The following is a 72,089-nucleotide window of genomic DNA, read 5'->3' as shown; positions in this document are numbered from 1 at the left end:
GAGACCGCTTATGGCGCTCGCTTCCTCGATCAAAGATTGTCCACAAGGAATATCCATCGAGAACTCTTTACACTTCACTTCTCTGCTCAATAATTCGCCTTCTAACCTAGGGTGCATATCATTTATATTTTTCAATGAATTCTTTCCATTAAACATAGAAATCCCTTTATTTTTGTTTAATGTCAGTTTTCTATCTAGAGACGCATACATTTTGTGTTAAAGTCGAAGACACATTACATACAATGATACATAGTTCAATTATTCTTTAAACATAATATTATGAACGATTAATCCGCTTATCAGGCTTTGTAACTTTTTTATTCCTAGATAAATGATGCAATTTTAGAATGCATTGAGATTGAAAAGTCGTTTACATTTTGTGATTTTACATATTTTGAAGAATATATGTCAAAAAGTAGGTAAATAAATAAGATTTGTTTTTCATTCGTTACGAGAATAAAGCAACTTTTATTCTATGGAATAAAGAAAAAGATCCATGAATGAATCGAAGAGTATTATATTGATTGCTTAAGGACGGACGACAAAAAAGAGCTCGGGACCCCACGCTATCAAAGTAATTATCCTTTACTATTTAGTCTCTAATTTCTATTTTATTATATTTTTCATTCATCCACGGTTCTGCGTTTATGATCGGCTCTCTGTGGCCCGCTTTTGAAGTCAGCTGGGTATACAGACGATCATTACGCTTACTCACTAAGATGAACGATGAAAAGGCGCCAAAATTTATGGTAAACAAAATGGCGGCGAAAGTAAGCGGTTGTGTCACCTCGGAGTAAATAGTCCGCGCTGACATGGATATTCTATAAGGAAAGAAAGGAATAAAGATCCAAGGGTCTTGACCATTATGAAATATTTACTTTGGTATAGACAAGTGTGTTCATAAAATGGCCTAGAGTAATGATCCCGTAAATTTATAGTAAACAAATATTATGACGAAAGTAAGCTTTGCGTATACCTCGGCGCAAATAGTCCACGCTGATATGGATATGTGTCAGGCGAGAAGAGAAAATGAGATCTAGAGCCTTGACCATTACGGAATATTTACTTTGATGTCGCCATGCAATCGTGGTCATCTAATGGTCAAGAGTAATTAAACGAGCGCAATTGATTAAGCCATGGTTAATTAGTATGATAAATCCACTGCATATTGACTTTGTAACCTCTTATCAAATTTCCCTTTAATTTCAAAGCTTGTGGATAACTCTGATATATACTTATAATACAGAAATAATACAATATCACCTATGCCTTTCTGTAATATTTAATACTTTTAACATGTTAAGTGTATTTTGAACGTCTTCATTACACAAGCTGATAACTCAAGAGTCATGTGCTTGTGGGTTATCTGGGTTTGGATGTTTATATGTAAGCGTGTTTGCTAGGTGTGGGTCCGTTTGGGGTGTGTGTGTGTATTTGTGTGTTAATGTCGAAGCAGAGTTGATGAAGAGTATGTCTTTATTCAATTCGAGGACCATACGAATATGTGTGAACGCGTTAGAAAAAAATGTGTTTGGGGATATCTCACACGAAACTGTGCTTTTAAACGGTCAATTCAAGACACGCACAAAGTCATGTCGATCAATAAGATTCAAAGAAAATCTGTCCCTCCCGAGAATTCATCTTTTCAACGTGAGCAGGGTCGACACCATCATGTCAAAATGACGTCCATGGTGAAAGAATATATGCCCACCATTTATAGATCCGTATCTCCAAGGTGGATGTAGTTACACCCGGACCGTTCCACGGTTATGTTGCCGTTTTGAAGATGGTTACAAGGATTTTCATTTTTCAATACTATTCGTGTCAATGTATGAGTAGGACATGAATTGTTATTTTAAGATGTGCTTATTTATACCTAAGAGAATACATGTAGCACAAGACCAATCTTATGTAAATTATCTGACATAAAAAAAATGCCTTACTGTTCTCTCTAACAAAAGTAAGTTTTACATGCCATATCGTACGTTGTAATAATGATGGCATAGAAAAAAGGGGGAAAAACATGTAACCACCTTTAAAAAACGGCAACATAGATATCTTTCTAAAGTCAATAACTCCATTTAATTAATATTCAATGAATTTTACAGCTTTTCTCCGCATCTCTCAGCCCGACATTCCTATTCCTATCTTAACATGCTTAAGGCGGGACTCAAAAAGTTTAAAATCACCGATGTACCTGATTGCTAAATGTTAAAGACATGCATTGGATTCATATCCAACCTGCTATTCCATCGCTTCAATCATGGTCGCTGCTGGCAAATATGGAAATCATTTCCCCGTATTGTTTGCTTTCGCGCGTATTTTCATCTGGTTCCCGCCAATAAATTAATGATCATGCTATCACCATGGTGACCAAGATTTCATCTCGATGACTATTGTCAGGGCTATTCTTTATTCAATGCACCCCCATCGCCCAAGGATAGATGGATAAAGATATGAATTGATTGCTTGAATATTTCGAGATTGAAACGTCTTTTCATATTTGTAGCGATTTAAAAAAATCAGCATTCAATTTTCATCCGTCAATTCTTCATCTAAATTCCGAACGTAAATAATTCATAAATTAGATAAAACGTCACCAATGTGAAAATATCTAACTCAACTGATTATTGTGTTTTTATATGGTGTACTGAATTAGGACGTATTTGATAGAAATTTACCACAAAAGTGAAATTTCTATGGCAGGCCCTCAACCGACTTTGAAATGCTCAAATGCAATTGAGTTGAAGGAGTATTGAAAGAGAACCCACGTCAATAAATGAAATATGCATGCGGTAAAATATCATGATGATATTAATCCATACTTCAATAAAGTGAGAAAATAGTGATGGAAGAGGTTGAGAGAGAAAGAAAGAACAGTGAATAGATCGAGATGGAAGTGACGTATAGAGAGGGAATGATAAGGAGAACGGGAGAGGAGGAGAAGGAGGAAATGGTTTGGACAGATTTTTCAAAAAAGGGAGGGAAAATTAATGATTGCGTTGATATCAGATAAAAACGGTTGAGCTAAAGTAGGGAAAATCAGAATGACAGGGGGGGGGGGGGAAGTGCAAAAGATTCTTTGAAAATAGTTATTATTTTATTTTTGATGACGATCGACGAGATTTTACCTCGTCTAATCACGATGAATCCAAGTTTATACTTATCACTGAACCTATTTCCTGCTCCATATTAACTTCCTTTTTACTCTAAAAGAAAGAAGATAAATAAACATGAAAGAACCTAATCACTCTTCTCTCTAAAAAGTATAAAGATAATTGAGGTGAATAAAATTGCAGTTGGCGGAAATGTTTATCATGTTTTTCATTGTGCAAGGACACTTCCATTGTATTTTCAAGGGGGGGGGGGCGAAGATAAACAACAAAATAATGTTGTTTTTTCATCCATTAAAATAGGTATGGGTTTTATTATGATGATAATGTTACGACCCATCATCTTAAAAAAAATGTACTCTTCTACCTCTATTTTGTGTTAGTCTCCATTTTCTTCTCATTGTTTAAAAAATTATTTTGATCATTTGAAAATGCCTTAGCGGGTCGGTCGTGACCGTACTCTGTTGCGCTCTGCCTGCGTATATTTTGTCTAATGTCGCTGCAGGAAAGAACACCGTGTACCACAGTGTGTTCACAGTGTGAAACACATTGTAAAATCACACCCACACTGTTAAATCTGAACATTTTTAAGGTGTGAAACGCAAGTCATGTTTGTGTATATGTGAACGCTCCCACTCTTAAACTTGACCATTTTAGCATTGTGAATCACATATTTACATAGTGAACAGTGTGAACATACTTTAAAAACACATTCGGTGAAAACGCGTTCGATTCGGCAAGGATACACTCTTAAAATCTTGGGCAACATACTGTCCACACGACATTTGGTTAAAAAATTTATCAAACTCTGGGTAGTTTTCAACCAATACTGTGTAGTTTTCACCCAAAGAACACATTATTAGTTTTAAAACCACCCTTGTGTGGACCGTATGTTGCCCAACATTTTTAAGAGTGTAACAGTAATATTTTAGTATGAGGTGATAGCCGTAATCAGTGGCATCGAAGAAGCCTCGTAAAGCAATGATAAAAGCGCCAAAGTAGATCGATAATAATATCATTAAATCTTTGCGTCACGATCTTTGGGTAACGCATGCAACGTCATGCCTTGAAATAGGTCTTCATCGATTTTATGCGGAAGAGTTTATTATACTTCATGAGTAATGCACCGTTAAAAGAGAAATTTGGATTAGAGAATGGATGAAAGTATTAATAAGATGTTAATATATGTTGTTAGGGTAATGGGTTTGGATGACTGAAAGAGCGAGTGTATAGGGAAATGGTGAATACTAGTAAAATTTATGGTGAGGCAACAGAGAGCGAGAAAGAGGAAATGAAGAGAGGGAGTGCAATGTGAACGCGAGAAAACCTTCCAGAAGTGAGGAAGAGAGAGAGAGGGAAGAGAGTGTGTGGGAGTGGGTGCACACGGGCGTGTGTGTGAGAGAGAGAGGAAAAAAGATATAGGCGGAAAGACAGAGGTGTGTTACGATGATAATGCACCCTAAAACAGACATGACTTAAATATATTTTGATGTTGTTACTTCAACCTTATTTTATTCAGTTCTTATAGGAAATAAGAAATTAAGAGAATGGGGCATCGACTCATTCCATTAACTTGGTTACTTTGATGAGGCAATGTTTTTCTGTTTCCATTTCACAAGACCATGTTAGTGTTAAGAGACGAAAAAAATAAACACATTCTCTAAAGAGCACAAGGTGAAAATAAAATAATCTTGATATTAGTAACCGCCCAATGATCTTTCTCAGCTTATGGCTATCCGATTTGTTTTGTCATAATTTGGCAAAAATATTACCCCGTAATCATCACAGCCATGAAAAATGTGAAACTGTAATTTCAAAATGACTACATCCTATAAGATGCTATGAGCATGTTGACTAGTGCACAATTGATCGGCCACTTTCTAAAAGGACATAATGGACAGACTAGTCAAGAAGGTGGAGTCAAATTAGATGGAGCAATTTACCTTCCTACAAGCAGGAAATGAAATTAAGATTAAGGAGCAAAGAGGGTGTATGTCCTGCAAGCGAACCATCTCAAAGCTAGGAGACAAAGATGATGATGATGCACTGGCGAATGACATGCAGGGATGGATCCTTTTAAGAGATGCCGCAGCAAAAGGCACCGGGTGTTCTATATAGACCCTGAGGCGCATAGAAAAAAAAACTTCTTCGGTTCTAAATTCGCGCCCCGCATACCTTGGTCAATCCATGCCGAGTTTAATTAGACGGATAGATAGAAGAGCGCCTTGTTCATCTGATTGATCTTACTTGGTCGTCTTTTAACGGGAGGGGATTTCGTCGAAGTAGATTCAGCAGGTGGATTTCTCTATCGTATACGAAAGAATATGTCATACTGAATCTGATACGAATAACCGTGTCCCAACCCGTATCGAATCACCCTGAGTAAGAGCTCATCAAAACAGATCCAGTTTCGCGTTTTGGATGCATTATACGTTGTATGTGTAGCTGACGTGAGTTATCAAAATAATTGTTCAAATGAGTAAGCTTTTAAACGGAATATAATGAAATGGAACTTGTATGTGTATTTCTAACCCTATGCATTATGATCAGCAACTAACTTTCGATCAAAACTTAACCCAGGTAGTTCAATAATTCCAGTTTGCTTTTATTTGAACACCGTTTATACCTTATAACCTGTTGCTTTAATTCTATAAAAGGCAAATTAACAATTTATTTTTTATTCATTTCACCAACAGAATTGGTTACTTTGATGAATCCTTTTTAAAGGATGTATCTTACTACCAGCCTTGACGAAGAGGACCTTACCCTTTAAAACGATCATTTGATCCGTAGCAGTCATGTCAACTGATTTTACTAAACGATTTATCATTATTTCACTAAAATGCAATTAAAGCACCGATATAATCTACGATTCAAATTAAACCTGAATTTAGAATAACGTCATCAAAATAATAATTCGTCTTTGGTAATCATGAAATCATACTCACGATCGTTCCTTTTTAGAAATTATTATCTAATCCAATAGATTATTTACATCAAATTTTCCATCCATCATGACGGTGTTCTAGAATAGGTTAGTCCAGGTCAAAATAGGCAATTCGATGGATGGATTGTCGTTCTGATTGATGGAAGATAACAACCCAGTGTATTGGAAGACGATAACAAATTTGCATGATTAAAATGAGGGGAGCTGGAGAGGTGTCTGCATCATCCTCTTACCATCTGGGTTCACAAACGGTACGGAACATTAATGCATCATAGTAATACCATGTACAGGTGGGGGGGGGGGGGGGGTCCATGAGTGGAATCACAAGTAATATCAAATTTTGAGAGCTGTTGATTACTGGATAACATAACTGTAAATGATTAAAACAGTGGCTATTTTGAGAAGAGATAATCTTCATTGTATACTTTTTCATGATTATAGTCAAATGCTATCAGGCATACATAGTGGCGTATCGAAAAGCTGTCCCGGGCGCCACTTTGGGGGAAAGTGGATAATGCACTTCATAATTATCGAACTGCCAGTTATTGACAAGATAAATCCTTTATGAAGTCTTAACATTTTGATATAATATTATTGCTTCTTATTTTATTTTACATTTAAGAGGCAAATCTTCAAACAGAGAGTAATGATTTGGGAACTGTTTTACGAAATATTATATATTAATATCAATGGCTGCAATTCTATGACAGAATTGTCGATCAGTCAATAAATTCCACACAGCTAGAAAATTTATCTTAAAAAAAGAGAAGTTCCTGCAGCAGAGTCTCGAGATTCGAGAAAACCTGTAATTATCTTACCAAATTGCATAATCTTACATTTCATCGTGGAAATTACTAAAAATTGGTATTTGTCGTAATGAAACCTTACAAATTTCCTGAAATAAAACACCCGTTTCCTTTTTCTTTTAAACAGACCTATTCTGTTAAATTGTAGAAAATTTCCTGTATTAGGAATTTACAGAATGATTCTGTTAATGCTTTCTTCAAAATCTTTTTTTCCCTGTAAAATCAGGGTTTTTTAACAGTGTTATTGTAGATTACGTGTCATTAATAACACGTTTCATGAAACCGACCCTGCATGGGACGACGAACCGTCTCTTCGGACAAAGTTGATATCACGCTTGAGGCTGTAAATTTTCTCATGTGATGCCGACGATCGGTTAACAAAAGCTGTCACATTCCGAGTGTTAGATAAACATTTGAAATGTGAGGATAAAAACCATACAGACCGTAAGCAATAAACATGATTGCAGTAATGGCAAAAATAAGCGCGAGTTGAAATTCCTGGGCTCTTTGACATTGAAAGTCCATCCCAATAGAAAATTGAATTGGATAAAGAAAAATAAAATAACTCGAGCACTGTAAATGTCGTCAAAAATTGGATGTACAAAGAAGAAAGTGATACTGATTTGAAAACTTAAAACAAATGTTGTATGCACAAAATGGGTGATATGCAAATGACAGAACTGATCTTATGCTTGTACTATTTATTATGTGTCTTGTCATAATTTACGAATTTTCTATCGTTTATTAATGTTGATTATATTTGATTGAACCGATCATTATGTCATTTCGAACAAGCTTTAGTCTGTCTGAGGATGCAGAATAGGGGCGGATCCAGGATTTGATGAGGGAGAGGGGGGGGGGGGAATGAGTATATAGTTTTTTGTCTGGTTTTAATGTTCTCTGCATGAAAACAAACGAATTTGACTTTTCACTACAATTATCAGTTCCAAAAGGAATGCTTCTCTCTTTCCATAACATATACTTAAAAATATTCAATTTCTTTGACAGGGAGTAAAGACACTTACCCTTTTTGCTCCCTCGATCTAGGCCTTTGAATCATGTACTACGCTTCATATCAAACTTCATAATTATGAATAAATAATGAAACAACATAAAAAATAACGTCCATCACAGAATCAAGGAAGAGTTCGTGAAAATGAAACTTCCATTTTGTGCGTATATAACAGACAGATTTTAGATTCTAAGTTAGATTTATCATAATTAACGGGATAGTAGATGGAATCGCCAACACGAATTATTCATTATTGGTCGTTAGATCCCCAGTGATTAGTATTTGAGTTCAAATTTAATCGATGAAGAAAGCTTTCAGAGCCGTATCAGGCAATGATGCACCGTCAATACTTCAAAATATAGAACATTCAATTTGATATTGATTGAAGCAAAATTAGTTCTAATTAGAAGTAGATATGACTGTAATAGGTTATATTGATTCTGCCAAAAGGATGGAGAGTGAACGCCATGGAACAGAAAGTAATTATGTAATACTATTAAAATAATTTTTACTCATTGAAACTTGATGCACGAGATGTAAGTGATTTACTTTGCGTCATCAGTGGAAACGCAATGCATTATAGGCTACATGTAGATCATTCCTTAATTCTTTCCATTGCTTGGCCTTTCACATACCGCCCCCGCCCCAACATTTTAATCACATAATGAGTACCCATTAAAGCTTCACCTTCGAAAAAACTCTTAACTTCATCTATTAATATCTGCACGTAAGTTCAAGTTCAAGTTCAAGTTCATTTATTTCATTCACCATAAAAACATGAATACATACAAAGGAGAAATATTATAAACAAATTAAAGGTAATAAGAACAAAAGAAAATACAATTACATAACAAAAGGTTTTATGGGAATTGAGGACGACAAAAAGAGCTAAAAGCCTTATAAACGCCGACCTCTTATACAAAATTAAAGCAATGCGTTGTATATATACAGAGTAAGAACAGCAAGAAATAAACAACAAACAGATGGATGGGGGGGGGGTAAAAACAAGAATTGTATCTATTAAAAAAAGGAATTACTCAATCAAAGTCATGCAAACTCAAAAGATGGGATTTGAAATGTTTTTTAAAACTCTTTGAAGAAGGGATATTTCTTATATGCATTGGGATATTATTCCAAACTATTGGACCTTTAAAATAAATTGAATTTTTTGCAACATTTGTTCTTATCTTGGGTAAATGAAAATTTGTGGCAATGCGAGTGTTATATTCATGAAAAGTATTATTCAGAGAAAATTTAGAAAGTATATATGGTGGTAATAATTCTTTGGAACACATAAACATAAATGAGGCAATATTGAAAACATTTGTGTCATATACGTTCAACATGTTCAACTGAATAAAAAGAGGTGATGAGTGGGCATTGTAAGGGGCATTACAAATTATACGAATGGCCTTTTTTTGAAGTATAAATAATCTAGAAATAAAATAATCATTCCCACTAGCCCATGCAATATTACAGTAATTTATGTGTGATAGAATCATTGAATAATACAACATAATTAAAATATATCGAGGAAAGTGTTTAAGTCTGTAGAGAACACCCACACATTTTGCAATGCGATTGCACACGACACCAATGTGCTCATGCCAAGTCAGTTTATCGTCAATATACACACCAAGAAATTTAAGTACCATATAAAAACAGACGCGGTCGCTTTGAAACATTATATGTTAAATGTCGAGTGTTGTTCTAAAAGGGTTATTGTCAGAAAAGGCGAGAGTAGCCCGAAAGGCAATTTGCTTTCCTATTATTACGATTATCATTATTCTCCATCTTCATCGCAGAGCAATTCGGAAATTTAAATCTTTTGAATATTGAAAATTGTATCTAAGGTTAGATTGAAATATTATTCAATTCACTTGTTCCCAAAAGGTAATATTTGCACTGCTGCACACACACAGAAACGAGTTCTTGGCACACACACATATGAAATTCCTTGAATGTGCGAACACCCTTTTTTAAATTATTTTTTTAAAAGGATGTTTAATATTCATTGTCACTCTTTCCAATATGAGGACATTTGAAGAGCAAGAATTCTGCAGTGGACTTTCTTCACACCACATTCTTCCCAAATAAAAAATAAAATAACGGAAAATTGTGTTGAAAAGAACTTTCATCATCACAAAAGAACAACTTTCCCTTTAATGTAAGACGAAGGATGGGTTAATTGCAATATAAAGAGCATATTGCTCCCCTTGTCTCTGAGAAAAGGTCAGTCAATCTCTCAATTGCTTTTTGATTCGTGAAACATGAAGGCAGTACTTGTTATGATATAAAATGACATTAAAGTTTGACATAATAAGTATAGAAATACAAGTAAGCTAGAATGGGTTCAAACACTATTTCGGAAGCATAATCTTGTCGCACGTACATACTTTCTTCAATAATATGAATTCTGTCTGCTGATAAATCTAAGAAACGTCTAAGAAACAATTGATTTGAATTTATAAAATATCAGCATCTAATTCCAATGATACGGTCAATATAAAAATGTTATTTCTATAGATATCATCATCTAATTCCAATGATACGGTCAATATAAAAATGTTATTTCTATATTAATTCTTCAGGGAAAACAGATAAAAACAATTGTAAAATAGCCGGAAATTTATATGTGCCTTATCTACTTAAGATATGAATATAGTGTCTCTATTGTAAATCACTTGGGTAAGTATTTGTTTATAGAACTGCTCTTTTTCGTGAAGCGGAATAAAATTTAATGAAATGAAATTCGGATTCAATAAATGAAGGGGGTTGCAATGAAATGGCATGTAATGAAATAAAGAGAATGAGCAGAATGTGATAGTTTGGACTGAAATGAAATCAAACGAATGAAATGAAATAAAAATGGAATGAAATCAATATAAAGAAACAGTAAAGAAGAAAATAAAGAAATAAAAAATTATGCAAACGAAAATAAAAGTAACAGCTGGAAATTAAATGAAAAGCTAACCAATAAGAAAAGAATTGAATGAGATAAAATGTAAAATGAAATGAGATGAATTAAAGAAAAAGATCAAATGAAATGGTAAAGGAATGGAATTAAATGCAGTCCAATATGGATGGGTTGGAATGGAGTGAAATTGAATACAGATGGATTAAATGAAAATGGGGAATGCATGGGATGGTATTTAATATAATGGAACAGCTTGAAATGAAATGGAATTGCAAAGAATGGTATGTGATTCAAATGGAACAGAATGGACTGGAATGAAATGAAACAGAATGAATTGAATAGAACTTAATGTAATAGAATTAAAAATAATGGAATAAAATAACGGGATTGAATAGAACGGAATGGATTTTAATTAAAAAAAGGAAATGAAATGGATTGAAATGAATGGAAATGAAAATGAAATTGATATTTTTTACGAAATCAAAGTAAATGGAATATATCTTTATTTAAGAAAGGGAGTGTGTCTCATCTTGGACTGGAATGAAATGAAACAGAACGAATTGAATAGAATTTAATGTAATAGAATTAAATATAATGGAATAAAACGACGGGATTGAATAGAACGGAATGGATTTTAATTAAAAAAAGGAAGTGAAATGGATTGAAATGAATGGAAATGAAAATGAAATTGATATTTTTTTACGAAATCAGAGTAAATGGAATATATCTTTATTTAAGAAAGGGAGCGTGTCTCATCTACGGTAGATATTAACGTAGTGTCTGTTAAATTTGTATGAGTGACGTCTTATGCTGAGACATTGAAATTACTGAAAGTTTGTATCTACCGAACGTTGTGCTAGATTTTCTCATCTGCCAGACTGAGCTGCTCATGCTTATATATAAAGAATTCAACAGCCTCGTTTACAATTTGCGCAAAATGCTGTATAATGAGTAAAATGAGATGCTGTTACAAACACAACTTTGAATGCGTTCATTGGATGCGTCGAAGTTATCAGTGTTTTGTTTTCGAAATGAGTAGCATGAGCATCCGCTTTGGACAGTCCAATGTAACGATAGCGTGTTACATTACCTCAGGCGAATAAAACATGTTCGCGACATTACGGCAACATGTTGATGATGATGATGATTAGGGAGTGAACAATGGCGTGATGAGTGGGACGGCAAATGGTGATTAGGAGTGAATTCCTTGCACATAATGACCCTTCAAGGTGCCTGGGGAAAGGTATTCATTGTCTAGGTTATTAGGAAACAGGTGCAAAATATAAAGACAGGGTTGGTACTGAGTGAAGAATAGACGGAGAAGGGGTGTAGAGGAGGTGTAGAAGATTTTTTTTCCAAATGGTCTTTATCAGGGTGCTTGATATCTTCAATTATAAACTTATTAAAAAAAGTGTCAATAGATAAAAAAGACATAAAGGTAACTTTATCTTTGGAATGTAAATTACACATTATTGTACCTTTATCATAGCAGTTTGAGTCAGATTTTAATTCATGAGTTTTGTTACTATTTATGAAATGATTTCTCATCTTAAAATAAAATTTGTGTTCATTAAGCAAGAATTTTTTTAGGTTGATGTAGTAAGACAGAGTCCCGCGAAATTTGTCAAATGAAAAAATATTATTATATTCATGTTTAATGCAGATAAATTAACCGAAGCATACACGCAAGTAAAAAAAAACGAAAAGCGCAGGTGGACAATTCACGTCCCTCACAATCCATCAGCTCTCAGATCAATCATTCTGACAACTCATCAGCTCCTGGAAAGACAAACATATCTCAAAGAAATTAGCAAGCATGTAACTAAGATTGATTGATGGAACATTCCTGGTATCCATGGTGATAGATGACGAGTGGAGCAGACACCCCATCCTCTCTGCTCTCGTCATGCACGCGCCTTGAAAATGCATCGCACAAAAATTACCAATCCTAGGAATAACATATCCGTAAGGTGATACTGAAAAGTAGATTGAGTGAAAGGATATAAATGATGTTTATACGATGATGATGCATATTATAATTCAGACAAAGCATCATCATGGATACATCACCATGCCCAATTTTATTCTTTACAGTCCGTGTGGGCTGTGGCAATCTGTACGCATGAAATGTCAGAAATCACCTTCTTTAGTTTGCAGAAGAAAGGGTTGCCGTTCGATGTTCACATAACCTGTTATATTAGAACCTATAAGACGTAAATTTCGTACATTATTCATAATGACTAACAAAATCTCGTTTCATTTTACTTACATGCAATTAGCCCTTTTAATACTTATTCAATTGTGTTTAGCAATTTTCTGTTATAATCTGTGGTATAAAACAATTTGGAATGATACTAGTATTAGAATCCATGATTTGAGCAGAAAATATCAATATTCATATTCTGCATCACGAATTTGGTCATTATATAATTACTACTCCATTACCTCAGGACTGGTGGTAACCAGTGGCGAACATGGGAACCGCGTTAGCACGGTCAGGAGGGGCACAAATTTTCTTACAATCATGACAATTAAAGAGTCAAATGATATCACCATTCCTAGAAGCAGTTTCCCGGCCTCAAACAATTTGGACAAGCCAAAATAGATAAAAATTGAAAAAGACTATAAAAATTATGTTGAGGGGGCACTCTGACCCCTGCCCCTTCATATACGCTAGAGCCCCAGCCATGACTCATTTGTACTTGTACAGATATTTTACAAAGATAGACATACGAATAGAAATGAAACTCAAACAAAGAACTTTGGCATGAAAATTGAATACTATCTTGTTTATTGAAATAATGTTGGATTTTACCCTTGGAGCGGGTTGTGCTTACGGCGCTTCAATATTACATCAGATGGCTGGTTTATCCTTCCAATTCCAGTAATCAGAAAGCAAAGACAATATGGTTTCAGTAGTTTGTTATATAGAAACGAAGATACACGAGCAGGAAAACGTGAGCATGAAAACAAAATCAAATGAGATATAAAGCCCAAAAGCTGCAATAGCAGCAACAACTGGCTATCAAGTTATACAGCTTACATAGAAAGGTTGCTATTCTAGCCACGACCGCAGCTTGAATCCAAATTACCCTTTTTGAATGACTTCGTGGCGCCTCGTATGAGATACAGTCACACCAAAGCAAACCGACAACAACCAGACCGATAGTATGACATTCGAAGAAACGTATTAGCGTTGATCGTTTTGGAGTCGGTTATGCTTGTGTGACTGCGGCACTGGCTTTCATCCCATTCCTGGCGAATTGAGGAGGATAGTAAATTGGGTTAAGATGAAACAGTCCTGCCCCTCCATATTGTGAATGTAAATTAAGTTAATAGGGCCATGCTGCCGTGTTGCCGCTGGTATCTCCACTGTCTACGTAAATATCAAACGACCTTTTCAGGTAGACCCGGGATTGTTCAGCCCGGTACCAAAGAGAGGGTGCTGTAAATTAAGAAATAATGAGAAGACTTAAATGCACGTCGTATTCTGATAAACATTAAACATGTTAAATTGCTGAAAATGGGCACGAGAAAGAAAGTCATTATTAGTTACCTTACTCCCAGTAAAATTTTATGGAGGTTTGTAACATTAGACCAAAGAGCGCACTGTATCCAGTGTATAGAATAGAATAAACGTATAATTTACTAGTATTGATATGTGCGCCATTGTAGGGGTATAAACCTATCTATAGGCTAATTTGATTCTTGTGAATTTTCAAATAGTAAAAAAAAACAAATAGGAAAACATATTCTTCGTACAGAAACAGAAAAAATTCATTACAAAATATTTGTAATAAATACTTGAAAATACTGAAGACTAATTTATTACACCTCGTAACTTATATGGTGATATAGTGTAGTACGTGTGTTGCCAATGTTGCTCGTGAATTCAAAGGAAATGGATGCAAAAGCATACCAATGAGCTTGCTGAGCAGTTTTTAATAGACTTGTTAAAATAGAGGACGAATTTCTTTCATTTGATAATGTCAAGGATATTATGTAGAGCAGCGAACACTGTAGAATGATGATGATAGCAATAATAGTAATACAAACAGAACAGAGACAAAATTCTAGGCAGGTTTGATCTCCTTAATCCTTTATTTCATTGTCAACATATTTTTTTAATTCACAATATGAGTGAACGTTTTTACTTTTCACGAGCTCCATTACCAATTATATCGAAATGTGTACATTCACTACATTTACTTACTTAACACGCTAAGTTATAGGATATACCATGAAATATGCTTTTTTATTTCAAGATTGTACCAGTTTGATTTTGATTATACATTCAAGAATAAAGTCTATTTATGCCTAAATGGCTATTACATTCCTGAAAATTTCATTTGTTTCATTATTTTACAATTCCTTCTAAATGTTTTGCGTCGAGAGGCGGAGGAGGGAATAAGCAGAAATTTTGTCTGATTTGGAAGTACCATATGGTATAGACAAATCCATATACCATCACAGATGCTCCCATTTCTATCAAACTCTGTCAGCGGCCTCAGCTTCTCCTCAAAGCATGCAATATCCTTTCAAATTCAGACGGCCCTAGACAATATAAGATACTTGTTTGCACATAAATTCGTTTTTAAAAGCCACAATCTTAAAATAAACCCGACATTCGTAGGCACCATCTTATTCTCCCCGAGGGGGCCTCACGTGAATATTCTCCGAGCGAGAGGACCTTCTCTCTCTTTTTACCCTCTCAGTTCCACTTGGTTCGTCTCTCTCTCTCTCTCCCTCCCTGTATTCCAACGACTCTCCACCTCTATCTCATTCTATTCCATTTCTCCTTTCCTTTCTTTTCATATCCATTTTTACTTGACATTTCTCTAAGCCTTTTCTTCCGAGCCGATCGATTTCAAAGCAAAGTCGGAAGGAACAAGTACATCTATTCTCAATCCGACCAGGTTCGTCTCTGTCATTGTCTAACCTGCTCTGTCCCTACCCCCTCTCTCTTTATTTCCCTCCTTCTTTCTGTCTCTTTGTCTTTCTTTCTTTTTCCACATCTCTCCTTTACTCTTCTCTCCTTTCCTCTCTGCTCTATTGTCTCTCCTCAAGTTCACTCTCCCTTTTTTTTTACAATTCTCTACGCCTTTTCTGAGCCGATCGATTTCAAAGGAAACTCGAAGAGAACAAATACATCTATTCTCAATCCGATCTCATTGATTTCTCCCTTTCTTTTAGGTCCTTTGTTTCTGGGGTACCGTATTGCATCCGATGTTTTAATGCCCTCTTTAGAGATGGCACATTCTATATTTCTCGCGCATCCTTTTTTTAAATTTCGTTTTTTCAATTTATGTATTTTTATTTTCAACAGAAGAACAAAGTAATGTGATCAAAAATAGTTAAAATGAACTTATACAGATAAAATAAGTACAGGCATATACAGTATATGATATTTATCTATAAGAAGAAGTAAAACAAAACAGAATATTATATATAAGCAAATATCATAACCATTATAAAATCAAATTCTGAGAAAATGGAGGGATCCACTAAAAAGCAGTGCTTGTATTGTGTGGACCCCTCTAAATAATTATTTTAAAATTGCCTACGAAGACAGACAAGGGGTAGTCTATTGGAATCGTGATGATGACGATGATGATAATAAGAAAACAATAATAATTTGATTTGATGTAACGCTTAATACATTGACACGACTTGACGTCTCTTTCTATTTAGCGCATTACATACACATGTAAATGATTGTAACTTAATTTTAATTTAATTTGAGTAAATGAAATAATATTTGACAACCAAAATTTTATTCAATCCGAAGCAGAACATAGTCACATAAATATTATTTACAGTGATACATGTATATTATTTTACACATTCCATGAGGCAAGAAACTATAACAACTTGGATCAGATAAGGTAAATATTAGTAATATTTCTTATGGATCAATACAACGGAAGGGGTGGGATTGATAACATCACTCGTTCGGCCAATGCCTTGTTCATTCAATATGCAGGTCATTATATTGCATTTGTAATCTAACAAGCCAGTTGGGTGTCATCAATGCAGAGTCATTGATCACGATTTAATGGTGTCTTTTGATTAGGAGGGCGTGATGATGTGACTGAGAGATAAGGTGAACTCACGCTACAGTCAGTAGCGGCAAGGGGCAATTCCCCCAGTGAATTTTTAGATAGTGAGTGAGCCCCCCGGAAAAAATATAGAAGGGGAAAATTAAGAAAAGACTAAAGAGAGAAAAAAATAAAGCACTGAAAAGAAATTTCTGGGGTTTAAACTGAATTTTACCGATAATATAACGTCGTATTGATATTGTCTTTATGTTGTCTTGCCTTCCCATACAAACCCGAAGAACTGAAAGTGGGGGAAAAGCAACAAAATTTATTCACGGGAAAGTGTATAGAATTTCTGTGTATGAATTGAGAGAAAAAAGGATGGCACGATGAGGTAGGATTCTGGTATTAAAAGAGTCAGAGAAGAAAAGGTAGAAAAGGAGACAGAGAAAAAGACGAGGAAAGCAAAGACAAAAACTATGAGACGATGAACATGATGAAGGGAGATGAGAAAATGAACCATTTTCGTTTGCTGCCGGGCGAGTGGAAGTGGTGAACATTTTTTTTTTTTGGGGGGGGGAATCGAATCATCATATTATTGAGATGATGTTAATCATACAAACCTGTCGGTATTATGATAATTGCAGAAATCCACGATTCGGTTTCTTCCAGATAACAGAACAAAAACATGAAAATGATCGTATTAAAAAAACATTATTTTAATCTTTCATTCAAGAATTTAAAAAAAAAAACAACGTTGTTGACGCAATAGGCGGTATATTACGAAATGATTGTTGACTCGTTTTATGAATTTTCTTCGTTCACGGACATTAATCTGGCCCAAGTTCGGTGCATGATAAAATCATCCTTGTTTAATTATGACTTAATTCAGTCGAATAAGTCAATTCTAATAACTCGACAGACAATGACAATGGTAGATAACTAAACGATGCTTAATCAGGGAAGATTTCTTTTGAGCCTATAGGTTTGTAACAGAATAGTGCAAGGTTGCGATGAAGAGCGTATAATTACACACTTCTGACGATCATGGAACTTATATATTGAATAATGAAATTTCTGGAGGGGCTTGGTAAAAAACATTGTAAGGTTCTATTGAAAACTTCATGATAATTTCATGAAAAAGAAACATGCTGCCTTTTTCAACTCCATCAACAGTAAAAAAAGGGTGGAATATTATTCATACAAACAAGTAATAGACTGTAGACTCTCTGCTCCACGCAAAATGCAGCCTACTTCCCCATGGCCAATTGTATACGAATCCTTTTTGCTTTGATCTATGTTTTCATATCTGTACGTACTTGCCTGATTGTAGGTAAGTTTGTTTGTATATAGGTTCAAAGAAGAAATTATTGTGTTTTCGAGACGTTCACCTATTTCCTAATGGTACTCGTAAAACGAAAGAGTTTAGAAATGCTATTTAAGTAAATTGATAAATTATTCACGAAAGAATTCAAAGATGTAGTGGGATAGCATGAACGTGAAGAGGATAAATCTTGATAACGACTCCCTCGCATCCTACAGCCTATTCTCCATTCGAGGGCAAACACAGTAAATTGAGACATCAAATTAAGAGATTGTGCTTCCATATGCTATACCTAAACTACCTAAAGATCTTTCCGTTTCCCCCTTCTTTATTATTTTCCTTCTCGAACCCTAAGAGATTCTATTCTAAGAAACATCCGTTAGCATATATTTGACCATGGGGAAGGAGGCACCGGGAGAAGAAATTCAAAAGTATATAAGAAAGATGCGGTCGCCGTGGCAACCGTTCTGAGGGGATGATGCAGACAGCATCTCTGTGCTGACGTCATGGTTACGCAAGTTGGTTGCCGAGAAGAATGAAATTTACGCGGGATTTGAGTCATTCCGCATCACAGCACCCAGCCCTCCGAATCAGGCACATTTTGGAACATGATTACCCTCCATTATCCCTCGCCTACCCTCTTCAATAATACCTAATGTAACATCTCACATCACTTTTTATTTTGTTCCATTCTTTTTATTCCTTTAAAGTGCGGAAAGAAAGGAGACTTAAACTTAACTGCGAAAAGATTCGAAAGAATTAGTGTCCATATGTTTGGAATGACGGCTGTTGTTATGATCGAAGGGTGCACAATAATATTGGTAATGTCTTCCGAATTCACGCCGTGGTCGGGCATCACACACGAAGCGGTGAATTTGTTCATTCGGAATTTGTGCACATTCTCTGCATATCTTTGATTATTGCATGCACTTTGCATCTTCATTGCCATACAGTATCTTCTTATATCTGGGGTGGGGTGTCTAGCACACTTGATAATATGATAGCAATTGTCATCTGCCCTTTAGAAGACTGCCAATGATTAATGAAATAAATTGAGGACTTTCACAGCTCTAACATGTCTAAGATAGTATGACAGTATAGAAGCGGTGAAATGTGTGTGTAGAATGTGACTAATTAATTAAAAGAAAGAGAGATAGAAAAAAGGGGGATGGAGAAAAAGAACAAAGCAAACTGTGTCATGTAATTATGAATATCTTGTTTTTTTTTATATCTGAGAAATATTTCAGTCACCTTGCTATTACTACCATATAGCACTGTCCATGTTAGGCCATTACCAAACCTTTTCAGGATAGGGACAATTATTTTGAGGTATGAAGATCGGGGGAGGGGGTGATTCATAATTCTCAAGCTCATGTTATCACATCATAAATTGGTGCATTAAAGAGGGCCAAATGAACATAAAGAAGACTGAATTGAAAGTTATGATTCATTATATTAAAATATCAACCATACCTGTAGAACTGAATTTAGTATATTTGCTATACTTATTTTCCATAGAAAGACAAGAATATAAAATGTCGAAGAAAATCAAGTACGACATCGCAGTTAACGACATTTAATTTCAATTTCAATTTGAGATAACATGGATAATGGAAGAATGGGGAATGGGTTACAGTGGAAATTGAGTTAATTGCCCCCAAAAAAGGAAAATGGACAAGTGTAAAACATGTGTGTGTGTGTGTGTGTGTGTGTGGAGGGGGGGGGGGGCAAATGATAGATTATAACCTGTAAAATCAAACTAATGACCCAAATAGATTCTGTGGTTCATCGAAAATCCATCTATATCATCCTTTGTTTCATAAAGACAGCTCGGGCGGATCCAGGAATAAAAAAAATGGGTTCATAAAATTCGATCGATTTTATTTAAAAGAATATATGGCAGGCAAAAAGGAAGGACGCTTATAATTATGGACTTAAATCGCGTCATCATGAGGCCACTTCTTAAAACAGGGAAGAATTAATTTGTGATGTTCCCCCCCCCCCCAGGGGGGAACGTCCCTGTGCTCCCTCCCCTTAAGCTGATGAAGATGATGATGAATGACATGATTAGCTTAGCGTTGATACTTAGTATTTCTCATTTGTCAAAGAATGTCTGAGCAGAGTGATCAGTCATACATTAATGAGAATTCCATAGGTACTTGATCTATCTTGATGGAAAACTATAGCGGAATGAAGATGAATTAGATATGTGCAATAACAACCAAATATTATTCACCATGCGTCTGATCACTATGATAAAAAAATCTTCAGTCTTCCTTTTTATTGACGGTTTTCCCGGACATATAGCAGCCATTATGTTGAGTTCGTGTTAAACATTAGTATTATCATGTTTATGATTTTTTATTCAGCCTGTTTCTTCTTTTTATGAAACATTAATCAGTGCAGTGAATCACAATTTCATTTTTTTTCTTCAAATTTGCTCATTTCATATTAAATAAGATGAATCACTTATAGAAGGTCAAGAATATAACACGTAACCCCCTCATATTTGAATTTGCATTTCGAATTAATATGCTCATCATATTTTTCCTCTCATTGCCATTTCTACAGTCTCGAAGTCAGCTATCGTGGGTGTATGTGCGGCCATCATGACCACCCTGGCCATCGTCGTCCTCACAGCGTGTCGGTGTATGCGTAGAAAGCCAGGTCGACCCTCCTTCCTGCTAACTCGAGACGTCGAGAAGGCACAACGTACTTTCTACACCCGTCCTACCGCAAAACCCATCAGTAGTCCCGAGTTATCGTCTCCCGAGACCGGCCCATCCCGGCACCTCCCACCCACCGGGAAGGGTTCGCCTCATCTCACTCCGACCAAGTGGGGATCGTCGGGATTCCCGTCCCCGACCCAGGGGGAGAAACGCCCTCCCATTAGCACATTCTTGGGGTCGACAGGTAAAGTCCATTCATATAATAGTGCCGTTTACTAGAACTTCCTATTTTTAATTGAGATTGGGCATTGTCACATGCCGATTTTGAAAAGTTACAAAATGAAGTTTTTCAGACAGATGGGGTCAGGAAAGTAGTGTAAATTCGTTTGTCTGAAACAGATAAGAATCACTCAATAAGCAAACATCTTTATGGGGAAAAAGAGAAATAAAAAGTAACAGGATAACCATGGTAAGTTCTATAGTACGATCCATGGTATAACACGATAGCAAACCCACGAAATGTACTAGATTTGGGAATTGTTAAATCAACTTTTCTTTAACGTAGAAAGCATGTCGACGCACTTCCTGTCTTTTTCACTTTCCTCTCTTAATTTTTCTTTCTTTCTTTTTTCTTTTCTTTCTTTCTTTCTTTCTTTCTTCTTTCTTTCCCCTTTCCTTCTTTTCCCCTATTACACTTTTCGATATCGATATCGTTTACAAAAAAAGAGTCGGTCATGTTCACAGTCACAAATAAGTGGAGGAAACATTGATCAAATTTATGAAGAACGAAGAAACTCCTACGTAATCCGTCCTCATCTCTCTATCCGAGTTTCCTTAATTCCCTTTCATAAAGCAATTATAATTTCCCTTAAAATGTGATGATATTCTCCCACTTCATTAATACCTCTTGATACTTTAATCCCATCCCACATCTCGTCCTCAGGTAAACTCGACCCACAGACGTTACACAAAGACTCGTACTCGGATGGGAGCGACGAGAAGTGCGAGGCGGTTGATAATAAGACCCTGGAGAGTATGGAAGACCGTCCAAATGTCGGGGTGCTCAACTTCACGGTCGAATATAGAGTGGACAAGGCAGTGTTCATGGTCACTATACACCGAGCCAGCTATCTTCCTGCCAAGGTAGGCATATGCAAGTGACCGTCCCCAATTCATTGTAACGTCACGTCTTGTGCAGTTTTAACTTTCCCTTCTCATCTCATGTCAGTCCCAAACCAAACATACAATATAAATCATAAATGTGATATTTCAAATAGTTATGAGGCAGAAAATTAAAGAGATCACGGGTATTAAATAATAATTCAGCTTGCAATTATCCCGGCTCATTATGGGCTTTGTAACCCCGGCTTGCATCTTTAAAATTCGGCTGCGCAAGCATGGATTCGTTTACAAGTCGTTTGCAATGGCGTCATTTTCTTACCACCCCCAAAATCACTGTTACTTTAAAATCCCCGGAATTTTCATGATCCAACATTAGGCTAAAAATTAGAATGTGAAATGGAAACGAGATTAGAATTTACAGATTCCTGTAAATAGTTTCCACTGCCACAACCCCCCCCCCACACGTGCGCGCATAATGGTTCGTTATGTCAGACATGTCAAGCTATAGCTATCAACGATATAAGTTCACAGCAACATTCGATCATGTATAGCATGCCATCATCTTAGCTACCAATAACCACGAAAACACAAGAGAAACAATGCCTCTACACAAGGCACACTTTGAACCATAGTACAGTCCCGTCCTATAGAACCAACGTTAGGTTTTTTTAAATGTCATAAAGTCAGGTTGTGATAGTGTTCCAGTGGTCGAGTACAGATTTGCATTTTTGTCCAAAACGCCGTCTCCGAAGCTACCGTGAACCGTGAGCTTCTTTCGACTCATTCGAAATTCAGACCGAGATCCCGATTTGCCCCCAATCTCATTTAGAATCTAAAGTGAAATATTTACCAGCTGAACCCTTGCGTCACCTCATTCTAGATGTTAGTTTTGCCTTATTAATGGCTAAGTGGCTTGAGGCTAGTGTTTCAAAGGTCTTTTACGTGACTCCTTTGCGGAAGATGACTCAAACACCTTGAAGTAAAGACAAGTCACTACTGAGGGTAGGGACACACTATAGGCCCCCAACTATATTTTACTATTGTCAGATTGTGCTCCGTTGTTATTGAAATATTGAAAGTATCACTCTCTTTGAACCCTCGTTTTCATTTTTTAAGGTAATTACTTCCATTATCTAATGAGGAAACTTGTAGTGGTGTATGTGTGTTCTGACCCCTTTCATTAATGAAACCCTGGATCCACTGATCGGTGGTATATACCTAAGACTATTAACCCAGTGTCTACAGGGATATTATTCATAGCCGAACGTTCGAAAATTCGCCGAGCTGTACTGTAAGATTTCCTTTACAGCATTTATAAGCATTACATGGTCAAACAAAAATTTCAAATGATTTATTTCTTTTAACTCGTTTCAATGTTTTTTCCTAGGTCTATTTACAGCATTCGTTGTAGTTTACCCGACACACAAATTCAATCATATTTGCACTCCTTTGCTTGTTTGATTGTAATTTGTTGATTTAACTATATTGTGGTTAAACATTCACTGATATTGATTATCCACGCAAGCTGCATTAAGGAAGGTTTCTTTTCAGAACGTCCGAAATCCATTTTATTAAACAATTCAATCAATTCAAGTTAACAATTCAATCCTATTTATTGCGAGAACTTCTCTATATTCAATTATTTTAATACAAGGATCCCACGACAGGAGCATCGGACCCCTATGTCAAGCTGTGCCTGCTCTCCCGAGAAGAAGCACAAGGTAAAGACGAGGGTCCTGAGGAAAACACTCAACCCCATCTACGAAGAAACATTTACCTTCTATGGATTGGCATACAACCAGTTACAGGTAGGTAGGGGCGTAAACATGGGCGTGGCTATGGGCGTGGCATGGAGGTAGGGGCCTTTCTCATCCGAATGAATCAACAGGGACTGTTTTTTTCTGGTAACTCTGCCGTTATGATAAATACCATGAAAACCCTGATTTTGAATGGTTGTTGACACCTGTGATCGTGGTAATTACCAAAATAACATCGTTAAAACTGACATATGCCATTAATGAACTGGGCCACAGGTGTGGGAGGGTGGAATTATGAGAGGTAGCATGAGTCAATACAGAATATAGTCCTTTTTATAGGCATAATCTATTATTTTCACGTTTGCTTTCAAATTAGTTGACACAAGAGATCGCTAGCGGACAAGCATTTATATAACCATGATATTATTTATCGAATGCTTCAGCATGAAAATGAAACAAAACGAATGTCGACAAGCACATTGACTTTGATATCCGCTAGCAACATGAGCTATTCTCGGCTGCACTCTCCTGAATACATAGGGGTTTTAAGAAGTTAATTACGAATACATCCCGAGTTCGAAGTTTAAACTGCCATCACTACCACGTCGGAGGGACAAGGGTCTTTTCACAAAGATTTAAGTGTGGTTAAAAGTCGCATTATAGTTTCTATTTGCGCGCGGAATATCATCGCCAAAGACCTTATAATATATTACTAGACCGAAAGCTGCGCGCGCGTTCAGCACAAAACAAATGAGATTAGACTCCGCCTACCGCGATCATTTGAAGACAAAAATAAGCCCCCATTGACATTCATGAGCGTAAATATATTCATATTCCGGCCTTGTCATTGGCTAAGAGCGTCATTAATACGCGATTTCCCCGATTCTTTGTCATCGATACTAGTGGTATCGTGTTACAGAAGTAATTATTCATTTGACCTCATTACGTCATCTAATTTATTCATTCTGAAACTTTTCTTTCCACACAAAAATGGACCTACGAACACTCCGGTGAGTACGTATAAATTGATATAACCACATGAATTCAGTGGACTATTTACAAATTTCACACTGTATTTTGTGATCTTAGGTTATTTCTCTACCAAATTAGAGAGTTTACTATCATTCTTCTGTTAAAGGAAAGCAGAATTTGGTCTATGAAATTGAAGTTAGATTGTCATCGTCGCCCAGTGCAGCCTGTATGTTGCTTGCAGTGTTGCGGTTATGCCGCTGTGTTAACCACATGTATTTTGTACGGGCTCCTAGCCGATTGGGCATCGAGAGAATTTCGGGCCGGTTTGGTTCACCTCCAATTAACAAGGACCAACCCACGATTGATTAAAGCAAGAAGAATGAAGCTTCTTTTTGTACACTGTAACGTTAGATCTAGAGGGAGATCTGCATCTATCTTCAGTATGATGGGGTGTCCAAACTTCGCGCACTTTTCAAAAATATTCATCAGGCTTAATTTTGTCCACAAATTATTCATAATTTATACAAAACCAATTCAAGAAATAGTAACCACATTGACGGCAAGATCGTAAACTATAAAATCATGGACGAAAATGTAAAGTAGGTCACGGGGTTTCGCCGGTATCGCGATCTCAAAATTCTATTCCGATCGGCGAATGCGGGCTGTGCTGGAAAACCGTTCAGAAAAAGTGTGACCTAACTTCGCGCACCAAAGCTTTTGTGGAGATTTAAACAAAGACTCAAGCTCAAAAAGTGAAATATTTATATCAGATTGATGGCAAAATGCTATGGAATCGGTTAGTACCACATTTAACTCACATTTTTTTATGATTTCTGCTTGTAAAATGGTGATATCGTGATGCTTGTTGCTTTCTTCGAAACGGGCGCTAACGGTGACAAATTTGCCGATCTTTTGCCAATATTTTCATGAATACTGGACTAATCCTAAAGAAACTTTCAGCGAAGGGTAATTTTAGGTCGCTTTTCACATTGATGATGTCAGATTTTAAGGATATTGGCTAGTTTTGGAGATAATGACCGTCGGCGAAGTTTGGACACGCGCGAAGTTTGGACTCACTGCCATAGATCAAAACCCAGTCAGAAATAAACTGTGAAGTGGAGTGTGGGTGAAGATATATTGCCTGTCATTGTGTCAATCCTCACTTTCAGTTTCAGATATCAAATTTATTTTGCATAACTTCAGGCTTCTTCATTTAGCCCCCACCCATTTTAACTTATTGTTATTTATAAATAGGGTCTATATAGTTAGAATCCTAGACCAAAAGCTTCAGTCTCTCTATTTTGGTTGTTCCGCTGAACTGTGTTGGCTCACTCACGAATAGTAAAAAAAATGTCAGAAATTGTTGAATAAATCCCCAGAAACGATGGTTATTCCTGTATAAGAAATAATATGCTGCTCTGCATGCATGTTTGTCTTATTATCAATAGGCTGGATCTAGGACCTAGATCTAGATAGGCCTAACGTTAGAACTAATTTCTAACTTGGTTAACAGAGGATCTAGGCCTAGTGTTACTGTTGCTTCTTCTTATTATTTTAGACTTAGATCTAGGCCTACGGTACTTCACTTTTATTCATCGATGCTTTCTAATTCTAGGCCAACCTAATTCAAATCGAGTCATCTAAATTATACTTTCCCAACCCGCGACACTTACCCCAGGCCCAGGGCTTATGATCTAGGTCTGTAATTTAGGCCTAGATCTAGGTCTGGGCCTAAACGACTCCATTTACATGTACGAGTATGCCTGTCAGTGGACCAAGGACTAGATCTAATCTTGGTCAATAATGGCAATGAAGTTTAAACTTTTAGCCAGGAATAAAAGACATCAAATCCATATAGGCCTAGATCTCAGTTTAGAACCAAAGCTTTACTTTCTAGGTCTAGATAGATCGAGAGTCCATCGTTACTATCTAGATCTAGACCTACGAGTAATTTAGATACGCGAATGCTGTTGCACAGCTCTGAGTCTTGGACTAGATCTATACTTTCTTACAAATAGATCTAGACCTAGTGCATGAGATGAAATTATGTTAACGTCAAATGAAATAAGATTCGGAAATAAAAAGATGCAGATGTTTCTTTTTGGGGGGAGGGCAGACATTTGAAAAAAATTTAGAGAAACCTAAAATTCAGAAAGCGAGGGCCAGAAGTAACCAATATTACCTATGGCCGTTTTGTGCATTTTCTAAAATAAAATTGAAGGATGTCATGCAATTCTTTTTTTGATGAAGGTTTTCACATTTCATCTCTTACCCAAATCCCTCCCCTATACATTCGGCCATGAAAAATATCACTTATTATTGTACTCTCTTTTCTTTCACAAACAGGTTGAGTTTGAAGAAAAAGAAAAACAGGTCGAGTTTGAAGAAAAAGAAAAACAGGTTGAGTTTGAAGGACAAGAAAAACAGTATAGAGGTCTACCTATATGGTTCAAGATGATGATCATAAGTGCATGCATCATTTTGCAGATTCTCATCCAGGTATAAAAGTTAAACTAACCCATTCAAAATTACAGATACATTACATGCATTGAATGTTAACCATGTTTACATTAAATAAAAATAACCTGAGCCACAAAGAGGTAGGATCTGTACGGAACATACACTTCTTAAATATACAGGCTCTCGAGTCTAAAATAGAACCAATGTACTTTGGGCAAATTTATAAAATTAGGACATGTCCTTGATCTACTAGTAATTAAATTGCCTTTTTATTTCCTATTTATAAACAAAGCAATATTTATTTTTCATGAGTTATATTTTATAAAATTCATTTTATTCATTCTTTAGTGTGATATTCATATTTCATATTTGTAGATTTACGATTTTTTTTGGTTTTACATTTTGTCTAATAGGATGATGCAATTTGACAATTTCCATGGAGGTGATTGATGATGATAAATAATTGGTGAAGTAGGCCTAATAGAACAGTGCCTGGACCACAGAGAGAAATACAAACTACAGCAGTTATATGAGTGAGTTAGTGATTATTTTTGATAATGGAGGTTGTTCACATTTTTTGGCAACAAATAGACCTGCCTTTGAAAAACCCATTTCAATTTTGTTTCTAGATTATAGTTAGTGTCGTTTTTAATTACAGATCAAAATATTCTGTGCAACAAAACATATCAACTTTAATTCTGACTATTCATATAATTTACATATGTTAATTTATATATTCATATTTACAAGAAATCTCTGTCATTTTTTCGAAGAGTACATGTAGTTAGAATGGAGAGTGGTATGTAAGCTGCAGAGAACATGTTTAAGTGATATGCTTTATAGAAGTACAACTTTATAATTAGAAGAAAGATTTCCTATGGTATGTGTTGAAACATATATACCTATGCAGTCTCACTTTTCTTAAAACATTTGTTTTATAAATCATGACAATTTAATTGATTTTCTTTCTCCATTTTTTTCAATCTGCAGGACTGGTGTAACAGATGTTTTCATTCAAGAAATCCAACTATTCAACATTGAAGACTTAGGAACCACGTGATGAAGATGGAAAAGGTTTTTTTTTTCAGTCCAATTAAAAAAAAAAATTATCACAACCCAAATTCATGACGTATGAAATTTCTTCTTGATTTTCATTAAAATTGGTTGCAAAAAGAGAAGCTATAAACATACAAATAGGAGCAGCGGATTGAAGTTGCTTGAAAGTGGGGGGGGGGGGCACAGGGAAAATGCTGTTTTATGTGAAATTTTTCAAAAGTTGCGAGCAAGCAAAATTTTGACATTTTAAAAACAAATATCCAATTTTGTGATAGATTTCGACAAAAAATTCAAAATGATATATTTCACCCTTTGCTTTCCTTTTTTCCCCTTGGTCGTGATTTTTTTTTTGGGGGGGGCAAGAGCATTGGCGGCGGAAGGCAAAAAATTTAGGGGGGTCCACCTGAATTTATCCACCTAAATCTTAGAAGGGACCACAAAAATTTCCAGCAAAAAAAAAGTTGTCAACCACAATTTCAGGGGGGGCACAACAGCGCAGTCTGATTTTAAGGGGGGGTCTACCTGAATTTAGGGGGGACGCAGGAAAAAAATTGACGAGCAAAAAAAAAAGATTCTCAACAAAAAATTTAGGAGGGGGGACTGTCCCCCACCTCAAATTTAGGGGGGACAGGTCCCCCTATCCCACCGCCTATGGGCAAGAGTCCTTCAAGCCCCCCCCCCCTCCATCTGTACGAACCTGCTTATATACCCCACTCACTTGAATTATTAAACTTAATGCACACAGGATTTCCTTCAGAAGTATATTATAGAAATGAAAATATTGTTTTCTTGTTTCAAAGGGCACTCGTCATGGTGACCATAAAACAGATCCTTCTCAAGTGAAAGGGGCACAGAACAAATTAGAAGCGCTCTTCTTGGGTAAAAAAGGGGCAGTGATTCAAGAAAGGGCACTTTCAAGAAGGCGAGGGGGCTCTCAGATGGAAGGGCACAGAACACATGGGGGGCATTTTTGGGTGAAAAATTGCATATAAGGAAGAGCACTAATTGGTATTACCTAAAACAGGTTCTCATCAGGTGAAAGGGACACAGTACACGTTCGTGAGGGGGCATTTTCTTGCATAAAAAGGCACTTTTCAGTGCTTCAAAAAGTAGGGGGAATTGTGCCCCCCCCCAGCATACAAAAACATATTTATTTTGGTTCATACTATTAACATACGCTTAAGAAAAAGGTAAAGCTTAATCCTCTCATAATGTGATTTTTTTTCTGGATAATTAATAAAATTCACTAACCAGAAAATTCCTTCATGTCTTTCATTTGTGTTCATATAGTATTTGTATCAAGCTAAAATGAAAGGGATTTGGAATTGGCAAAATTCAAAGTGAGACGGAGATCGAGAGAGGGAAAGAGTGATGAGAAGTGGGTTGAAAAGAGATGAGAAAGAAATGGAGGGGCACATAATTATGAAGAGATAATTTAGAGGGGGTGGTGAGAGAGCTGGTGTTGGAAGTAGGAACAAAAGGGGTGGAAGAGAAATAAGACGAGATTTTTGGAAACCAGGAGACAGATAACAAGTGGGAAAATAAGAAGGAAATATATGAAAAGTTAAGTTGCAAAAGGGGCTAGGGCCACTCCAAGAAAATCATTTTTTTTTATTCTCCCATATTGCAATATTCTTATGCGAAAATGAATTTTCATGATACCCTACCATTAGAAATTCAAAATTGGGTATAAAAGAAATCTACTTATCTTCATATTTTTTTAAGATATTATTTTCCAGAAAAATTATGAATGGACCTAACCCCTTTTGAAAAAAGTGAATTTTCTTTTTTTAGTTCACTTTTTTAATGGGAATTTCAACTTTTCTATGGTATCATCTTATAGAGCTACTAAAAATCAATTAAGACATAAAAATCAAATTTGATTAAAAATGGACCTAATCCCTTTTAAAAGTGAGCTCTTCATATGTAGGAGAAGGGCGGCGCAAAAGAACATGAGTGGGAAAATGATTAAATGGAAAAAAAAACAGTAAGAAATGCTGGAGAATAAAGGGGACGGGAAACATATTGAGCATGATAAACTGGGGCCCGTTTCATCATGAGTTACAAGTATGGTAACTACGAATACCAATCATAATCAAGGTTCCCACGGTTATCACAATAAAAGCGATGTTTAAATAGCTCAGTGTAATTCATTATGAAACGGACGCCAGAAGAAAGCAGGCACGGGGATCATGAAGATTTTTTTTTTTACTTCTCTAAATTAAATTTGTAACAAGAAATGACTCTTTTAGTGGTGAAAGTTATTTTTTTCAGTATTCATACTCAACCAGTGAAAATGAATACCATCATTGTAATAACCATGATTTGCCCCCACCCCACCTCCACCTTTTTACCTAATCGCGACTTGATCTACTCTTTTCATCTTCCCTTTTAGAATTAGCATAGGCCTATAAGACGCAATACAAACATTGTTTTGTTTTTAAGTGATATCGCTTGTGATATCGATACTTTATAAAGCGCAACGTATCGTCTCAGATTTGCGCTTGCTTGATTCGCTGAATCCTTCGCGTCACGAGCGCGTAACAAAATGAATACATTAATAAATTTGCCAAGTTGACCTTTGTCATTGCGCTGGTGTGCGTATTGTCTAATACACGTACAAATCCACAGTTGACGAGGGAGCATCGTACGAAATTAATATTAATGGGGGCTTATTTTAGCTTCTAATGGATTAAACAAAATGGCGGTAGCTTCGGGGGCCTGATCACCGCAGTATAAGCGCGCTAAGTGCGGGTGTCGTCACTAGTCTTAAGCATGAGTTTAAAGCTTGTGTATAGTTTTGGTAAATCCACCAAAATGCACCTATCACTATTCCAATTCGTTGCTAGCTAATATGAATGGATATGCCCTATAACAGTTATGATGTGGAGGATATGAACTGAAAATGTGTTTTACAGGATAAATTTTGCGATTTTACATGGAAATTTAACTTGATCGGGTCACCCGATCAAATTAAAATATCTGTGTGTTTTTGTCTTTCAATTAAATCCTATTCCAAATCATGGAATGGGCTGAAACTTTCAAGATATGTTCTTTGTCTGTAACTTTTGGATATCTAATCACTAAATTTATAAGATAAGTGCTTGAATGCCCATTTTTTTTATTTAAAACAAGCATCGCCGAGAGAGGGCGCTATATATCCAAGATTTGAATATTTGAAATTTTCTCAGAGAAGTGCAGTTGGAAAAATATCTAACGGTCTCTACGCTTCAGTAAGACTGTCATATTAGATGATATTTTATTATCAATCACATTATTGACCCTTTACCAAAGCTATACACAGGCTTTAAGTCGAACTTAATTGTTGATGGAATACCACCGGGTCTTGATGTTTTGCTTACCGCATCTTCACGACGATAACCGTTGTAATAGTTACTACGAAAAAAAACTTATAAGAATGTGCCTCATACAATATATTTGGATGTATACGGTTGCGAGACTTTTCACTAATAAAATCTTGTATTTGATGATTTCTTCATCTTTTTGTTTGTAGGGTGTAACGCTTCACTTTGTCGTGATGAGTTTCGATCGTTTCTCCAGAGATGAGGTAATTGGTGAGGTAGTGATGCCCCTGTCTAACGTTGATCTGAGTACCAGACCTGTCAATCTATGTCGAGATATCAAACCAAGAAATACACGAGTAAGTATACCATTCTGTTCACTCCCTTCTGTTTTTTTTTGGTTTTGTTTTGTTTCGTTTTGAATATAAACTTTGTTTTTCCTCTTCTACGCTGCCGTTGCTCTGCCCCAGATTCTTAAATTCTTTTTCCCATCCGTTCTTTCTTTATTCCCCTTTTTCCTTTTTCTTTTTTACCTTTCTTCTCCTTCATCATGTTCATAGCTTTCTCGTTTCAGCCACGTATAACGGTTTCACCTCTTTTGCTTCTTTTTTAAAATCAATTCTTTTTCCTTTTTCATCTCCATCGGAAATGTTACCATTCATAGGCATCGATCCTGGGGGGGGGGGGCGATCGCCCCACCAATGAAAATATCGGGGGGGGGGGCAAACATATCGTTTTGCCCCCCCCCCCAATAATTCCGGAATGTGCAAAAATAAGATTGTAATGTTCAGCAAGCAAGATTGAGATACACAAATCGTTCTTTATTTCAAATCGTGCTCAAAATGTCCGCTTTCCAGATTCGAATATAAAAAATTTCAGCTCGCGCTCGCATCATTTCTGTAGCAAAATCCCATACCTTTCATGATTAATAGGTGAATAGAATGTCCCGTTTTCAGTTCTAAACCTTAACAGAACTCCCGCTTCGATTCGCAATAATCTTTAGTTGGATATATATATTTTTTCTTCTTTTTTTTATAAAAAAATCCATTAAACTGTCATTTTTTCAGATCGAAATAATTTTTTTTAGCTCGCACTTCGTGCTCGCATCTATTGTTCTATTAGATACCAATCTTAATCATTGGTACCAAAAATGCTTACAATATCACGCCTTCAGGTCAGAATTAAAAAAAAAAATCAGCTCGCTCTTGGCACTCGCATTAATTTTTTGGTGAGATATATACGTGTCTGTATCTCCTGAGTCATATATATATATATACCTATGTGTGTGAGGGTGGGTGTTTTGTACGATCGAGCGTCTTTGGAACGTTGATTCATGATTTTGCCCCCCGCAATCTAAAAAATGGATCGACGCCCTTGTTACCATTTATAGATCATTGGAGATTTATTTCTGTGCGGGATTATAAATCATATCAAGGGTTTTTTTCTCGCACATACACACATCTGTGTGGTAGGTAAGATGTAGATTGAGGATATAGGATATTGATCAAGCATAAAAAGCTGCCGTTACTCGCACCTCTTCCCCCCAAAATCTCTTCAATCATGCATTTACATTTAAAGGTCAAGTCCATCCCAGAAAAATGTTGATTTGAATAAATAGAGAAAAATCAAATTAGCATAACGCTGAAAATTTCATCAAAATCGGATGTAAAGTAAGAAAGTTGTGACATTTTAAAGTTTCGCTTATTTTTCACAAAACAGTGATATGCACAACTGAGTGACATGCAATTGAGACAGCTGATGATGTCCCTCACTCACGATTTCTTTTTTTGATTTATACAATATTTCATTTTTTTTACAGATGTAACAATAAGGACCGACTTGACTGAAACACAATTAAACAATGCTATTTCCACATGTTCAGGGAGGAATTAATCGCTTTTTCACCTAACAATAAATAGAAAATTAGAATATTTCTTATTTCGTATAATAAAATAAAATAAATAATGAGTGCATGACGTCATCAGTTTCCTCATTTGTATACCGACCAGGCTCTGCATAATTATAACCGTTTTGTGAATTTAAGTGAAACTTTAACATGTCATAACTTTTTTCATTTTACATCCGATTTTGATGAAATTTTAAGTGTTATGCTTGTTGGATTTTTCTCTCTTTATTTAAATCGACATTTTGTTGGGGTGGACTTGTCCTTTGACTGCTAGCCTTTTTCTTTTTCTATGCCACAAAAATCACTTTTGCCTTCTCATATTTTCGGTAAGATCCCCAAGTCACAAGGCCGCGGTGAGTTGCTGACGTCATTGTGCTATCAACCGGCAGCTAACCGACTTACTGTGGTGGTCCTAAAGGCAAAGAATCTACCCAAGATGGATGTCACTGGCCTCGCAGGTAAATACATGCATAAAGCAAGGGTGGCACCATAAGGGGGGGGGGGGGGTCGATGGCCCCCTTGGATTTTTAAAGAATGACTTAAGAGGAAACAAGATTTTAAAAGAGGGATGATAAGAATGTACGAAGAGAGAAGGATTATTATGAATCAAGAGGATTAGATGGCATTAAGCTATGTACAGAATATCATATTTTCTCATTGAGGAAAATAGTGAAATTGCATTTAATATGGTCACTCTATGTACCCTATCATGCCTATTATAAGAAGAAGAAAGAAAAGGAGGATGAGAAGGAGGAGAAGAAGAATTTTATATGTCGATAATTGTTTGCATTTAACATGCATAAGGTCTGTTTTAATTTGAGCATTCGATGTTCTTTCATAGTCAATTATTAAATATTAAAAAGCCTTTCTATCTATTCTTTTTTTTATCGTAGACCCATACGTAAAGATTTACGTGATGTACCGCAACCAACGCCTAGCTAAGAAGAAGACCCGCCTCAAGAAACGGACCCTAAATCCCGTCTTCAACGAATCCTTCCTCTTCGACATACCTATGGAAGGATTGGAGTACCTTAAGATTGAATTCCAGGTAAGAGTTTGAACGAAGCAAGTTGGGAGACAAATTGTTTATAACAGAAGTCGACAAAGTTAATCAAAATTTAAACCAGTCTAAGTACTATTGTATCAGTCAATTCAAATAATCATCGCAATTCTACGATAGTTTAATCCTATCGAAGTATTTTTTATTGGGTTTATTGATATGATTGAATTGTACTTACAATTTGTTTGAACGTCTTCAAACTTACAAAGAAATTTATCAAATCGTGAAAATATTGATATACGACTAAATTCAGTTGTATTAAAAAAGAGCAATTTGTTTGTCAGATTCATGCATGAATGAGTTAATCTAAAAAATAAAAGAGGAAGGGTACGAATTTATAACTCAATTAAGAGTATTCAGGGATGAAATGGTATTGAGAGAACGAAACGCTCGAAAAAATGCAATTATCATTTCATTTTTTTTTACCAGGTGCTGGATCACGATCGGGTGACGAAGAACGAAATTATCGGCCGATTAGTGATTGGACGAGATGAGGATGGAGAGGCCGAATCACAGCACTGGAAAGAGATCATGCAGAATCCAAGGAAACAAATCGCAGAATGGCATAAACTCACCGAATAAAATTTCGTCCATACAATCACAATTTCCGATTAAAAAAAAAAACGTTTGATCGAAAGTAAAGGAATAAATTGGTGAAATATATCTACATTATTTTGTTACCATCCCCTTTTTTTATTACTGACAGTTTGGCGACATCTGCCTTTGTCTCAGTATTTACGTCAGACGTTGTTGAATGGCGGGAAATTCAAATTCAAACGTGTCTAGTTTGAAATGGCTATCACCGTTTGTCAACGTCTGACTATAATGTAAACCAATCAATTCATAGTTAATAAAAAAAAAGTCCAGTAAAAGTTTTCGTGACTTCAATGAAGTCTCAATTCTGTTTTAATATTAGCACCGGGATAGGCACTATTTATTATGCAAGATACTTATCAATATACCCCGTTTGTTGCGTCTGAAAAAAGTGATTGATCAATTATTTGATGACTTCAGGATCAGATGAATTAAGTAATCTTTTCAATACAATTCAATTTAGTTCTTTATTCCATTTTCATTTAAACATTTAAAACATAAGACGAAGTAATATAAATCAAATACAATTTTACAGATGAACATTCTTACTTCATAAAAAAAGTATAAAATTAAGTGTAAATGGATATGAGGGGGTCCACTAAAAGCAAAGCTTGTAAAGTGTGGATCCCCCTTGATTGTCAGAGCAATGAATGTAATATTTCAAACAGTATGTCCCATATAGGCCTACCCATTTGAATACAGTATTTCTTATCGTGACATTCATACGGGTGACTCAATTTTCGTTCGGTAAATTTGTCATGTTCAAAATTAATAAACCCTTGGTCAAGCTGTTATCACGCACCTTTCATGTTCCTATATTTTGTGCGATTCTAGCGAAAATTACTACTTTTCTAGTCAAAACTGAAGCAATTCTATTAAAATAAACATACTTTTTTTTAAAGCAGGCCGTTGTTTCAATCGAAATTGCTGCATTTCTAGTTAAACTTGCAACGATGATGACACTAATGAAAATACTGGTCATATTCTCTTCGTACCCTACAAATGATTTGATCAACTATCATAACTTTACAGGCACACATACGGCAGTAGAGGTAAATTTTACGTGAACTACTCCTTAGCATAAAATTTTCTGTCTATAACTGAATTTTAAGTACATGTAGAATTACTTGTATCATATACAAGAAGAATTATACTTACAACGTGATTCGTGAAATATCACATTCTCACCGCATCGCAAGCAATGTCCACTAACAAAAATGAATGATCGACGTGGTTCTATTTTATTCTGAGACACGGGTGTATAATAAGAACTTATTATTTTCATAAATCCACTATTTTTATTATAAGAAAAGCAAATATCATCAGCATTACTTGTAGAAATTTATATGGAACAGAGGTTCGTACATTCACTTTATCTGTTAAATAGCAAAGACGAGTAAAAAAAAAGAGAGCACACTGGCTATGTGGATACAATATATATAGTTTTAGACATTGGTAACAGAAGATTCGTTTATTTTTAATGAAACTCTAAAATAGGAAAAAGTAAACTTCTTCACAAAGTCTGGAAAATAATTGAAATAAATCGTTATCAGAGAACACGCAAGTTCTTGGAATTTTGATATTTTTTGGGATAGGAGTATTTCATTACATCGAATTCGATTATTTTAAAAAATTAATATCAAAATTCATTTTGTACATCGATGTTACATGAAATTCATTGTAAATAATCACATTATATTTATGATAGGACCGTTCTGAGAGTTTTATTAAAACTAAATTATGGAAGTGTATGACACGATTCTACAAAAAAATATATACTTGCAGTACTAATATGAACAGATATATGAAATAAGTGTAAGGATAATTAAAACATATTGACTTATGATACTGTAAATTGTAAAGTGACGATTTCAAAGATACTTAGGCCTGAATGATTTTTAAATTGTGTAAATTGGAAATATTTAAGCTCATAAATATCTTAGATGATGAAAATGTAAAAGTCCGTATTATTTTTAAGCTGTACATTTCACAATTACTTTTTGGATACTACAAATCGTATCTTTATTATCGGTGTCTTTTTTATTCACTCTTTTCCCTTCTCCTCTTTCTTGATTTTTTTTCTCCCCCATCTCATCCTGATATTAATTTCTTCTAATGTATGTCATGTTTCTTCCCCTCTCTCTCGCCTCTTTCCTGATCCTTTATTTAGTTCGTTCTTTCTTTCTCTCTTTATTTCTTTCTTTCTCTCTCTCTTTCTTTCTTTCTCTCTTTCTTCCTTTCTTTCTTTCTTTGCTTCTTCTTCTTCTCCTTCTTTTTAATGTTATCTTATGGTCTAGTGGTAAACTCACTCACTCGTATAAAAACAAGCATGTCTCACTTTCTCACTCTTACAACTATCTCCATCTCTTCATTTCTTTCTTTCTTTTTTTCGTTCGTTCGTTCTTTCTTTCTTTCTTTCTCTTTTGTCATGTAATTGTTATCAATGATCATGTAAAATATAGTATTGTAACGGAAGGCTTAGATTTTGTTTTCATCCGTGTCACAAAATATGATTCCATACCTTACGAGAGGTTGTCGATTTTAAGTAGAAAAATATTCGTACTCGTAAATTTGAAGTTGCAAGAGGAAAAATCAAACTCCATGTGCAACTTTTTCTTTTCATTTTATGAAAACAATATGTGATGTATGATTTGTTTTATTCAAGAAAAGATTATTTTTTTATAGGCATGGGTAGTCATTTTATACAAAGCGAAATTGTAGCTACTTGGCAATTAATTGTTTAATTGGATCAAACGATAGTTATTTTTTCGAATCACCTTTTTTTTAATTTATAGAGAACGGTTTTGTGTAAGTGATTTATATTCAGATTAAAAAGATAAGATTGATTGGTTGCTATGCTTATTAGCGTACGGATGCGTACGATAAAGAATAGTACCTTTTCGATTGATGAAAATGTACATTATATTACAAGTGTTCTCTTGAAGCTTATTCCAATGTTTCACCTGGTGAAGAATGATATTATTTCCTTTTTTCCGAGGATCCTTATTTTTAAGCTTATTTGATTATACCTTTATTGAGATTATATTGATCGACAGTTTTTAAATAAAAAGGTAAACCAAATTATTGTGTTAATAGGTATCAGGGTGTACATATACTTTGTGGATGATATTCATATTGAGCTCAAGAAATAAAAGGTTTATAGTCGCGAGATTCAATGAAATTTGGTCTAATTCCCAGATCGTCTAACACCGCTTTGGCTAACCCTATTTTGTCTATAATCAGTTTGGTCTAATAACCGTTTGTGCCAATCATCATTTGACCAAACATCTTTTTTCTTAATGACCCCATCGCCTCTTGATTTCTCCTATTTCGTCTAATGTCAATGACGTTTATCAAAAGTTCATCTTATTTAGATGTAGACTATAAGAGATATTAGACGAATGGGATTAGACAAAATTGGCACACAGTAGCTGAAAAATGACGAACCATCGATTAGACTAAATTGATATTAGACGAACTTGTTGTAGACGGAATTGTATAAGACCATGCCGGAATGGACAAAACATGTAAAAGACAACCGGGGTTTAGACCAAGTGGCAATCATGAATTCACCATTTTTAATCATACTCGTCTCATATTAGGCCTGTATATAAACCCTGCATTCCTCTGCTTCTCTGTGCTTTGTAAATAGCCAAAAACGTTCAGAATTTATGTGTTACATGCTTGTATATTAAGCTTCTTTAAAGAGACTGTTATCGTGTGAAAGAAGGAGAGAGGTATACAAAGAAAATAAATTATGGAAAAGCGAAAGAAAAATATATGTATATAACGACAAGAGTATGTAATCCTATTTCGTGCTGTTGTGTTGACAAACGACCTGTGTAGTATAGGGCCCACCCGATTTTAACAAAAAGATATAGTACTGTGATAAAATAAAAGATATTTTATGATTATAGTTACATCATGATTTGTGAATGAGTTTTGATTTGTGTCTTTTCGCTTGTATCATATTTTATAGACACACTTCAACAGGATATATGGTATAGGTTCTGTTTTGCAGTGGTACCACAGGAGAGGGGCAGAGGGACATTTTTGCTCCCAAGCCGGTTAGAACAGATCCCCCTCAGAAAATTCACGAAAAAATTGAACAGCAATTTGTAAACAAGTTACATCATATAACAGCTGCCATTAACATCTCAGTTAAGCTGTAGATATAATATTTTTGCCTCTCTTAAAACATGTAAAAACGTGAAATTTTCTGCAGCTCGATTTTGCGGTATAAGTGCGAATTTTCTTGTACATCTTGTCCTCCTATACTTTAGAAATCCTACCGTCACTGCCTATTTGTTGGTGATTTTTTTTCTGCATTTTATTTTCATTTTTGATTGACGATTCCCGTAACCATCATAACTTCAGCAAATACAGCTAGAATGTTTCATACATTGAAAAATAAACACGATAAGTCTGTTAAAATGAAAATACCCAAGAAATTAACTTTCAAAATTTATTTCCTAAAAATGAAAACCAACATGTATGTATTTATATTAAAGTATATAGCAAATTCAAACACACATATGAGAACCCAATTGATTAAGTGTCAAAATTGATATTTCTTACAATAGATTATTACATTATAGTATAGTAATGGTTTATTGGCAATATGCTAGGCAGCAGTGGCTGATATATACATGTTTGCAAAATATGAGAAGATACAAAAATATTTTACAAAGAGTACATAATTAAAAACAAACAATCATTCAATCATTGAATTATGTATGTTTTGGTAAAGTAAATGAACATTAATTTTAAAAGAAAAAACGGAAAAAATTCGAAATGGGGAAGTTTTATGGTGTATTTTTAGGTGGTCTAATGCCAATCCGTATAATTAACAACTCGTCTACTATCATTTGATCTTCCATCAATTCGTCCACTATCCACATGGTCTAATTGCCATTTCGTCTAATTACCAGTTGGTCCAATAGCCATTTAGTCCATATACAATTTGGTATAATTGGGCTAAGTCTTAATTGAGCGAAATACGTGATATTAGACCAACTGGTTACGAGACGAAATGGTCATAGACGAACTGCCGATTAGACAAAATAATAATTGGACCAATTGGACATTGGACCGAATGGTTCTTAGACGAAGAGTTGCCAGATATACTGACCTAATAGAGATATTTTAAGGACAGTGCCATTAAACGGATATGTATCTCACTGATCAAATAATGCGAGTGCGAAGCGTGAGCTGAAAATTTTCGATATTCAGACCTAAAAAGTGACATTATAAGCATTTTTTGTAATCATGATACGTACCTGCCTCGCTAAACAGACAATGCGAGTGCGAGCTGAAATTTATGTATATATTGATCTCAAAAGGACATTTTAAGGACTATATATTAGGAATCCATTAAAAGTAAACATACCTTACTATAGTCATCTAATGCGAGTGTCAAGCGTTGCTGATTTCGTTAAAATTTTAATAATGATTAACATACGAATCTCACTAATCAAATATTGCTAGCGCGAAGCTCGGCTGAAAATTTAGGAAATTCGGACATAAAGAGGGGCATTTAAAGGCTTGTTTCTAGGAATTCACGAAGGCCATACGTATTTCACTAACGAAATGATGCCAGCGCAAAGCGCGAGTTGAAACTTTTGTTTATATTGACCCCAAAGGAATCCATTAAAAGTATACAAATCTCATAGTCATCTACTGCGCGTGCCAAGCGCTTGCTAATTTCTTTTAGAATCACATCTTAACACATGAAGTACTTACAACAAGTAGTACTTTTTTTGTAGTCATTGTAATAATGATTATCATACGCATTTCAATAATTAGATATTGCGAGCGCGAAGCGCGAGCTGAACATTTAGGGAATTCAGACCCGAAAAAGGGCATTCTAAGGCTTGTTTGTAGGAATTCACTAAGATCATTTCACTAACAAAATGATGCGAGCGCGGAGTGCGAGCTTCAAATTTTTACATCAGATCATAAAAAGGGACATTTTGAGGACTGATTTTAGGAATTCATGAAGAGCAGACACATCTCACCAGTCCACCAATGCGAACGTAAGCACGACAGAAAATGTTTTATAATAAGACATTAAAATGGGGCAATCACTTTTAGTAGTCATGAAAAAGAAGAATATGTCCCTACATAAAACAATAATAACTCGAAGTGCGATGAAATATATTTGGTGTATATTGACTTTAAAACGGGATGTTTTAGTACAACATGATTATATATCTCGTTCAACAAACAATGCGGGCACCAGGAACAATGAAGACACAGGGCCTGAGCAAATTATGTTTCATAAAGATATGAAAAAAATGTTTATTATAAAATAATAAGATATAATATAACAATGGACAATAATTTCTTCTTTTCCACTACGTTTCTCTTCTCTTCTCCTTCCTTTTCCCCATTTTTTCCCCAGCCGATGGGGGGGGGGGGGCACATGCCCCCCGTAGTTACGCCACTGTTTGGAGCTGAAAGCAGCGTTATCATCCCATCATTTTATGCAAACAGCAAACAATTAAGTCATTTATTAATATTAAGCAAATACAGCTTAAACATCGACAGCATGAGACGTGAACATTAAAACATCAAACGAATAACGAGACTTGGCTTTGAAGACCAATTGAACTGAATATTGAAAAAGCCCCCGTGCTCTAACAACGCCATCTATAGTTTCGAACGGATTTACACTACTTCAGAATCGATTTGGCAGATATGTGTTATGCTTAATTTTAATATCATGCTTTATTAAAAAAAACATTGATTATTTCATTGAAATTATTGGGATATTAAAAAAAAAACTGTAAAGAAAGGAACATTTCCCTCATTTTCGGCTTATTTTGTTAAATCATAACAATGCTAACTTGTTCTTTTATAATCAATTTGGTTATTCCGATCGAAGAGTAAATTCGTCGTGTGATATTTACTACTGATTTAATTCGGCTCCAACAGATTCTACATTAGGGCCGCTGTGGAAAGTAATTTTGTAATCGAAAGTGCTAGCGTGTGTAAATAAATCTACAAATAAAATTTGGGGGTAACTTTGCCACCGTGACCGATCATGTACACCGGTCAAGTTCATAACATTACATTACCACAGCAATGAGCTCTATTTACACTCCAAAGTGGACCAATTTCATTGAAAATTATTTATTGAGAGTACAGACTGGCCCTGATCACTGGCGTACCTAGGATTTTCCAAAGGGGGGGGGGGCAAATTTTGTGGAGGATATTTCGTCTGCGAAAAAAATTGACAAGCAAAAAAAAAGGTCTTCAATCAAAAACAAAAAAATCAATTAATTGGGCTTCTCAAAAGGAGGGGGGGGGGGGGGCGGCACGTTCTGGATCAGTTTTGAATCGTCAGGGAGGCAGGGATACGTCCCCTGCATTGGTTGTGACCCTGCCCCCCCCCTCGTTAGGTACGCTATTGGCCCTGATAATATCACGAAAAAATATGTAATATCTGGAAGGGGATTGTAAGTGGCTGCTCATTTTGATAACTCAGGGGTGTGTTCCAGCCAGCACGCTTTGCTGAGACGACACTAATCCGTATTTGGCATACCTGAGGTTTGTTGTTACTTTCTAGACTGTGTTTATTCACTGACCCTTCTAAAAGTCACAATTAATTGAATACGTATAGACTTTTATTTACTTCTATTTCATGGTAACGGCGCAGGGATGAACCGTTTGGAGGTTTTGCATAGACCGTTCTTGTCCCATGTAAATTTAATTTGGTTTGTTGGAAGTCGTAAAGCAAGGCCACATTAAACAAATTTAAAAGGAAGTTGATCGGATCACATTCTCTTTCCCCCTTTTCTCCCTCTATTAAAGGACAAGTCCACCCCAACAAAAACTTGATTTGAATAAAAAGAAAAAAAATCAACAAGCATAACACTGAAAATTTCATCAAAGTCGGATGTAAAATAAGAAAGTTGTGACATTTAAAAGTTTCGCTCCATTTCACAAAACAATTATATGCACATCTTGGTCGGTATGCAAATGAGGGAACTGATGACATCACTCACTCACTATTTCTTTTGTATTTTATTATATGAAATATAAAATATTTTGATTTTCTCGTCATTGTCATGTGAAATGAAGTTTCATTCCTCCCTGAACACGTGGAATTCCATTATTTTAACGTTTTGTGCTTCAGGCAAGGAGGTCCTAATCATCAAATTCGTAAAAATTGAAATATTGTATAATTCAAACAATAAAAAAACAAAAGAAATAGTGAGTGAGTGACATCATCGACTCTCTCGTTTGGATGTAACTGGCTCGTTCATATAACTATTTTGTTAAAAATAAACGAAACTTTGAAATATCATAACTTTCTTATTTTACATCCGATTTTGATGAAATTTTCAGCATTGTGCTCGTCTGATTTTTCTCTATTGATCCAAATCAACATTTTTCTGAGGTGGACTTCACCTTGAATTTGCTTCCTAGTCTCTCTCTCTCTCTATATATATATTTCTTATCAGTAAGTCTTCAGGTCATATCCCAATTTTCTGCTTGTCATAGGATAAGATTTATTGTAACCATGGACCTATAATAGGTCCATGTTGTAACAGACCCAAATAATATTAGAAATGAAATGGTATGAAATGAACCAAGTATTCTCTCCTGTCTCTGTCTGTTTATCCATGGACCTATAACGATGGTTTATCTTCCTTGCCCTCATTTCTCCTTCTCCTCCCCTTGCACGCCTCTCTCATAATGTCTCTCTCTCTCCCTCTCTCCCTTCCTTTTCTCCAATTCGTGTATTCTGTTCCTGTCCACCTCCCCTCTTCTCTATCTTTGAAAAATGCAATGAATTCAAAATCTATTTTCCCTACACACTGTGTTCTTTTCTTTACTTTCTCATTTTCTACAGAATTTTATATCTCCATGTTTTCATAAAGGTTCGCTTTCTGTTTTGCGTTCCGCCCGCCATGTTTTCATACAAAAACGAGAAAAACAAAGTATTGATTTCACACAATCCCGAGTCGCGCAGGCTTGTACAATAACATGTTTCTCGTGCATTTCTGGATTGCACAACCCACACGATTGACTTAAAGGACAAGTCCACCCCGGCACATATTTGATTTGAATAAAAGAGAAATATTCAACAAGGATAACACTGAAAATTTCATCAAATTCGGATGTAAAATAAGAAGGAAAGGCGAAATTCACCCCAAAGTTAAGGCGAATTAAACAAGCATAACGCTTTAACGCTATATAATTTTTCAGAATCAATTGGAAAGTAAGAAAAACAGTGATAATGTTTCATAATTATGGGCGGTATGAAAATGAGGAAGCTGATGACATCACACACTGACTATCATCGTATCTTATTACATAAAGTACTATTCTTTCTTCAAATTTTCATCCTAAAGGCGTCATACGAACATGTTCTTATGTTTTTTGAACTTGTGGAATAACCGCTATTTTGCCTTTCAACTCAATCATGAGCTTCTTATTTAAATTCATAAAAACACTATAGATTAAATCTTGTGTGTGATATCATCTGATCATTGGCTCTCCCATGCATTTTTGAATTCCAACATTGTTGTGCATAATTTAGTCTAAGTATACTGTAACTATATTTTGTGGAATAACGCGAAAATTGAAAATTACTTGGATTTTTTTTAATCAAATATCAAGTTTTGATGGAATTTTCAATATTTATCTCTTCGTAAATCTAAATTAACTTGCTGTTGGGATGGACTCTGGCTTTAAAATGATCCTTATTTTTCTGAAGAGAAGTTAGAAATAGAGGTGAGAGGAGAATGAGAGAGAAGAGAAGAGAAGCGAGATTATGACGTCACCCGACAGCTGTCAAGGTTATCATGTGATTGACCTTTGACATCTCGACAATTCATCAAAGTCATTTTGTGGCGGTACAAAGCAATCTCTCTTTTATGAATAAAATCACGAAACGTCTGAAGTAAAAGTCATCATCCACCACTTCTCACCCCCTTGACCTATGATAGGTAAGGGAAACCTGAGACAAGGATTGTGATGCATATAACACTTAATTATATGCTTACGAAGCATTCGATTATTTGAGAGAAATGACAAGATCACTTTTTTTTTAAAGAATACTTATTTCCAAAATTCGCAAGTGAGAAAAAACGATCTAGCAAGATAATACGATTATCTTTAACTGATGATTGAGTTTGCGACCAATGGTCCCACCCTCTCGATTTTTAACATATATTTTTTACGGTACTTATATTATAGCCTATTATAACCCTTCTGTTAAACATAATTATACTCACTTGTTACTTTCGATTCACTTCATATTCTTTCTAATGGTGCTATTGTTTTAAATATGATAATGAAATCTTTTGAGCCATATAAGAGAACATTGGTTTACTTAGACACAGTGCTGAAAGGGACTTTTATTAACACTGTTAACCATGTATATATCTTAGGGTTAATTATCACGGTTTTGAGAAAGAAAGATCGGCTACAAATACAAAGTACTTGGCATCATCAGTAAAATAATAAAATAGTATGCAATTTCAGATACTCGGGTAGAATCGATTGGCGATAACATATTCATATACAGGGGTGGATCCAAGATTTTGAAATAGAGGGGGCGCCAGCGGCGAGGGAGCGAAGCGACCGAGCGGGGGGAGGGTGTGGGAGGGGGATACCCCCCTCCCACGGCAAGGACTTTTTCAAAAAATCATGTCCAAAAGTCGTATTTTGAGAGCACCTTTAGAAGAAAAATGCACACTTAAGTCACTGTAACTTTATGAATAAAAGACACATACTGACTCATTTAGGAGCTGGTTTCCAGTCACACACCGTATAAGCGGTCATTCAAAACATACATTTGGCAAAGGCTCTTCACTTGCTTGCATCGTGTGATTGAAACGTCAAATTTAAATGATACGAAACTGAGACTTGTAATCGATAAGTTCCGAATAATCCATTCTGTTTATTGTCATTTGTGTATTTACATTGTGTGTTTCAAACGAGAATTGTTTAGTCGTATGGCAACATGCATAAAATTTGGTTCTTTTTTCCCCAAAATGCACAGTTTGCTCCGTGATAATTCGTTGGAATGATTGCTTCGGCGAAACTTAGTTGGGGCGCCCTGGATAATATGCCTCTGAATCTACCAGAAAGTGTAAAAGTTAGTTTACATTAAATACAAATATGTCTGACCTATACATTTCAGTGAAAATGTACATGACCAAGGCAGAATGATAATGCTGCGCACGTGGCGCCCGATATAGGGCTTCATCTTTGAGTGAAGAATAATCTCGGGGATAGACATTATCATTCGCATCGTTGACACTTTCTCTCGCGATCTGTTACTTACAATTTACATGTATTTGCCATAAAGACGGACAAACGCATGTTACAAAAAACACAAAATTTCGGGAAAAAATGATATCCAATCCAACATCTTCACACTGGTCACTACACTGCAACTCCCGATTACAAGTGGTGCAACTTTCCAACCAATCGACTTGCACGCCCTGGAATTCCGGAATTTACATATTGCAATACAGTATGACAGAGGTGCATTTGTGCGAACACAAAGGCCATGAGCGTAAGTTAAAATATAGTTTTGACTAGATCTAGCCCTTGAAATTGACTACATTGTACCAATCCAGTAAATATAACCATCAAAAAAAAAAAAAAAAAAATCCGGCGAAAATAGGGGGGGGGGGGGGGCGCGCCCGGGGCGCCCCCCTCTGGATCCGCCACTGATATACTCTTTTATCCTGTTTTCAAATAAATGGAAATGCTATATGCATTATTGGTAAGTTGGTGTGCACTTGTTTACAAAAAATATATATACCTGTGTTTTTCATAAATTTATTTGAATCATATCATTGATTCACAATAAATATTTTGTATGCAATATAAATTCACGATTTCCAGGCAGTTTTGTAATGTAATATAACATACGAAAGACAAAAGATGTACAAAATATAAGTGACATTGTAATAAAACATGTATTATTATACAGAAAATGTAAAAAAAATGTATATGAAATTTAAATCCACGTGAATCATAATTTTTGTAGAGATTCATTTGACTTTATTTTTTTAAAATACATTTTCTTCTCCCATTTCAATACTGGATTTCAATCTTAAATCAAGCAAAACTCGGGTGTTAATTTATATACTTTCTAGCGGTGAAAATAGGTTCTATAAATGGGTTAACAAAAATATCGTTAACACCAAAAATAGATTTAATAATCGATAACATATGTCATGTATGTTAGTTTAGTTTACAAAGTAGAAATAAATAATGAAGAGGCAACAATTTCGAGAATTCAGAAGAAAAAAAAACCGGAATGAAAAAAAACCCACACACTTTAGTCTTTCACAATAGTTCTGGTATATCGTATATCTCATAAACGCGGGTAGACCGAAAATAACCACAGTTCAATGCAAAATACAATTCCCCGATATAGAAAAGGATCGTAAAACTCATATTTCATGGAAATTGGTCACAATATACCGAAGCAATCAACCTGTTAGAAGCCAGTTTTCTAACTTGGTGACGGATAGACAAAACAGTGTTTTCATTTGTTATTTTGTGCTATAGTTATACTCTAGGCTCCAATATTGTTCTTTAAATAATGTATTCTAATTATTCTGATCTGTGTGAGGCAAAAACCCTACATGATTCAGATTGTAGAACGTCCATTTCAGAAGAGTACGGTTACAGAAAACACGATCTTATACCGATTAGTTAATAAAAAGAAAACGACGCCAGTTTTTTTTATAACATCGGTCAAAGGGGAGTGGTTAACAAGTTGGGATAATAGACAAAGCCCTCTCTTTCTCTACACACTTCTTCCTCCCCCTTATTCCCCTCCTGCCGCGTGTGTTACAACTCTAAATAAGGACTAGAGTCAACCAAGGATTTACTTTTAATTCCTTGGTTCAACCAAACTATTTCTAGAGGAATAGCCGTGGTGTAGTGGTTCTGACTCTCGCCTTGTAAACAGAGAGTCGTGTGTTCGAATCTCACCGCGGTCTAGTTTCCTTTGGCAAGGCGTTAATCCACACTTTGCCACTCTCTACCCAGGTGCTGAATGGGTACCTGGGTACCCGGTAGGATGCGAAAGATATTGTACGTTTGAATTTGCCAGCGCCATAATGTGGCTGCGATGAATGCAAGGAATGTTCCTCAGGGAGTGGAAATTGTGAATTTTTCGTGCGGGATTGAAATGAATCCAATGACCGGGGTAATAATATGCTGTAAAGCGCTTTGAGACTAGAAAAAGCGCTATGTAAAAATTGGCTATTATTGCTATAATTTCACATGTACATAGTAAATGAGAAAAACTAGACCTATCTTGAAATAAGAAGCCTTTCTTTCCAACGTTTTAAAAAAAATACTTAATTGGGTCGTATTCTACTACTTGTGAACCAAAGGAAGAAAATGCCTATAACATAACGAAGCCTTAAAATCTTAAAATTTAGAAAAGGGTCGTCAACATTTTCAATTTACTTTTCACAGGTAATGACGTATGTTTTTTTAAGTAACCCCTTCATCACTTCCTTACAAAATCTATTGAGGTTTTTTCACCCACGTACATCTCGATATAAAATGTCTATTGACAGAGTCTAGATTGATATTTTGCTGGCATATAGACAATGTGTGATTATCTTTCCTCTTGCAGATGAAGTTGTGATAATAGTTAGGTGACCAAAGTTCTAAGTGTCAATACTCCATACAGTATTGCTGGAGTTATTTCAGGGTAAATTCCATGCAGGCACAATGTTGCTTCGACCCCGTGGACGTCAGGTGAACATTCGGTAGGCATCGTCAATATATTCATCCAACAATAACAACAACTATTATAGTATTGTCACAAGTAACATGAATTCTGTGTGATTTTAAAAATGTTTTACAAAGCAAGCCCAAATTATACTGCTTAAATCAATGCCTGTGACCTTCACACACATACACACACGCACGCACAAAATCCGATTAACGTAAAACATTTTTTTAGCCTTGAAGTTACTGTGCTCCTGCAGTCATTTACCAAATTGATCTTTGATCTAAAGTCTCGTTTACTTATAAGTCATTTTTCTACCACTCCACAAAAAATAATCACAAGAAGAAGATGAAATAGAAAATGGATTACTCTCCTTGAAAATGGAAAAGTTTGGGACACTGGTATTCTATTCCCATGCATCTTATTCGATAAACTTCACTAAATTTTCAAGTTAGGCTTATTGACTAAATGATGATCGATTAATTTCTTCTTTTCCGAAAAAAAACCCTTCCCCGTAAACCCTTCCTCTCTCTTGCTGTGTTGGATAATGGTAATCTGCTTCCATTGTTAAAAAGATGACGTCATTTGTAACGAGAGAAATTAGAGGAAGCGAGAAATGGTTGGCTATGACCCGAACCAGCCTACGATATGCGCCTTTAATCTTGGTATTCACATAGGCGGGGCGTTACATCTTGCAGAAGAACCGAAAGTTGGACTGTTCAAGCTATTGTTATTCATCGACGATCAAATACAATAGGAGCGCAGTATGACGGTTGACTGTCCCAACACGATGGGTATTCATTCGAAACCGTTTCCTTTTATGCATCCCAAAGACTTCGAAGGTCTAGAAAAAAAAACGTTGATGTAACAACACAACCTGGAAACAAATACAGTTTTCGCAATTCGGGGATGAATATGAATGTTTTAAGTCGAGATTTTTACACATGGAACAGATGATGGATTGAAGTGCATCAGAAAGAAGGATATTGGTTAGCTTTGACTTCTTAACGCCAACGGTAAAAACGCCAATTTTATGGGAGACACTTGTTGTTATTATGCAGAGCATTAGTCATCGGCGAACCACACCTAACTCTACGTAGAAACCAATACCGTCGCATCGCCCTGTGTACACACACTCGCTCGAAATACACACACGAATTCCTTTTCGCTCCTTCATTTCTCACCGTGCCGTCGAGGAGTAAGAACCGTTTTTTGTGGAGGCACGTTTTTAAAAGGAATATCGGTTCTTATATGCATTTATTGACGGCACGATGGAACATCTCAACTATACATCACCTTTGATGAACATCATCGTGGCCTTTCTCTGTCTTGCCTTTTCTGTCAAATCAACCTCCTCATATCCTACAGGAGCACCTACGACGACATGTACATCTCTGACACCGGGACATGGATCCACCCCTCAAACTTCTCCAAGTCCTTTTATCATTACCCCTCAGTTTCGGAATTACGGACCGAGTACGCCGATGCAAGGTGAGTTGTGAAGCACCTGTGCTGCAAATTTATGGCATATTTGACATTGTTGTCTACATCAGTCATGCAAAATGTGGCTTGCCATGTGCATCCCTGTGGATGGTCTATTACACCAGTGCTTATCCACCGTGTTGATATTTGGAAAAAAACAACATAATATAAAAATGGAAAGTGATTTTTTGTTCAGTTCATGCATGCTTACCCATCACATTATCATTGTGGAAATGAATTTACCACTCAGATCAGGTTAATGCATATAATATAGGCCTATACTTGCAGCTAGTTTGGCTGACATTCTGTTCTGTCAAAATGAAAAACCATATGCATGGGTGTATGATTCATTTCTTAGCTCTAAAAATATTTCCCTGTGGTACTTAAAAAGACCATAAAAATGAAAAATGTTATTTCCATTCAGTACAGTAGCTCGAACTTTTCATTCTATAAATCGTCTTCAAGACTTTATGCTTAAGTGCTTCTATTGAAAAGTTAAGAGTTGATCTCCGACATTGTTCAAATTGCATGCCTCTGCTCTCTGCCTTGACAGTTACCTTTGAGAGTAATTCACTTTCACTTTCTTTCACCATGTCCATATTGTTCTATTTTTAATCTTTTTTCTCTCTCTCTATTTCATCATAAGTTTTTCCCCTTCAACTTCTAATTCGCTTCTCATCTTCTTCTGCATCTCCTTCCTCTACCTCTTCTCCCTTGTCTTATGCTACTCACTGTTTCGTCTGCCTCTTTTTCCTCTTCTCCCTTCCCCCCTCCTTCTTTGCTCTTCTGTTATTTTATACACTTTGTTTTCTTGGCAATATTCAATCCTTTAGATATCTCAGAATGTAAAGTGGATTGGTATGATGCGCCTTAATTGTAATGAACCAGTATTACAATCCATATCCATAACTTCAGTACTGGTGATGTCACAGCTAAGACCCGGATGTTAACTTGTAAACAATGATAACGATAAGTATAGGAAGGAAGCGTTTTTTATTTTGTTCTAAATCTAAAAAGAAGAAGAACATAAGTTTCGAAAGAAAATGGGAGAATTTATCACAGCTTTGGACTGACTTTGCCAATTAATAAACACGACAAGAGAACAGGGTTGGTCTAAATATATATGTAGGTCATTACTAAACATGTTCTTTTATCATAAGGGAGATTCATTATTTGTCGTAAAGATAAGGTGAACCATTGGCTAAGTTCATGTTTATTCACTGCCTGAGTCAGTTCATTGATAACGGTTTAACGCGTGTGTAATGTTTACAAAAGAGAGTTCGGTATTGTCTGCTAGGAATTGATATGAAATGGTTGAATTGTATTTTAAAGGAAATTTAAATAGGCGCCCTCCTCAATTCGCAGCACATAATGAAAAAAAAGGTCACAAGTTTAGGTCCATTTTTATTATAATAATGTCCACAATGTACTGTCGGGATCAATAATAGTTACATTGTAATTGCTACCGGGTCAACACTGAATCAAACGATCTAATGAAAATCTAAACATGTAGCCTAGCCATACCATGCTATCCGAGATGATGAATAAAAATAATCTTTGAACAAATTCCTTCGAAAAAAAAAGAAACATTACAAACCCTGGTAAATTTTCATCGTTTTTTTCCTGGGAGGCACTGACATGTAGCAAATACAGGGTCCAAAATAGGTGATTCAGAATCATTCATTCCATCACGTCATCTATCTGGTATATATACAACAACGGGTTCATTCTATTAAACTTGCTAATAATACTGTTTGTCACTTCACCCATGGCTTAAATAACTCATACAAAAGTTTGACTACAAATGACGAACAAAATTGTGGATATATTATGTCTGACAGTGGGTTGATTGTCCTTTATATAGATTTTTATGGTCATGAAAATGACGTATTCTTTTCCCCTTCAAATTTCTTGTTAACATGATTAAGCGGTAATAAGGAAGGCATTATTTCGGCTTTCATGAAATAATGAATGCTCCAATAAAGACAGTGCTGATGTTGTTACATACTCTATACTAGGCCTATATTTCATGTTTGTCAATTAAGACAATCGAACTAAATGACGTGACTATTCTTGGTTGCTCAAATCGAACAAATATGAAAATGAGCGCCGACTGTGTGAGATGTATGGCGTCCTTGTGAAATCAATAACCTTCATTAGTTGGCCGCTCGCAGTATCCCTTTGAAGTGTTAGATTTAATCAGACAAGTCAGATCTGATAACGTTTCAGAATGTAGCTCCTAACCATACACGAACGATTATTCGCACCCCTCCCTGAAGACTGAGATACATACATGCCATACAGGTGTACGTGTCCACCCCTCCCCCTCTATCTATTGACGCTTTTCCGCTGTGTTTAAATTGACACGGTGATTAAAAATGTGGACGAAGGACGAAACCAGTCAAACACTGCCATTTATTGTCTGAAAACGGTATATTCATGGTGGATTTAGGAGTACACAATAGATCTATGTCGTTGGTCAAATCGGGCCTATGCAAATGATTATTTGCCAACATTTGAACACAAACATGACAAAATTAATGTGAGGCCGGAGAAGCGTGATAGGCTTCAGAGGAATTTTACAGTCGCGATTTAAAGTTTGCTTTTTGATGTTCATCATAGATGGTGGGGGGGGGGGTCGCCCCTTGCTCTTTATTTGCCCCTCCCCCCATAAAGGGTTTTCAACATACATGTAGGTCGACTTATAGATTGGTGGGATAATTAAATTCTTACTGTTAAAATGCTACGCAGCATTTGGAGGTCAGATATTACTTTGGCAACATTAAATCGATATAAATGCCAGTTTTTAAATGTCACTTTCTTCAGTTATTACGTTGTGCATAATATATACTGACCACCTGATATTAATATTTGGAATGATTGGAAAGGGTACAACCAATCAAGGGTTCGAATCATATTCACGTGATTTATTTAGGCCAATGTCATTAATCGCACATGGCGCTTCTACTCGAGATGAAGTTACACTTTCATCTTTATGGGGCGATATTGTTACCATGGTAACACGTTTCCATTCCTCGGTATACCATTAGGTCAAAAGCGGCCTGCACATCGGCTAACTTCTGATGCGTACTTAATTCATCAAACGAGATCCGTGATTATGAAATGTGATTAGAATATTCAATTTAAATGCACAGTATTATCAAACCGGGACATGATGTGAACACACTGGGAGACATATAAGTCTCAAATTACATTTAAAAAAATGAACTATTCTGAAGAGTAAATTGAGTTGTCACAGAGAGGGTGGATAGGCTATACGTCCCCGGGACGTACATGTATACATCAGTTAAAGAAAGAGAATAAAAATAATAAAAAACAAAGGGCGAATTATAGTGCAAACAAAAGCGACATGAATTGTTAAGGTAAATTCCATGGAATGATTTATGGTGCAATTTTTTTTCTTTTTGGAGCCGATAAAGTGTAATATGGATAAACAAATCACTTTACGGTTTACGATGACTAATGGAATTTACCCTCCCTAAATATATGTATTCACATTTTCACAACCCTTATAATTTCAAGAAGCAGTGATTTATCATTCCCAAATGATCTACGTCATCAGATAAGAATTCACATTATGGTAGGCGTGTGAATCTGAATTCAATAAAGCTAAGCGTCTATTGTCCAATGCACAAGGGTAAATGGGTATACAGGCAAATGGGTTTGTGCATGCACAAAGGATTGTGATAATATTTACTGAAGCGGAAAAGTAATATGTTCTTTTCTTCACAAAAGTGATCCTTTTCACGAATAAAATGATGTCTGAAAGTGACTCTTACTCATCGTCAATATCTTATTTCTTTAAGTCCCAACCGGAAATGCTCTTCATTTTGTTTCCGGTGTTGAATATACAGTATATTTATTTTTGTGTGTTTTATAATCTATATTCATAAAAAATAATCTTCTTACACTTGAAAATTGACCTGTAAAGATTACACGTATAATGAATAGGTTCGAAAACAACGAAATGCTGTTGGCCTACATGTATGTTATTGCTAAAATATTAGACCGCATGGCACTTAATTCTATTTTTGATTTATAAATTTCGTTTATTTTGTTTACATTCAATACTATTAACTTTTGTTTTATTTTATTGCTATTATTGATTATCATTTTTTTTATTCATTATCACTTTACATGTATGTTAATGTCAGTTTTTTAAAGGGGGGGGGGTGACGACGTGTTGTACCAGGATATTTTGATGACGGGGTGCAAGTTGAAATGAAAAGTAGTTGACCATTTCTTCATCTTAGATCACTTGTAAAAAGTAAGGAGGCGGTCTTGCCCCAGCCTTTCAGGCACTGACCCTATGGTGAAACTGTTAATAATTATTACATTTTCATTATAATTACCACCACGACCATTATAGTCACCTTGATCATTCATTACTATCATTCTGATAAATGGTTGTGTTTTCTGCAATGAATGCTTAAAATACAACCCGTATATTTTAATCATGTTTTACATTTTAATTGGTACAAGTTTATTTTAACACGCATCAGTTACATTTTATTTTTTACTTCCAATTTACGTTGCTACTGGCTTTTTGGCTTTTCATTACGGTACGTTTTATCGCTTCGCCCACGGGACTGTCGGCGGGGCCAAGACCTCCCTTAAATGGCATTGTATAGCTTCACCAGTGGTACACGGGATTACACAACCAAGAAGTAATAGAATATGAAATAAATAAACAAACAAACAAATATAAACGTGACCAGCAGCGTAATGAGCGAAAAACAAACAAACAATGAGGGGGCAAAGCTTGGCTCGTTTGGAATAAAAATCATTGTAAAATGCCCAGAGTGAGCAAAGATATTGACCGTTTTGAAATGAAAATCTAATTTTATGAGAGATTATTGACATGTTAATCAGAAAACACGTCTACATGTGACCCACCTTTTCTTTTCATTTTATTTTCTTGATCGGGGGGATGGCCCCAAAGCCCCTCCCTCCCCACATCTTAACGCCAGTGGTGAGGGAGGGACAGAAACACGTATGACTATCCACGTGATTGCAATTTGCATCTCGAATGTCTTTAAGTCGATGTTCCAATTTCCACGAAAGTTCTCAATAATCAAGTCAATATGAAAAATGAGGTGATGCAGACTGCGTCCTCCAAAATTATTTGAATCTCGTTCATGATTCTCCACTTTTAATACGTGGTTTGCTCAGCTCTTTCACTGAATTTTTTCACCGCTCATGTGAAATTTATGTTCTCTTTTATTCCATTAATGCAAATATGCAATGCAAATATCAAGTGACATATCAACCATTTTTTTGTATAATGGTACCTATTTCTTAAAGTTATAAACTATCAGTGGCGTAATGAGCCAAAAGTTCGGGGGGGGGGCAGATATGGTGTATCGGGTAAAATTTATATTAAAAAAATTGCGAGCGATCAATACTTTTTACATATGTCAAAAAAAATCAAATTTTGTGATATATTTTGACACAATATTAGAAATAATACATTTCACCCTTATCTCTTTCCTTTTATCTCTTCAATCTTGGTCATGACAATATGGGAGGGGAGGGGGCAAGAGCCCCCCCCCCATCTGTATGGCATTGTATAAGCTAGAAGGCCCTACTTAGGTATCAGAGGGTAAATTTACGCTTTTGGCAGCATTCATAATATACAAAAATATAGGCCTAACTAAATTAATGTTTGGTTATTATTCATTTTTATTTTTTGCCTACCTGTAGGTCTACATCATCCGCATTCACGATGGGTAACAAATCCTAATATACTGACTTTTTCTTGCTCAATGAACTGTTTCAGTCCCCCAGAGCAATATACCCCCGAAATGAAATAAACAGATAAAATAAGACACTCATTAATGCAATGAGCCAACATTTCACTACTCATCGCACAGTGGTATTTCAACTGAATATTTACATGTATATGCAGCTCATAATTATTAACGACAACTACCTGCACTTTTTGTTACAAATCCATAATTCATATCTATTGACATTCCAAGATAATAGCTCATCGTACGTCTCGGGTCAAAGCGGTATGTGCGATTAATCCATCTTCGCAGTCAACTTCAAAGAAGTGGACTATTTTATGATGACCACAGGACTTTAACTTGAAGACATGTCCGTTTGTGGTTTACACGTTTATATCATTTTTCCCATATTAGCCTACTATACATGGTCCTGGACGCGGTCATGAATTGACGAAAAATATATATTTGATTTGATTTGCATGAATATTTTCTACTCGTGTTTTCATATGCATAATACATACACCATAAATGATAAATAAAAATAAAAATCATAATTCATAATGATACATACATGATAAGCAAAAGATATTACATGGATTACAATATAAAGTAAAAAAAAAAGGTAGACACCTAAAAAAAGTATTTAAAGTCTACGGCAATTAAGTTGAAAAAGAGGTTTCTGCCTCGTGTGTCTCTCCCGTGCAGTGGCATATATGGAGGGACAAACCCTGGTAGCCATTCTTACATGAAGGGGATGCAAAAAAAAATAATAATGGGGAGGAAAATGATGAAGGAAATGATGGGATGGGGGAGAGAGAAAATTGTGCAAGTTTAATTGAAGGAAGATGGTAGGGCTGACAGTTTCAGCGCTTTTCCCGGCGTCAGATTTTGGAAAGGCGGCAAGTTTTTGCGCTTGCAGCGGGGACTGTTTTTCCTGATACGCCACCGTTCCTACTTTGTGAGTTAGTTTTGTACTAATAGTAACTTTTTTTCTTATAAATATAGATCGTTGTGATCATTGTAATATATTCATTTAATGTCTCCCTTCTTTCACCCAAACAGTAAACCTGACGTCCAGCAATGGGACCCCATTCAAGGGATTCATGGTTCAAGCCCGGGTAGTAGGCACGCATACACCTGTTGGTATATTCAGCGATACATCATCGGTTGGTCAGCGGATCGATTGTTCCAGTACCTTTGCTAACACTCTCACTCATATCGACCGCAACCCAAAGACATTGGTGACCGCAGTCTGGACGGGACCCTCAAACGCCGACGGCGAGAACATTGAATTTGTGTAAGACATTTCTAGATTAATGAGCATGTAGTATGAAAGGGTTTGTTTTCACGAAAGTATGATTAAGCCATGACTTTGTGGACATCTATAAAATTTGACATAATTAACAATGGGATTTCCAAGAAGCTTGACTTTACGACCAATTTCAAGAAAGGGAACAATAATTGTAAAACTATATCAACATGATCAACACAATCGGTCTATAGTAAAACTTTTCATGTTAAATGCTTTTTTTCCTAACCAGCATTTGGTCAGTTCATACATATCTTTCCTACATGTACTTTATGTATTTTTGGGTTTGACTAAAAAAAAATCTGAAAGTGTATAAAATACAGAAGAAGAGTATGCATGAGGAAATAACAGCGTATGCGTTGGGGGAGGGAGCATTCGCACCCCAAAATAAAATATTTCGATAGGGCAAAATGGGTTCCCCCCATGTGCCCCTTAAAAGATAATCAACTATTGATTTTAAACACGAAATTAGATAATAAAGGTACATTCCTTGTCCAAAAAATAGTTTTATAACTGATAATTAGAAATTCTCACTCTTAATGGGGTCCTCACGCTGATAAGGTTATTTAGTATACAGATGGTACTCTTGACTCTCTCGTCCTTCGACGAGTATGCCCAATGCCCCGTGAAACATACCGGTAAACCCCTTTGATTTTCCTTCTAAGTTTTCTAGCAAAGTAAAACCGCATAATTATTATACATGTAAGTCAATGTTTCTGAAAGGATTAAGGAATGGAAAATACGACTATCTGCAGGGTATTTAGCATTGATAGTTTTCAAAAGTAATATGAAGTTTAGACTTCGACAACACCGACATGAAATGGCAGCAAGGGAAAAGTGCTAAAAGGCCAAAAAGAAAGAGAGTAAACCTACAAGTATGCCAAAACTGGGGGCGGCAATCGGAAGAGGGGGGGGGGGGCACACTGCCTCAACTTTGGAAGCATTAAAGTACCCCTTTTTACCCGAGAAAAAATGATGCCTTTAATACAGACATGTTTAGTACGTGTCCCTTCCATCTTAGAAGGAATCTTTTATGTGTTCGCGAGTGCCACTTTGCCTTGTTATAAGTGCCCATTCTCGTATCAGATGAGTTGCCCTTCTTCAAACAGCTCTATATTCATTTCCGATCAGTGTCCGCTTTCATTATTTACCTTTTCTGTAACCTGTTGCAAAAGCATCTTTTGATTAAATAATCTTTTTCAAAATTCGTAAGTGTATTTACCTATACTTGGATTATCAGTATTATAACTGCAACAGACATGATTATACAGAGAGTCATTGTCACCTTGATGGAATAATATCTTCTCAATGCTGTTTTCATTTTTTGTGACTTTCCAGAGGGACATTCGTTCAGGATCTGAATACTTATTGGACATTCGTAAGGTCAAGCGTATTGACAGGTCAGTATCACTTTTTAAACGATAAAGTATACATGCAATATTGCATCCTCCCTGGAAAAGAGGATTACAAAAAATCTGTCCGTCATACACACAAAAACTTAGAAATATAAACAAAAAAAAATCTTCATAAACACGCTTACCTTCAAGATCACGGAAGTGTGTTGCCGTGTATTCGTGTACTCATGCATGCGTGTTGGAGCGTGCTATACTGAGAGGGTCATGTCTGCTCCTGTCCAATGGCTCCTTGGAGATAAAGAAGCAAAATAAATACATTAGACTCAAATGAATGCAGTAATAAGTAAACAAGCAAAAATACAAATGAATGAAAACACAAACAGACAAATATTCTGTTTATCTTTTTACAGATGCTTGTTTGCCATCACCGTGCCAGAATGGGGGTACATGCTACCGATCAGGTACAGAGGGTTACCTTTGCAGCTGTCCGGCAGGTTTCACTGGTAAAAACTGCACAGGTAAGCAAAGCACCATGTTCTTTTCTCTGTCTTACGGGTGAAACACAGATTAATGAACCACGAATTGAGGAGGAATAACAATTTAAAATCTATTTCCAATCAACATCAGATATTGTTGTAAGCGCCTTTTTGATGGGTTTTCTAAACTGTTTAAGAATCCGAATCCGTATAATTATGGAGTGCTAAGGTATTCAACTTTTACTCATCACTTATAATTCGAAATATTCGGTATAGAGGTATTTAGTAGATTCGTAAGATCTCATTTAAGGTTCATTATACTACAGTAGGCCTATGCTATTTTTTTATAGTGCGTACGATATTTTATGTTGATCTTTTTACTTATTTCAGGGACCCCGAAGCAAAAGAGATAAAGTAGATTAATATGAAACGGTTCTTTGCGAGTATTCCTTTGGGGGTAAAATATATTTAATTTTAGTTATGTTTCCTTGTGCATATATTGCTCAACTGGTATTTTGAATAATCATGAGTAGTTACCAACCAAACAACGAATCAAGGCCCACTTAATGCTTCAAATCATTGATAATGTGAATGATTTTGAGATGAAACAATTTTAAAGATTCCTTTATTGTTTTTCCTCCGAAAAGAATTGTCACCATGCGTAGACAAGGTCGCAACCTGCGGAACGCAACACAAGCACTGCTATGTCAGTAATACGGGGAATGGAAATAATTTCGTTTGTGTGTGTTTGGACAATACATTTTCATACGATGCACCATGTGACGAAATGACCACAATGCCTCCTACCACGGCCATTCCGACATTACCAACAACTACAGAAATTGGTAAGTAAAAGCTAATGATTGCGGAAAGGTTACCCTTTCCACTTCCAAGTGTCAAAGACAATTTAAATCATTTACGTATTGCAAAATAACAATATTGCAATAACAATGATAGTATATTAAAATATATAAATATATTTTTTTTACTCTTGCTGGTAAACTGCAAACCTTCTTTTAAGTTCGGAGTGATTCGATACTCAAAGATGGAAATGGAATATTTTACTTTTTTGTTGAATTTAAACGTGAATTACATTCGCGTTCATTTATAGTTAAGGTTGCTGTGGGGTCATTATGATAAGGATCGATTTCATCTTGGTAATAGGGTATTTATCAGTCACAATTTAAACTTTATTATTAAGAACTTTGGTTTCCAAGTTTTACATGTTTGAATGCTCATGATTGCTTTTTATAATCCCCCTTTTCAGGGGCGGCGCCACGGGGAGAGGGCACGCCCCTTTGATATTTCAAGAAGTGAACAAATTAAAGAAAACGAAAGAAAAGAGGAAGAAAAGGGAAGAAGAGTATTAAAAATATGACGGCATATCTAAGTATTCTTTTCCCACTGACCACTTAATCATAAAAACATAAAAAGGGTTTCAACTCCTTAAATAAGATTATCGAAGTATATTGGTTTGAACCAATATTCATTATTATACGCAGGTGGTCCTTTTTCAGGTAAACAATTTTTTCGAGATTTTTTTTATAATTGTGATTTTCATTAAACCCCTTTTCAGTGATATTCACTAATGGGCTATTCCACATCCGATCCCTTATAATGTTGGACATTCGTAAATCTACTTGTCTCTGTTTTAATTTCATAGGGAAAGTACTAATGTTTATAATGTTCTTGTGTAATTCAAAGTAAACTTTAGAAAATGAGGGTCGATCGGCACTAAAAATGTTGATTATTTTATTTCATTTCAAAAGTTCTCTATTATTAGAAGCTCCACATTCTCGCGTATTTGTGAGCGAAAATCACCAACAGTACTCTAACATATTTGTATTTATATGTTATCAAATGCAGGAGTGTATTATTATATTTACTGTACGTTGAAGACTAACATACACATGATACATGTGCATATTACTCGGTGCAGTAATGGTAATTGTTCTACTTAATTATCCACTTTCTTTATGATTTACTTTATATTCATGTACTTTTCTCCATTGCACCTGTTATACCCGTGTTCATTAACCACATTCTCCTTCCACTATCTTTCCATACCACTCTGCACCCCACCTATACCCATTTTCACCCCTTTATTAAACCCATCCTAAACAGTTCACCCATGTTACTCTAGCCCATGTCAAAATGGCGGGATATGTCATCTTAACTCTGCTGACGATGTTCAGTGTTTCTGCTCGGGTGGATATACTGGTACTAGGTGTGAAATAGAGCCAGGTAAATAAAGATACAGGGTCAGAGTAGGAATCCCTGGGGAACACTTCTCTCGAAATTCCTTTGAGTATTTGAAAATCAATTGGTTCTTAACCAAAACGAATAGATCGAAATCATAAATACCAGTGAATTTTCGACAATATCCAATTTTTTTTACATCCGATTTAGCATGGCCTAAATTTTCTTTATGGCGGTAAGGCTATGTAACTTGAAACATTTTCAAATTTTAGGAAATGCTTGTCTTAATGTATTCTAATAAGTTCATTATCACACTATTCTTTTCATTTGATTTATAACTCATGAATACTAAATGGTACTCTTTTCTGCTTGTATGGCACAATTTTCGCAGATCAAATAGTTCTGCTTGGGCCCAGATAATAATTGATTTAAAAGTTAATTGAATAACTAATGATCACCTTTCACATTGTTTTACATGTATACACAGTTTTCTGCTTTACGTTGGGGAAAAACAAACAAATGTAAACTAATTTTCACAAATGATTTGAAACATTTTATTGAAAATGAGGTGCTTTGCTTTATTTGTAAGTGAATGTAAAAATCCTTAAGATATTCAAATATGTATATGTTTTTTAAAAAATTGTTTTCTTTATCAGATCCGTGTCGATCACAACCTTGCGAAAATGGTGGCGTTTGTACCAAAACTGGACCATTTTCATACCAATGTGAATGTCAGACCATATACACCGGACCACAGTGCCAGTATGAAGGTAATGGAAGATAGAGATATACAGCTACCGCATGGACTTTGTCAAAGTAAAAAAAAAGGGTGATTTTAGCAGAAAAATTGGCAATTATATTCTTCTGTGAATCCCTTACAGGGGGAATCGTGTAAATTCTAAACAATAACAACCAACGCAGTTTTTCATATCAGTTATCAAACCAACAGGAATTTCCAGGTAATTAAAACCAAAGGATTCACACAAATTGTCATTTAATAACAACTTGAAACAATTACATGTAGTTGTTTTTAAGTAATTGATATTTAGAATTATGTAAAACATATAAATGGGGCATGTTTCTTGTTGACTTTTGTATTATTTTTTTTAAACATGCAAATAAAATTTGATAGGTTCAATATTATGAGCTCAATTATGCTGGAAATGTTTAAGAAAATGGAATAACAACATTCCAAATTCAGGATGATTGTTATCACTTTCCTCCAGGGGATTCACTTCATTAATGATAGAGTAACTTGGAGAACGTTTAACTTTGTACCATTTTTCCAAAATAATAACATATCATAAACTGATAACCATGGTGAAGATATTTACCAAAGCCAAGATCAGATTAAAAAAAATGTTATATACATGTACCTCATACTAACCCTATCCTCTTTGTTTTATTTATTATCTTCAGTTGGCTGTGCCTCCTTTCCATGTCAAAACAATGGTCAGTGTACCAGTTCAGGGATCTATGGCCAGGATTACCAGTGCTCGTGTCCTCCCATGTACTCTGGTACCAACTGCGAAACAGGTGAGCTATCAATCCATACCCCCCCCCCTTCAATTTTGCTCAACTATATTCCCCTTTTCTTTATCTTCCCCTTCTCCCTACAAATTTTAAAACTCATTCATTAGTAACTGAATCTTAATAACATAAATTTCTTTCCTTGAATCTTCTTGTTTTGTTTATCTCGTACTATTAGATGCTTTTGTTTATCAACTCAATAGAAATAAAGACAGACCAGGTCGTTGAAAGAAGAGTTGAATCAAATTGACATGTACTTTATTTTGCTAAAAATCTCATTTGCTTTTCTGGAAAAAATTGAGATAATAAAGTTTTGCAGATCTAAATATGACACTTTCAATGTTTCTGTTTCATTCAAACAATCTCAAAACAATTATTGACTTGTAGTGCAAATTGTAGTCCAGCCTTACTAACAATTAATGTGGATTTTTCGTGATTGCCATGATAGAAATCTTCCCTTCCAAATTTTGTTATGTATTTTGACTGTTCAAACTATTATGCCACCACCATCAATATCTGTTTTAGAAATAGACCCATGCCAATCTGCTCCTTGTATGAATGGAGGATCTTGTAACAGACGTGGTGACATCATGGGTTTCAGATGCAACTGTTATAATGGATACACAGGCCTCACGTGCGAGATTCCGCCTCCACCTACAACTCAGCCACCACCTACAACACCACCACAGTCTACTACAACCCCACAACCAGTGGACTCCACTACACAAAGTGAGAATAAATTCTCATCTTTCATTCCATCAGGGTTTTTCCAATATTTTTTTAATTTCTGTTCTCATCTGGTGTTTCTCTCTTTTGTTCATTTGTCTCTTTCTTTTCCTATACATTTCTCTTCCTCGATTATTTATGTAATGAGGTACATGTAGCACTGAAATTTTACTTATAGCATAGAAATAATCTATCCTTTTATTTCTGTCTCTTTCTTTTGTTCTCTCCCTCCTCACTTCATTTTGGGAATAAATTTCTTAGTTATACTACATCCAATGTTTTATCAATGAGTTGCTTTGTTTTTAATTTGTTTTACCCATTTATAGTGAAAGAATTATAAGTGATGGTGTGACTACATAGTTGCAATGTCCTCACTACCATATATTGTAAAATGTAATTTAGTATTCTTATGAAAATAAGTTTCAATCTCATTTCTACAGCTTCTGAAGAATGTCTTCCAAGCTGTTTGAATGGAGGACGCTGCATTTCTGGTACCTGTGAATGTATGCCTGGATTCAGTGGACCTCGTTGTGAACAAGGTAGGACTGGACACATAGATTCTTGATTCTAAAGTTAGATCCCTCAGAGACACACAAGCTATATATTACCTCCCTTATTATCACGTTATGATTTATCGATTCAGGGCCTCTTTTGGGTGGTTGTGGGTTCGCAGTAGACATGATAAAGTAAAGGTGACATATAATGGAAAATATCTTTGCACAACTAGATTAAATATTTCAGTCTCTCCTCTTCAATGTTGCCTCCCATTAGATGGACGACCATTCTTCATCAACTGCCCGGAAGGCGAGACATTGACCTATGACTTGGATGAAGGAACCAACGTAGCAACACTTGATATGGATCCCATTACTGCCACAAACTTCAACCAGGATGACCTGGAAGTGGTCTTCATCATTGGACCGGACCTGAACACCATCACCAGCTTGGAGTTCTCTGAAGAGTATGCCGAAGGACAGGTGGTGGTGGCCCAGGCTGTGGATGATCAGAATGGCAACAGGAACTGCAGCTTTGTGATCAGGCTACAAGGTAAAAAGCTTTGCGACATTGGGGCTTCTTCTTTGCATAATTCTCCACATTGTTCAAGATATGAAGTTGATTATGTAATGCAAGGCAACGCCATAAGGTTTGTTTCTGGTTGGTTGTTGTAAATGTTGTTAATCGATTATGCTTGTTATCGATATTCCTGTTTGAATAGCAATCTGTCTCTTGGCCGCTAGCATTTTATTAACACACATCTATTTCCTAATTTTCAACTGGTATTACCTGGCTTTTGTTAAACTTTGACGTGGTGGCAGCTCGTGGTTCGAACCGAGGGCCTAAGATTGTTTTCTTACCACCCTGGCTACAGGTAATCAATGCTCATAATGGATATACATGAGTCAAACATAACACACTCAATCATTCCGCGTGACAACTTGCACGTCCTGTGTACCAGAATGTGATGGCCCGTTCCGCGTGACGATATGCGCTTGCTCGTTTCATGTGATAATCTACAGATCGATAATCTCGGCAGTGCAAACGCTACCACACAGCAACAACTACCACACAGTGATACACACAACCTCAGACATCAGTCAATCACAGGCTACCCCTTCACTTACCACTAGTCAAACAGAGCCCAATAGCTACCCAGGGCTTGAGCACCAATACCCTACAACTCAGTCCAACTTGCATGCCGACATAGCAGGTAGTCACACATCTGTCCATCATCAACAAGCTACCATCAATGTTTGTGACAATGACATAACCACTCACCGACCAATTCCAACAGATGTAGATGCCCATACCAACTACCTAGATGTCCCACCTCCCACAGATGTTGATTCCCTTTGCTTCCAACCACCAGCAGATGTAGATGCCCAAACTAATTACTTAGATTATTTGTCTTATTCAGTTGGTGATGCTTCACCGGACCACCAGCGGCCTATCGATGTTGGCGTCCCATCCAACAAGTTGCCATCTACTTTAGATGTCCCCATCCCTTTGACGATGATGAGAGCCCCTGATATCCATGACCCTTTTTGCCCGGATGTAGTGTCCCCCATATCCAATGCTACTCTTTGCAGGTCCCATCTTACATGTAGGTATCATGTGATAGTTTCCAGGTGACGTCCTTCTTTTCCAGCCTCTGGGCCTCTGTGGTGCAGCAACCTATCCAACTACCCTTTGTCCCAACTTATTTGTATATGATTGAGTTTTTTCCATGTTGATTTTATTACACATTACAGGATTTTGACTACATTGCTGGAGAGTTCATGATGTTTTTATTACATGTATTATAGAGTGCTATTTTGAAGGGTTATGACAGCTATTTGTGTATTGGTCATACATCCTTATGTATTGGCATTTGTACTTGGTTGGTCGCTTATAATGCTTTGTTTTGACACACAGTTACTCTCATGTTTGTTTTCAATATGTGATGTGTGTGATTGGCTTTGAAATTGTACCTGCCCCCCTTTGCTTGGTTTGAATGGATGTGGTTGTTTGAATGCAGTGTGTTGAGAAGTACAGTGTGCTCCCAATTGGTTTGCAGGCATGGTGGTTATCTTTTCATTTTATTATTCTAACTTTTATTTCCTTTTACCTGTTACACAGATCAGAGAGATGTAGGAATTATTGCTTTGCGCTACTGGAGACAAGTTTGTAGTGCATTTTGAGATGACATCTTAACTTTGGTTGATATTTTTTCATGTGTTTTTCCTACTTATGATAATTAAGGTAAACAGTTTTGCTGATATGTCCTTTTATGTGTATTTTCAGTTTCATTTTTCATACTTCCATATTTTGTTACAATGCCTTCTTATTGTGTATCAAAGAGTAACACCGTATCTTCGATTTGGCGGCAAGACCAATATCGTATTGCAAGACTACATAGTTTTGTTTTAGTCGTAAATTGTGTTGCCATTAATGTAAGGAGTTAACCGTGACTTGGATTCTTTGCCGTCGTATTGGTAGTAATTGTGACAGAGTGTACGAATGCTTTCATTTTATTTGTTTATATAATTTATCATTAACAGTTTGTTTTTGTTTATCTCGAAGGAGAAAGAAACAATGCTGATATAAGTGTATGTATAACTATAATAACAGAACTTTATTATGAAGTTGTTTAATTGTACATTATGTCAAAAAGGGCAAGAATTTTTACTTAATTTACTTTTTTTTCACGTACATATTTAATGATGTATTTAGCAGTTATGTGTTTGTTCATTTTCCTAATTGATCGTGTGGCCTGCAACCACCAAGCAGCGCCAGATCAACATTCCTCCATGTTTAAGTCTAAGAAAGTAAAATACTTACCACTACTCTGCGATAATTGGCCAATAGATCCTTTCTATGATGGACTAATTTCCATTGTATCTGAACCTTATTTAAGAGTAAGACAATGGATAGTCACAGGTCGTATAAACATATTAAGAAAATACAATTATCTTCTATTTCAGACAATCAGAAACCAGTGATCACCTGCCCGCAGGACATCATAGAGATCAGTACATCCTCAAGTCGACAGATCACTTGGCCAGATGCTGAGGTAGATGACAACGCTGACCCTTCACCTGAAGTGACTTATCTACCTCCTCGAGGGTCACTCTTTGATGCTACAGGAGAAACAGTGTCTGTTATTGCAAGGGCAACAGACTCCTCATCCAACTACAAGGAGTGCTTGTTTAGAGTTACAGTATACCAGAGAGGTAGGAAACTAATATCAAAACAAAAAGTATTAAACAGAATAGTCAAACCAAAGTATTTCTTGTGCATCTCAACACAAATTCAAGTAATGAATGTGTTCATTTTGCTTGACAAGTTCCACACCTGATTTGCAAATTATACACCTTTAACCCTAAATAGACGCCTAAGATATACACTTCTTGTCATCATATCATATCCTCATTATCTTTCAATGTCTTCTTAATTCCAGACTTTGACTGTGACCCATTCCCAGCCATAGAGAATGCCATAGTATCCTGTGATAATGATGCCAGTGGACGAGAATGCCAGATCGAGTGCAATCCAGGGTTCCTGAAGACAGTATCTAATGATGTCAGGTATAATTGTATAGCTGACAGCAGGGGTGCTTTCTGGGACCCTTCACCTTCAAGTACTTGTGCAAGTAAGTCATTTTATATTTTGTCTTACTTCCGTTTTTGACCCACCTCATGAGCTCTCAGTTTTTGTCTCGAGGTATTTGTGCTGCTTTTCCTATATACAGGCTTTGTTCTTCCCCTTCTTGGACCTACACCATTCTTGAGATTCCACCCAGAAAGGTGCAAGATACATTGTCCAGTATCTATTATGATCTCTTCTCTGCTTCCTTATAGAAGTCATCTCTCCCATTAAATGAATAATAGCTCCTTACTTTCATGTATGGTGGTAAATCAATCAGTAAAATCCGATCCTAATAAGCCAGTTCGTAGTTCCTTTCTGCGCATGATCAGAAGAAGAACATTTGTAAAAAAGTGACTTGGTGGTTTAAAATCTAATGAGATAAGCACCATTTTTGATGTCTTGATTATTCATGTATTCTTTTGAATAGTGGTTTTCATCTACATCCACAAAAGACAACAATGCGTCCACGAACGACTGGTATTTCACAGTTTACCAAGTACATTGTGCAACATGCTATGATATGCATTCAAAGTAGGAATGCAACAAATACCTTCATAAAGTGTTCATTGGTGTGCTATTCCAGTCACCTGGTCTATTCAATTTCTTCATCCTGCTACATGTATGTAAGGCAAGCTTACGTAATATCTTGCTTTGAAATCTGCCTATCATAATGAAAGAAATGAAAGGTCATTTGACCAAAATTGTCCATAAAGTAACTACGAACTGGTCTATTGTTATTTACCAAATGAATACATGCATCTATCATCATCCTGCTTCTGGCTCTTTACCTCATAACATGCCTAGATCAAGGAAATGTACTTTTATTATTTTTTTTTATTATTGATAGCTTGCTCTTTTGAGGACTAAGTAATTCAATTAATAAATGATGAAATCAGTTCTGATTTAATCATCTCTAATCTCTGGTCAAACCCTCTCTGGTTTATCACATGCAGCTGTAAAATTAGATTTATTAACAAGCACTTTGTATTTGATTTATCATCTCCAGGAGCCGAAACTGGGAATGGACTCACCAAGACAACCAGTATATCCTTCCCCCTCCAGTCAGTCATCTGTCCCCAACAAACCCCAAACTTCAAATCCTCAATTGCAACCAATATCACCAACACACTTAACACGTACAACCTCTGCAACCTTGGGTCAGCATCGGCTTGCAGGGAAGGCAGTGTCGACACAGGATGTACTACAAATACAGCAAGGCGCAGGAGACGCGATATCATCCTTTCAAGGTTCAGAAGAGACAATAGCGTCCTGATGGTAGATATTGATGTACATTCCCCGGTAAATAGCAACTCAGATCAGGGGGCAATAGAGGAAGATATCGACCAGTTGGTGGATGGTGTTGTGGATGTCGCAAATAACGAAGGATTTGAGCTGACGGTTGGTGGTGATGTTGTCAACAATGTTCAGTCAGGAACAAGAGTTCCACAGGCATTCCAGTGGTCGTGTGGCAGTGGTATGGTGTCTTCAAGTTCAGGATGTGGTGAGTGTTTACATAATTCATGTAAAAACAAACTATTTGTGCTCTTTTTGTATCAGATTTAGAACCATATGCATTTTTTAAACAATTAGGTATACCATAAAGTAATGTAAAACTAATTGGAAAAACTACACATTCATTTTTAATCATGTTTTACAAAACAGGCTCTGCTATGCTTGCTTAATAGTAGCTTGACTTACTTTATACTTTGTACAGATTGTTTTCAAACAACTTTTCAACAGATAACTTAAGATTGATTATCATAAGACAATGTTTGAGAAAACCAACCACTCAATTGGTAATTATTGAAAATAAACCTTATGATACAATATTATTATGTTACAAGGCTTTGAAAATATTTTTTGTGAATGAAAACAATCTTCAAGGGACATATAGTTCAATTTCCATTCAATATCAGAAAAAATCCAAAACTAAAAATCCATATTATATTGTTCGAAATGAAATCTGAAAATAGAAATACTCTGAAAATTCTGATAGGACTATAAGATGATTTGACAGCTTATTTGACTATAATTTCCCCAAAACAACTCTTTTGGGATAATTGATGTCTGTAAGCTACTTATAAGACAAAGTGGTTTCAAAAACTTTTATCTTTGACTCTCTTCCACAGTACCATGTCAACCAGGAACCTACTACGATGAGAGGGACAATGTCTGCATCTTTTGTTCCAGTGGAACCTATCAGGATCAAACTAGACAGATCTCCTGTAACACCTGTCCTGGAGATTCTATTACAGATGCTACAGGATCTGTGTTAGCTGACTGTAAGTATCCACCTTTAACCATTAGTTAATCTGTATTACATTAATCCCACTTCTGCATAGAGGAGAGGGACAAGAGGGGGGGGATGCCTGTAGTCCAGGGACAAGTTTTTGCAAGTTGTAATGCCTTCTATTCATAAGAACTACTGGTAGCTGCAGGGAATTTCATATACCCAAAAATCTTTTGGTCAAAGTATTGTAGGGACCAGATCATGAGGCCTGTCATTTATGATGTAATTCATAATTCTGCTATTCATAGTGTGAGCTGATAGAGCTCACTAATTGTAATGTATGGTGATTGACAAATTAAAATGTTGCTATACCTCTGCACATTCAATATCAATTAGTACTTGCACTCTTTAAAAACTATTGTTTCATGTACTGCCCTTTGCTCTATTGAGACTTATATGTTCTCGTTCCTTACAGGTTACGATCCTTCAGGTTTCGAATTGACATCAACACAATGGATCCTTGTCTACATCGGGTGTGGTCTAGCCGGGGCATTCATCCTTCTCCTACTCATCACGATCATCATCTGTTGTTGCCGTAGCAACAGTGAGACACCAAGAAAGGGCAAAGATGCTACGGATCACCTCACCTACCTCAACAGAGCGTTTGAAGACGAGCATCCCAATGAGATGCATTACACCAATACACTGTCGCGAAACGGGTCGACCCTACCTATGAATGGCCATCGGAACAATGGTAACATCCCCAATGATAATAGATTGATCGAGATTCCAAGCGATCCAGCCGTCCTGTATGCAGAAGTACCTGTAACATCATTCAATGCTAAAGGATACAATGACTTCAACAGCAGGTCATCAATGAATGGGCACGCTAATGGACATATTGATACCGTGTCAGCAAGTGTTGATATGGATACCATTCCCCGACCTCCATCGCTAGGTGCCCCTCCTCCACCCCCTCCACCTCCTCCAATGGAAGAGAAACCTACACGTATCCCAACAGAAGATGAACTTCCGCCCCCGCCACCAAACAAGCATCAGTTCAGTGGTATCTCTGGGGATTCGTTTCCTGCAGCTCCCCCTCCCCAACCCCCACAGGTGCCCGGTGGCCCTCCACCGCCAAAGGTTCCTGGTAACCATGCTCCATCCCCCAAACTTTCTGGAGGCCGCTCTCCACCACCTAAACTTCCGGGCAACTCTACGCTACCACCCAAGGTCCCAGGTGGAGTTCCTGCTCCCCCTCCTCCACCCCCCATTCCGGGAGCTCCACCCCCTCCCCCTCTCCCGGGGATGAATAGCAACAACAACTCACACACCACCTCACCATCTGGTAGCATGACAAGTTTACAGAGCGATAGGAGGGGCAGGTTCTTGCTCTGAGTTGGTATGGCCCGAGGAAAATAAAAAAGAAATGACTTTGAAATGCAGTGCATGATGAATTACTCCAAGCTTTCATTTGTTCAGTCTTGCAAGGAAAGATAACCAAAGTTACAAAGTGATTCATCCGAATTGAATACTTTATCCTATTCTGCTGTATTTTCAGGGAGAAACAGCAGTAGCTAGTATTATTAGAGATTAAAACCGCTGTCCTGAATGTTCAAATGAATACCTCATAGTGTGCTCTTATGTTTTTTTTTAAGTTTATTTTTTTAATGCTAGCAATTGTGAAATACACAAAGATGGAAGAAATGCCTGAATGCCATTATGTTATTAAGTGCTATTACACACATTCTTGTCTTTTGTACATCCTATCTAAGTTTATGTGTTACTCCCCCCCCCTTTTTTACAGGATCTATGGCCTTTCAGTTTGTAGCCTATTTACACACAATGTTTGTGCTCAGCTCTAGGTATGTTTACATTTTGTAGGTGCTAAAACATAATTTGTACTCCTATTTATATGCTTTTGTATTAGGTGATGGGATTTCAGTCATTTGCATATGTATTTGAATTTATATCCTCTATGTTATATACAACCTGGGGCCTGTTTCATAAAGGAGTTTGTCATTAAGGCAGCTACCATGGAAACCTTGATTATGATTGGCTGCTGAGCCCTGTTACCATGGTAGTTGCCATTACGGTAAATTTACAACAGTTGCAAGTCCTTTATG

At 36.1% G+C, this 72,089-nt stretch overlaps 2 protein-coding genes across 3 annotated transcripts; both read left to right on the top strand.

Moving 5' to 3' along the window:
* The first annotated feature begins 20,704 nt into the window (after positions 1–20,704).
* Positions 20,705–35,594, top strand: LOC121414850 (synaptotagmin-11-like). The gene is given in 8 exon segments (XM_041607905.1): positions 20,705–21,070; positions 21,770–21,969; positions 23,603–23,650; positions 23,652–23,756; positions 31,708–31,854; positions 33,733–33,859; positions 34,295–34,449; positions 34,891–35,594. Coding segments are annotated over 8 exon segments (1,239 nt in total). The 5' UTR covers positions 20,705–20,766; the 3' UTR covers positions 35,044–35,594.
* A 13,888-nt stretch (positions 35,595–49,482) lies between these two features.
* Positions 49,483–71,765, top strand: LOC121415825. Of its 2 annotated transcripts, XM_041609169.1 has the most exons (16): positions 49,483–50,272; positions 57,076–57,310; positions 58,661–58,722; positions 59,088–59,195; positions 59,801–59,998; positions 61,278–61,397; positions 62,009–62,122; positions 62,772–62,888; positions 63,408–63,611; positions 64,049–64,147; positions 64,380–64,655; positions 67,070–67,318; positions 67,546–67,737; positions 68,740–69,234; positions 69,863–70,015; positions 70,439–71,765. In XM_041609169.1, exons 1-16 carry the CDS (start codon positions 50,053–50,055, stop codon positions 71,359–71,361), a joined length of 3,765 nt encoding a protein of 1,254 aa, XP_041465103.1. In that variant the 5' UTR covers positions 49,483–50,052; the 3' UTR covers positions 71,362–71,765. The 2 variants fall into 2 exon arrangements, with proteins under 2 accessions (XP_041465103.1, XP_041465104.1); XM_041609170.1 differs by lacking the exon at positions 61,278–61,397 and having other exon boundaries at positions 49,488–50,272.
* Positions 71,766–72,089: the final 324 nt, after the last annotated feature.

Source organism: Lytechinus variegatus, chromosome 5 (genome assembly GCF_018143015.1).
Source record: "Lytechinus variegatus isolate NC3 chromosome 5, Lvar_3.0, whole genome shotgun sequence".
NCBI classification, from domain to species: Eukaryota; Metazoa; Echinodermata; class Echinoidea; order Temnopleuroida; family Toxopneustidae; genus Lytechinus; species Lytechinus variegatus.
Note: the sequence above shows the minus strand (reverse complement) of the source record. Positions and strands in the feature narration are given on the sequence as shown.

Excerpts from the sequence above, each read along its gene's own strand:
- LOC121415825 (XM_041609169.1), top strand. The coding sequence starts at position 50,053 with ATGGAACATCTCAACTATACATCACCTTTGATGAACATCATCGTGGCC. Across the intron at positions 62,123-62,771 it reads ACCACAGTGCCAGTATGAAG|TTGGCTGTGCCTCCTTTCCA; the intron begins GTAATGGAAGAT and ends TATTATCTTCAG. Across the intron at positions 63,612-64,048 it reads AGTGGACTCCACTACACAAA|CTTCTGAAGAATGTCTTCCA; the intron begins GTGAGAATAAAT and ends TCATTTCTACAG.